General features: G+C 38.3%; 1 protein-coding gene across 1 annotated transcript; it reads right to left on the minus strand.

The window, feature by feature from the left end:
* Nucleotides 1-23500: 23500 nt before the first annotated feature.
* On the minus strand, nucleotides 23501-56236 carry HIKESHI (heat shock protein nuclear import factor hikeshi). The gene is made up of 5 exons (XM_052662159.1): nucleotides 56040-56236; nucleotides 53647-53884; nucleotides 30645-30796; nucleotides 24537-24655; nucleotides 23501-23580 (listed from the first exon to the last, which is right to left on the minus strand). Exons 1-5 carry the CDS (start codon nucleotides 56067-56069, stop codon nucleotides 23526-23528), a joined length of 594 nt encoding a protein of 197 aa, XP_052518119.1. The 5' UTR covers nucleotides 56070-56236; the 3' UTR covers nucleotides 23501-23525.
* Nucleotides 56237-72089: the final 15853 nt, after the last annotated feature.

Raw genomic sequence — 72089 nt, forward strand, 5'->3', positions numbered from 1 at the left:
CAGGTCTCCCGTATTGCAGGCAGATTCTTTACCAGCTGAGCCACAAGTCAAGCCCAAAGTATAAAAGGAAAGGAACATCGCTCAGTTGTGTCAGACTCTTTGAGACCCCGTGGACTGTAGCCTACCAGGCTCCTCTGTCTATGGGATTTTCCAGGCAATAGTACTGGAGTGGATTGGCATTTCCTTCTCCAGCAGATTTTCCCAACCCAGGGATCGAACCTGGGTCTCCCACATTGTAGACAGACGTTTTACCGTCTGAGCCACAAGGGAAGTCCATCAAAGTATTAAAAAAAACTGTATTTCTATGTACTATCAAGAAATGATCAGAAAATGAAATGTTTAAAAATACCATTTATATTAGAATGAAAAAATCAAATATCTAGGAACAAGTTTAAGAAAAGTTTCATAAAGCTAATGTTGAAAACTGCAAAATATTGCAAGTTTGTACTATAGCTGCTGCTGCTGCTGCTAAGTTGTTTCAGTCAGGTCTGACTCTGTGCAACCCCATAGATGGCAGCCCACCAGGCTCCTCCGTCCATGGGATTTTCCAGGCAAAAGTACTGGAGTGGGTTGCCATTGCCTTCTCTGTTATACTATAGAAAGAACTTTAAAATGACCTAAATAAATGGAAAGCAAAATCATGTTTATGAATCAAAAGACTGAATATTGATGTCCAACTTGATGTATAGATTTGACATAAATGCACTCAAAAGCCCAGCATGAATATTTGGTGGCTACTGACAGGTTGACTCTTAAATTTATCTGGAAATACAAAGAACCTAAAATAGCCAAGACTATCTTAAAGATGAATAAAATCACAGAACTTATACTTTGGCCACCTCATGCAAAGAGTTGACTCATTGGAAAAGACTTTGATGCTGGGAGGGGTTGGGGGCAGGAGGAGAAGGGGACAACAGAGGATGAGATGGCTGGATGGCATCGCTGACTCGATGGACGCGAGTCTGAGTGAACTCCGGGAGTTGATGATGGACAGGGAGGCCTGGCGTGCTGCGATTCATGGGGTCGCAAAGAGTCGGACACAACTGAGCGACTGAACTGAACTGAACTGAACTATACTATCAGAGTTCAAGATTTACTATAAAGCTGCAATAATTAAGACAGCAGGCTTCCCAGGGGGAGAAGTGGTAAAGAATCTAGCTGCCAAGGAGGAGACGTGTGTTCAGTCTCTGGGCCAGTGGGATCCCCTGGAGGAGGAAATGGCAATGCACTCCAATATTCGTGCCTGGAAAATTCCATGGACAGAGGAGCCTGGTGGGCTACAGTCCATGGGGTCACAGAGTCGGACGTGACTTAGCAACTAAATAACAACAACAACAATTAAGACAGTGGAGCATTAGTGCAAGGAGAGACCAATATAACAAAACAGAGATCAGAAATACCCTATATTTATAGTCACTTTACAACAAAGTGTCATCGCAATTCAGCAGGGAACTGATAGTCTTCTTCATTAAAAGGCACTTTAACAACTTCATATTCAAATGGGAAAAGCAATAAACCCTACCTCACATCAAGCTCCAAAATTAATTCAAGGTGGATCATAGATCTAAACATGAAAGCTAGAAAATAAAGCTCTAGAAGAAAAGGTAGGAGAGTAACTTCACAGGTTTCGAGTAGGCAAAGACGTCTTACACATAACAGAAAAAGCACTGACTTCAAAAGACAAAATTCTTGAATGTGACTTCATTAAAACTGAGAACTTCTATCATCAGAACACATTAGCAGGAAAACTTCTATCATCAGAACACATTAGCAGGAAACTGGATAGGCAAATTACAAACTGGGAGAATATATTTGTAATACACATCTGATAAAGAATTATACCCATAATATATAAAGAACTTCATAGATCAATAAGAAAGCTTTTTAAATTGACAAAATACTTGAACATGGACTTCTTACAAAAGGAAGCGAAACAGACATACCTTATGATACGTCAGTTTCACTCCTAGGTATATCTTCCCCTCAATAACATATCAAGTACATATGTCTATAAAAACTTGTATAAGAATATTTTCACCAGCTTTACTCCTAATAGCCAAAAACTAGCAACAACTTAAACACCCGTTAGTGGGTGAATAAATAAACTGTGGTGTGTTCATATAAGGAATATGACAACTATAAAAATAAGAAACTACTGATATGCAGAACACAGAGAAATCTTCAAAATATTATGAGAAAAAAAAAGAACAATGCAAGAGTACCAACTCTAGATTACGTGTATCTGAACCTGAAAAATCGGCAAACTAATTTATGTGATAGAATTCAGAAAACCTACCTCTGGGACTCACTTGGTGGTCCAGTGGCTAAGACACCATGCTTTCAATGCAGGGGAACCAGGTTCGATCTCTGATCAGGAAGCTAGATCTCCCATGCCACAACAAAGATCCAAGATCCCGTGTGCCACAGCAAAGACCCAGTGCAGCCAAATAAAATAAATCCTTAAAAAAGAAAGCCTACCTCTGAGAAATAGGGTATCAACCAGAAAGCAGCACAGAGAATTTCCTCAGGGGCTGAAAATGTTCTGCATCTTGATCTGGGTGGTGATTACACGAGTATATAGACCTGTGAAAACACACACGTGCTTAATATTTATCTTACTATATGTACATTAAACTCTAATTTTAAAAAGAGTACAGACCATCAAGGCACATATTATTTAGCACGTGGCATGCACAACCTTTGCACAGCATGTTCTTTAGTATCAGGAGATTTAAAAATTAAATCTTCTTAATTCTGCCTAGGAACACAATAAAAGTTAAGAGTTTGGGACTGAGAGTCAATCCTTAAACATAAAAAATTTGTTGAGCTTCTTATTATTTGCTACATTTAAACGGAGACCTGAAAGATGTAAATACCCTCAGCTATGAGAATATTTAATGGAAAACTAAGCCTGAGGCCTTTAATTTTCTGTTCTGGAAAACCTGGGCATGCTACTCAATTTCTATGAGTCTTAGCTTCATTGTCAGTAAAATGGGATCATAATCACTCTAAGCTGTATTAAGGATTTAATGAGATAACATAAAGAGTTATTATCATAAGCACACAATAAATTATAATTGCTTAAATCATGGAATGGCCTTCCCAGGTGGCACAGTGGTAAAGAATCCGCCTGCCAATGCAGGAGATGCAAGAGAAGCAGGTTTGATCCCTAGTCTGGAAAATCCCCTGGAGGAGGAAATGGCAACCCACTCAGGCATTCTTGGCTGGGAAATCCCATGGAGAGAGGAGCCTGGGGGTCTGAAGTCCGGGGGTTCACCAAGAGTCAGACCCGACTGAGTGACTGAGCATGATGCACAAAACAGGTAATAAGCTACAAGCAGAATGAATGCATCAGTAAGATGGCATGGGCTTTTTCTTAGTCTTCTATATATATCTAGTGTAGATGGTGCATAGACATTTGGGATCTGGTGTACTTTAATGTAATACCTGTTTTGCAATGCGTCTGTTCCAATACAGCTCTAGCACAGAAAATGAGAGAATGAGAAAAATTGGGAAGCTGAAGAACAGTTATGGCTGAGGAAAGCAGGGGATAGAATTAGAATAGTTATTTCAAACAGACAGCTCACTTTTCCAAGTTCAGATCACAGGATACAGAATTGAGATGAGTCAGACTCAGCTGGTAAAGAATCCGCCTGCAACATGGGAGACCTGGGTTCAATCCCTGGGTTGGGAAGATCCCCTGGAGAATGGAAAGGCTACCCACTCCAGTGTTCTGGCCTGGAGAATCCTATGGACTGTATAGTCCATGGGGTCGCTAAGAGTTGGACACGACTGAATGACTTTCACTTTGAGCGTCCCTTGTAGTTCAGTCAGTAAAGGACCTGCAATGCAGGAGACCCAGGTTCGATTCCTGGATCAGGAAGACCCCCTGGAGAAGGAAATGGCAACCCACTCCAGTATTCTTGCCTGGAGAATTCTATGGACAGAGGAGCCTGGTGGGCTACGGTCCATGGGATCTCAAGAGTCGGATACGAGTTAGTGACTAAACCACCAGACAACAAACTAAACAATTAAATAGCCATCCATAGTTGAATCTAAATGTATGTGTACGTATTTCACACCTTTAGGCTCTTTGGTGGTTCTCCCTTACGTTAGAATATCCCTCCAAATGTCTATCGTGTCCTGGTGCTCCAGTCTCAGCTGTTAATCGGGAAACTTGCCATCCCTATCTGCCTAGGTAGGTTCAGGATCCCTCATCTGGGCTTAAGTTTCTCATTTCCAATAGGAGCTCAATATTTCTTGAATGAGTGAGTGAAGTGAAAGTCGTGTCTGACTCTCACTATACAGTCCATGGAATTCCCTCCAGGCCAGAATACTGGAATAGGTAGCCTTTCCCTTTTCCAGGGGATCTTCACAATGAAAGGTTGTTGTTGAATCATGACGCTAGGATTCTTGGCCCCGAAGGAGAAGAATTCAATCCGGGGCCAGACACAAGGCTTAATCGCTCAGAGCTTCGTGTAACAAAGTTTTATTAAAGTATGAAGGAGATAGAGAAAGCTTCTGACATAGGCATCAGAAGGGGGCAGAAAGAGTACCCCCCTGCTAGTCTTCAGCTGGATGTTATATAGTCACTAGCAGTCTGTTAATGAAAGAAAGGAATCTCTCAAAACTCAGAATGGCACCAGGCCCCTCACCCATAAGATGCATTTTGGGATAATCTTGGCACCAAACGGTTTATCTTGCGCCATAAAATGATTAACTTGAATCTTGAAGAAGGGCAGATCACCATACAAATAGTTTCGTTTACATAGATTAGAGGAACAATATCTGAGTATAACATACTGGTTTATCAAGTAGGTTCTGAGCCAAAAGGCAGAACCGACTTGAAGACAGAGTTTGGGGTAAATGCATAGTACATTAGCATAGCCTAAGATACACATTTCCATAAGAAAAAGGCATTGGTTATCTCTAGGTTTGAGAATAGTTAACTTCAGGCGAAACCAGGTGTCATGGCCACACAGAATTTTAAGAGAAACCTTTTAAATTTGTATAGAGAAGGAAAAAATACCTCTAGTTTCTTTCCTCCTGCAGCTTAAGAGAGAGAAAAATGTCTGACACGTGCAGGCTATTTCCTCTGTTTGGAGACCCCTGGCCTTCCTGCCTGTTACCCTCTCACCAACCCAGGGACGGAACCCAGGTCTCCCACATTGCAGGCAGAGTCTTTACCAACTGAGCCACCAGCGAAGCCCAAGAATACTGGAGTGGGTAACCTATCCCTTCTCCGGGGGATCTTCCCAACCCAGGAATCGAACTGGGGTCTCCTGAACTGCAGGCGGATTCTTTAATTTCTTGCATTGCAAGGTGGATTTCTTTAATAATTGCTACACAAAAGCACTTTACTAACAGCAGGAGCTTGGGAACTTCCCCAGGATCCATGTTTCACTCTTTGTATATAAAGCGCCATCTGGTGGTGAAAGGGGGTGACTATTTCTAAGTCACCAAGACACGCTTTCCATACTCCGAGCTTTCAGAGAGTTTAAAAACATGTTAGACAAAAAGTCACCATTACTCATATACAGACGTACTACTGTCAAAAATTAATTTTCCTTGAGTGAATGTTTCCTGCTGATTTTACCTCTTCCCCATTTCCTCTCATCCTTAGTCCTCATCCCTTTCTCCTACATTTCAACTGGTTCCTTCAAACAGTTTTGGTTGGCATTTGTTTCTGTTTTGGCTGCCTCAAGAGCATCAGATTTCCTTTTGGAATTCATCCATCCAGACTGCGGGTGATCTTGATGTGGCAGTAATTCCTGGTGAGCACATTCCATTACCGGAGTGGACCAAAACAGATGCTTGCCCTACTTGACTCAGCAGACCAGGCCCATGACCCAAACTCAGTTATCAGATGCTCTTTCTTAGACAGTTGAGCCAATGACAGAGAGACAATAGAAAAGTCTGTAACATACACACTGCAGGGGTGGCATGCTCTCCCCACTCTTCTGCTTTACAAAGATTGCCAGGGGTCCTAATTCCTAGCCCCTCTGCAGTCCCCATGATTCCTGCCCATTTCCAGTGTGATCCTCCCAGTTCCCATGACTCTGTGAGATTCCCAGTAGTCTTCCAGTAACTCCCTTCTCTTTAAGTTAGCTCAAGTTAGTATCTGTGGTCTTGTCTGCTTCTCGTCGTGGTTTAGTCGCTAAGTCGTGTCCAACTCTTTAGTGACCCCATGGACTGTAGCCCACCAGGCTTCTCTCCATGGGATTTCTCAGGCAAGAATCCTGGAGTGGGTTACCATGCCCTCCTCCAGGGGCTCTTCCTGACTGAGGGATTGAACTCGTCTCCCACAATGGCAGGCAGATTCTTTACCATTGAGTCACCTGGGAAGCCCCGTCTGCTTACAAGTTTGTAAAACAGCTAAATATCAGACTAGAGAGTGTAGTAAAACAGGCCATCCATCCTCTCATTCCATTTTCAGAGAATAAACTTGAGGATTAAAGAGAAACACTTAAATCCTAGCTTTAACTAGTCAGAGGGGCTTAAACAAAGCCATGTGCAGGCAATGTGACGGTCCTTTGAAATGAAAACCAGAAAAAGAAAGGGGCAAATGTCAATAGGAAGATTAGAGGCTTCTAATGCAGATTAGATCAGATAGTCCTGAAATGAAAATTAATTCTCGTGATAGCACACTAATGCAAGGTATTTTAGGAGAAAATGAGCCGCAGCTGTGAAGCACTCAGTGGACTCCCCCCATAATCCCCTCTTAACAGAACCACTCTCCCTGCAAAGATGAATGGAGGGAAAAAACACATGTACAAATTCAGTGAGTACATTATGCAAGAGAATTTATGATACACAAAAGCAAACGGGCTAAAATATCTTTATTCTGTGGACTGAAGAGTGGCTTGCCAGAAAGACCAGGAAACATGATGAGTGTCTCTGAGTTGCTTTGTCACCTGATGACTTATGCAATGAGGTCCTTCTCTGGTCTTATGTGGGGCAGGAAGCTGTTAGCTAGACCAAAAGCTGGATGCCTGCTCCCTGCCTATGGACTCCACGTGATTTCGGAAGACACATTTGACCTGCTAATCAAGAGCAGTTTAACATTCTATAGTGGACTAGTGTGTACTGAAAGAACCTATTAGGAAAAGGGAAATAGAGCGCTGTTCCGTGGCTGCTGAGAGTTTGTCAGGTCTTTCTTTCCTAGATCATGCCTTTGGTGTATATAAAACGTCATCACCGTACCTAAGGCCATCACGATTTTCTCTTATATTATCTTCTAGTTCTAAGTTTTGTATTTAGGTCTATGCTCCATCTTAGGTTTGTTTTGTGAAGAGTATAAGGTCTGTGTCTAGACTGATTGACTGAAACTGATTCTTGCATGTGGATGTCCATTTGTTCCAGAACCATTTGTTGAACAAATTATCTTTGCTCCATTACATTGCCTTTTCTCCTTGTCAAAGATTAGCTGAGTACATTTATGTGGCTCCTATTTCTGGCTCCTATTCTGTTTCACTGATCTGTCTATTCTTTTGCCAGGACCACACTGTCTCGACTATAGCATTACAATAAGTCTTGAAGTTTGGCATTGTCGCTCCTCCAATTTTATTCTTTCTTTTCAGTATTAAATTGGCTCTTCTGGGTCTTCTGCCTCTCCCTGTGAACTTCAGAATCAGTTTGTTGATATCCACAAAATAATTTACTGGGGTGTTAATGGGATTGCATTAAATACATAGATCAAGATCAAGTTAGGAAGAACTGTCATCCTGAGAATATTGAGTCTTTGTACCCATAAACATAGAATATCACTCCATTTACTTAGTTCTAATTTCTTCCTTCAGAGTTTTGTAGTTTTTCTTACATAGATATTGTATGTATTGTTAGATTTATATCTAGGTATTTCATTTTGGGGGTGCTAATGTAAATGGTAATATATTTTTAATTTCAACTTCCACAAGCTCATTGCTCGTATATAGGAAAGTGACTAGTTTTTGTTTACTAACTTTGTATCCTGAAACTTTAATACCATCACGTAGTATGTCTAGGAGTTTTTTGTCAGTTCTTTCAGATCTTCTATGTAGACAAACGTGTCATCTGCAGCGACAGTTTTATTTCTTCCTTCCCAGTGTGTTTGTCTTTCATTTCCTGTCTTGTTGCATCAACCAGGACTTCCAGTATGATATTGAAGAGGACTGGTAAGAGGGGACATCCTTGAACTGTTTCTAATCTTAGCAAGAAAGCTTCTAATTTCTTACCCATAAGTATGATATTAGCTGTACGTTTTTTTGTGGATATTCTTTATCAAGTTAAGGATATTGAATTTTGAATCATGACTGGGTATTGGACTTTGTCCAGTGTTTTTAGTACAACTATTGATATCATTGGATTTTTCTTCTCTAGCCTATTGACATGATAGATTTTATTAATTGATTTTCAAATGTTGAAACAGCCTTGCATAAAACTTGGTCATGGCACACAGCTCATTTTATACATTGTTGGGTTCGATTTGCTAATATTTTGTTGATTTTTGCTTCTGTGTTCACAAGAGATCTCTAGTTCTTTTTTCTTATAATGTCTTTATCTAGTTTTAGAATGAGTTAGGAAGTATTTCTTCTGCTTCTATCTTCTGGAAGAGACTATAGATAATTGGTATAATTTCTTCCTTAAATATTTGGTAGAATTTACCAAGTGAACTCATCTACTTTCGGGTGCTTTCAGTTTTCGATGGTTGTTAATTACTGATTCAATTTCTTTAATAGATATAGACCTATTCAGATTGTATATTTCTCCTTTTATTTCTCCCTAGTGGTCCCCAGGCTTTGAAAGACTTTTGTCTATAACTATCTTTTCCATTTTTCTCAAATCTCACTAAAAAGTACACAAGTACACAAACCACACTAAGAAAATAAAATTCCAAACAAGAAACACATGTTGATACAGACCTATTATTATGCAATTTTCCTTTAAAAACGCAATATATACCTAGTATTCAAATAGTTATTGCTTATTTCATCATTCATAGGAAGTCCTAAAGATATATAATGATCTGATTGCTCTTTGATAGAGTTTTAATAATTTATAATACATAGATAACACATGGGATATACCAGGTACTGGTCTGTTTTGTGTAAATCAAATCATTTGTACCTTACCACAAGACTCTGAGGCAGATACTATTGTCACTTTCCTTTACAGATTAAGGAAACCAAGAGAGGCTATAATATCAATACAAGAACTTGACAATATCAGGTAGTGCCTGACTCTCGCAACCCCATGGACTGTATCCATCTGACTAGTTTTGAACCCCAGCCATCTGGCTCTAGAGGCCATTACCTTGACCTTTACATAGTAAATCTGTACAAATAGTTTATTGTTATATACGTACTTTTCCAAAAAGAAAAACCTTTGTGGGGAGGAAAAAAAGCTACTTGCTAGTGCTATTAAGATCTAAGATAACTGTAGTTCCTGGTTAGAAAATATTAGTTTTTGATCAATTAAATACAGAAAAGTTGAATTTTGTGTTGGCTCAGATCTCTGATATGTATTTGGTCCATAATAGGTCCTAAATGGGGAAAAAAAAAAAAAAGAAAAAGGAACAGCAGGCCATGAAACTGTCTCAATAAATGCTCAAATCAGAACATGTTTTGATCATTTTTATTCCATATTTAGCTCTATTAAGCACTATGAATTTTAAGAAGGGGGAGATTATGCTGTTTCTTAAAATATTTGGCCTCAGAAACTTTTTTTCCCACAGTATCTAGCAGATTAGCAGTTTTTCAAATGCATTTTAAATAAACTGATTATATTATGCAATATTGAAGAAATTCATGTTCATATTACATGTGATATTTAAGAAATAGGGTATAAGTTAAAGTCTTGGGAAATATTATTCCCTGCTGAAAAAGAAAACTGAAACACCTCTCATTCTTCAATTTCTTCCTTGGTAGGTCCTTCTGAAACCCTCAAGTTGGAAGCCACTGGGGATATAAGACCATTTTAACAAAGGAAGCACTTACTTCTCCACAAAGCATACTGCCCTCATACCTTGTTCAATCTTAAAAAAAAAAAAAAAAAAATCTATTGAGCATCTACTATTTACCAACAATTTAAAAAGAGAGTGAAAGTGAAGTAGCTCAGTCATGTCCAACTCTTTCCAACCCCATGGACTGTAGCCTACCAGGCTCCTCCATCCACAGGATTCTCCAGGCAAGCATACTGGAGTGGGTTGCCATTTCCTTCTCCAGGGGATCTTCCCGACCCAGGGATCAAACCCAGGTCTCCTGCACTGTAGGCAGATGCTTTACTGCCTGAACCACCGGGGAAGTCACAGTTCCTAAGCTCAAAAAGATAAAAATAACAAGTAAATAGCCAATAATAAAGTAGTGTGATTAGGTGTCACAAAATGCTATAAGAAGGGGAGTCAGAGAAAGCTTTCCTGTTCAAAATATGGTGAAGGGAGCAGCAGGACCAACGGCAGTTTCACCTGAAAACTTGTGGAAGTGCAGCCCTACCCCAGACCTACTGAATCAGCCTCCACAGGCATAAGCTCCCCAGGTGACTTGCTCATACAGTAGAGGTTTTGAAATACTGGCCCAAACTGCCTAGTAGATGCAGAATTAGACAAGAGAACAAATTTAAGAACTATTTGGAGGGAGATGTGACTGTACTCATTTAGCATAATTGTTGAATAGATAATGTGGGAAGGAAGGAAAAATCAATAGTGGAATTTAAACTCTGGGCAACTAGCCTGATAGAAATTAATACTACTTCCTAAGATAAGAGGCACAGGGGACAAAAAGGCAGAGGAAAGAGATGAGCTCTGTTTTATTTATGAGTTTGATTTTTACGTTCTTATAGGACATGAGGCTTTTCAGAAAACAGCTGGAAATAAGGCTCTGGAACTTAGAAAAGACATCTAGAGTCATCAAGATGTGCTGGAACAGATCGGCTCACTCTAGACTGTACTTCCCAATGTGGTAGCCCATAGCTCACTGAGCACATGAAGTGAGATTAATGTGATTGAGGAACTGAATTTTTCAATTTTAGTCAGTTTTAATGAATTTAAAAGTCAAAGCAGTGTAAAATGTTTTTGCAATAAATACAACTTTATTGTTTTGGTTGTACTATATTACCCTTGCCTGGAAAATCCCATGGACGGAGGAACCTGGTGGGCTGCAGTCCATGGGGTCGCTAAGAGTCGGACACGACTGAGCGACTTCACTTTCGCTTTTCACTTTCATGCATTGGAGAAGGAAATGGCAACCCACTCCAGTGTTCTTGCCTGGAGAATCCCAGGGACAGAGGAGCCTGGTGGGCTGCTGTCTATGGGGTCGCACAGAGTTGGACACGATTGAAGCGACTTAGCAGCAGCAGCAGTACTATATTTCACCTTAGCCTTTCAAAATTTGGCATCCAAACTGCGATGAGCTGTAAATACAAAATACACACCAGATTTTGAAAAGTTCATTAAAAAAAATGAAATGTCATTAATTTTAAAATTGATTACATATTGATATTTTGCATATATTAAATATATGATTAAAATTAACTTATTTTTTAATGTGACTACTGAGTGAGTGAGTGAGGTCGCTCAGTCGTGTCCGATTCTTTGCGACCCCATGGACTGAAGCAGGCTCCTCCATCCATGGGATTTTCCAAGCAAGGATACTGGAGTGGATTGCCATTTACTTCTCCAGGAGATCTTCCCGACCCAGAGATTGAACCCGGGTCTCCTGCATTGCAGGCAGACGCTTTACCCTCTGAGCCACCAGGGAAGTCTAATGTGGCGCCTAGAAAGTTGTAAATTATGGCTTACATTATATTGGAAAGCATTGCTGTAGAAGTATATAGTGTAAAACATGGAGGGATTCGGACAGAATTCCATGGGTCTTCATGGGATGCTATAAGTAGACAGGTAAGACAAAGCTCGATCATTTTAAGAAGGATATGATTAAATAGGCAATGCTAAGTAAGATTAAGATTGAAGTGTCCAAAGAGGCCAATAATGATTTTGTGGATTAGTTTGAGTGTGCAAACTAAGTCAGATTGCAAAAGGTCGAGCTATTAAGAAAGTAAAGCTAGCAACTCCATTGAGAAATGTGTCTGTGAAAGAAGAGTGAAGCAAGAGAGGGAACAAATATGTCACAGAGGGCTTTTGGTTTGATAGAAGAGGCTTAAATCTGTTTAAATGTTGTTGGAAAGGAGCGAAGAGAGGGATAAGATATAAGAGAGAAGGGGGATACTGAAAGAGATCTCTGAGAAGTTAAATCGGGATGGCCTTTCGGACAGGGATGATCCTTGGGTATGGGAAAGAATACCTCACCCATAGTGACAGAAGAATGGAGAAGAGGAAGGTTCAGATGCTGGGCTGCAGGAAGTGGAAGCATTCCCATCTGATGGTGTGTACTTTCTCAGAAAGTGACTAACTGCCAGTGGATGAGCGGGATGTAAAGGAAAGGAATTTTATAAAAGGAATTCTTTTTTTTTTTTTTTTTTTTAAATAAAGGAGGGCATTTAAAAACTGCTGTGAGGGATCTGATCTCCTTTTGGGGATATAGAAAGCTGGATAAACAGATGCTACCAAACTTACAATGAACAAGCAGCGAGTTCACAGCCTTCTTGAATCCATCCAAGTACTGATATTGTAGAGCAACCAACCGAAAACACAGGTGCGGCTTACCACATCCTACCTATCACAGATTCAAGAAGCTCAGAAACACAAGCAAGCTTAAAAAACAAAACCACCTGGCAAATCATTTGCAAACTGCTGGAAACAAAAAAACAAAGGGGAAATCGTAAAAGGCACTCCAAGAAGGAAAAAAACAGTGGGTGGCAAGTGAGATGGGAGAGTTTATCAAAAAACATAAGGTTGCTAAACAGCACTACCAACCAAGGTGAAGTCAAAGACTGGTTACAAAATTTTTTAAAAAAGAAATCATCAGTGGCCTTCTCTAAAAAAAAAACCAAGTACAAGTGGTTGGACTTCAGAACTCAGGACAAGGAATGGGATAAGGGGACTGAGTATCAGTTCTGAATATATGCTAAATAATTAGCGGAAGTAAAAAAATGCCTGAGAACATCTAACTCTACAGGCTACAAGAGTGCAAAACGATATCACACTATACTTTCAAGAAACAATGTGTTTAGTGTAATTTTTTTAACACTGATTCCTTCTAATGCTGAGTGGAAAAGGATGCAGTGCATTGTACAATTGTGAAGGGAAACTTCTTGAGGTTTTCCCAAAAACTAATTAAAGAGATTAGGCTGGTTTCAACATATAAGTATTTGAAGGATCTTTTAAATCAAACAGAAATTGGCAAGCAGCAGTCACTACAATTCTGCCAGCATACTTCTACAAGCATATTTTAAACACAGCCACTGCTGAATAGTAGTCCTTCTCTCAATTTCCATGAATGTGGGCTAGAAAACAAGTAAAGAAGATGAATAAAGTGCATAAGCCCTAAAAATTTCCCATGCTCGGTCTAGATTTAACACATGACCACTATCATAATGATCAAAGGAAAAACTCATCTTGAAATTGGTATGAGCTAGCTTCAATAACAAAAATTTATTTAAGAAAAATAGAACCTGTTAAAGGACAAGTGTACTTATTAAACTCAAAGAAACTCAAAAAAAAAAAATCACAAACCCTTCTATCAGCTCTATGCAATCTCTAGTAAATCACACATGGCTTATGAATACATTTTAATAAATAAAATGAAAGGAGATATCCTTAAATGTCACAAACTGCTCATAATTCCATGACCTGATGTATTATTAAGAGCTAACTAAAAAATTAAACTAATAACAAAAAAACAAACCCAAAATACAGAAACTAAAGACCACCACTCTAACTTAGGCAATAAATGTAGTAGTTTATAAAGATTTTCTTTTTAAACTGTGGGTGTTTTCTTAAAGGACTGAGAACTGAAACAAACTCCAACTTGCCCGTGACTTGCAGACACAGACTTAACTTACATCGATAACTTAACATACAAAACAAACCATCTTAAATTAATGCCAACCCTTATAGTCTAAGGGTCTGGTTAAACCAAACAAACTGGTCTAACATTAACCACACTCAGGTTTATGTGTTTTAAAAACCACTGACTTCCAACAGTGTATCCCTGCCTAGATGATCCAAGATGAGCTCTGGCTCCCAAAGCCTCTCCCATTAGAGAAGTCCCCTTGTTGCCTCAGTTTACATTTTCCCTTGCTGCAGCAGAACTTTGAATAAGGGTGTGCTCCCAGTGGTCTTTGTGTTGCAGAGCTTAACAAGTTTAGATCCCACTGGGATCCTTGCTACTCTGGCCTAGACCCTCAACTGGATGGGAATGTGCACTTCTAAAAACCCTTTCATTTCCCCCTAAGAGTCACCCTTATGCTAAAATTGAATTCAATGGTTTCAACTAATTCTCCAGTGATGGGTTTTTGGGTTTGTCCTAGGAATAAATTCCCCTGAGACTCTTGGCCTATCCAACTAAATACATACTCTTTTTCCCTGGTGAAAAGTTAAAAGTCGCTCAAGTTGTGTCCGACTCTTTGCAACTGCATGGACTACGGAGTCCATGGAATTCTCCAGGCCAGAATACTGGAGTGGGTAACTGTTCCCTTCCCCAGGGGGTCTTCCCAACCTAGGGATCAAACCCAGGTCTCTCACATCGCAGGCGGATTCTTTATCAGCTAAGCTACCAGGGAAGCCCAAGAATACTGGAATAGGTAGCCTATCCCTTCTCCAGGGGATCTTCCTGACCCAGGAATCGAACCAGGATCACCTGCATTGCAGGCAGATTCTTTACCAGCTGAGATACCAGGGAAGCCCCTGGTGAAGGTCTGCCAAATCTTTGATTCATTGTTAGCCGTCTCGCCTGTCTATTGTCTACAGTACTGCTACGTGTCTAAAAAAGACCATAGAACATAAGACAGCCACAGACCCATTAAACCTGTCCTCCAAGCTTCTTTCCAAGAACCGGTAAGTTCACAAGGTCTTGACAACTTGGCATCATTTGGGCAAACTTTTAAAAGTTTGACCTTTTTAAGATCATAAATCAATACACTTCAGTCTTGTCTGTGTGTGAAAAACTGGCCCTGGGAGAGATATTCTCTTTATATTCTCCCTGTTGAGGGACTAGGAAACTGCTGAGTAATGACTAGAGACTCACAAAAGCAGTACTTTCCCTTTTAACTGAAACAAACTGTTTGTCCTATGGTTCATTTCAAAAGAAACAGAACTGCTAACAGAACTCTTCCATTTTCTCAGCCTGCATATACCTTTCTCCATGACAATTTCATCAAAGCCAATTTAGAATTACAAGTGGCCACTTCGGGAAACTTGCTCATTTAAGAAGTACATTAAAAACCAAAAGAGGAATGAATCAGATGACAAGGACTCTTAAAATCTACAGGAGCTCCTGTTCTGATTGGTTTGTATGACATGTTCACACAAATCTCAAGAACTAATTCAAGAAACTCCAAAGGGAAGGGGAGAGGCTTCTAATCCTTTATATTTTGGGCTCCTCTAAGGAAAATATTTCTGCTTCAAATGTAGCAGGAAAACACTTTAACTGCTATTAGTTAAGCAAATAATTACAAGAATAAAAGCAAGGCATTCAGAACTTCTAAATGTAATTTAAAATCTTTTAAATTTGATTTACGTATGCAGGTTAATAAATTTGTATTAAAGAAAAACTTCATTAACTACACCTGAACACAGATGACTTTACAATTAGAGTTAATTAATAATATCACTTTTTTCCCTTATCACAATGTAAAAATATTCAAGTTTGTACAAGACTAGTGTTGTTTTTTTTTTCCATGCCTTAAAGTTTCTAAATATGTAATACAGGTTTTATGGGTTAACAGTTTTCCACAAATTATTACTACAAAAACCTAAAATTGTGCTTAACAAAATGGAATGGTTATAATAAGTATCTTTTGAGAGAGATTAAATTTGTGCAGTTCTTATGCTTCCATTAAGACTTCTTGCATCAGCCTAATTTTAAATTTCCAGAGCCTTAGTTATCTTTAAGAATATTAACAAGTATAGGGATTTCTCTGGTGATCCAGGAGCTAAGACTCCTTGCCTCCAATACAGGGAGCCTGGGTTTGATCCCTGATTGGGGAACTAGACCCACATACTGCAAGGAAGACCCAGTGCAGCCCAATAAAGGAATATAAATTTTTTTTCAAAAAAGAGAGTATTAATTGATAATCCTGGATAAGTAGAAAATATAATTTTACTATACATGTGCTCTTATTTAATACCTGGAAATACTAGGTTAAAAAGGAACCTCAGATTGCTGGTATGAGAATTTTTGAAAGAATATTAAAAAATTTGTGTAGGTAACAGGATGTCCATGCAGAGTAATAAACACTTTTTCTACACAGATAAAGAAAATTTTGTCTTAAAAGGTGTCTGATTGTGTTAAGACTATAAAACAATACTTTTGGTAAAGACCAAGAGTATACAGGTAGAAGGTTTGAGGGGTGAACTTTGTCTGGGTTTATAATGAGCTTGGGAATGATTAATAAATGTCTTAAAACTATTGACAAAGTTGGTTTAATATGAGTGTATTCACAAGGGTAGGCTCATTAAATCATTACTAGATGTTACATAGAAAATAGATAAAAGTGAAATTAGTTTTCTTATAAGACAGCAAAGCTATCTGTGCTGAGAGTTTTCTTCTATTATGATTAAAGAATACCCCTCTAATATTTTGATATACTCAAATCATTTTTGAAAAAAGTTCCCCACTTTTGAAAATATTGAAGTTCCTAATAATCTCAGTCACATATTCTTTGATCTTTTATGCTTGTGCACCAAGATTAACAAAAGTAGGCTATGTTTCAACAAATGGTATTGGGACAATTGGATATCCACATGCAAAAGAATGAAGGTGGAGCCCAACTTCACACCATTCACAAAAATCAACTCAAAATAAATCAAAGACCTAAATGGAAGAGCTAAAAATATACAACTCTTAAAAGAAAACACAGGAATAAACCTTTACAGATTAATAGAATGTCTTTTTTTGAATATGACACCAAAAAAAAAAGTGACAAAAGAAAAGACAAATTAGACTACACCAAAATTAGAAACTTTTGTGCTACAACTATTACTCTTATCAAGAAAATGAAGATAATTCACTGAATGGGAAAAATATTTGCATAATTATGCATCTGATAAGGGATTTATATCCAGAATATACAATGAACTATTATAACTCAACAATAAAATGACAAATAACCAAACTAAAGAAGGAGTAAAGGATCTGAATAGACATTTTCCCAAAGAATGTAAAAATATGGCCAACAAGCACATGAAAAGATAATATTATTAGTCATTGCATGCACACTTATGTGTGTGCTAAGTTGCTTCAATTATGTCTGACTCTCTGCAACCCACCAGGCTCCTGTCCATGGGATTCTCCAGGCAAGAATACTGGAGTGGGTAGCCATTTCCTTCTCCAGGGGATCTTCCCCACCCAGGGATCGAACCCTCATCTCTTGTGTCTCCTGCATTCCAGGCAGGTTCTTTACCACTAGCACCACATGAGAAGCACGTGTTCACCTGAGGTGGATTCATGTTGATGTATGGCAAAACCAATACAATATTGTAAAGTAAAAAAATAAATAAATGACAGCCCCTCACCAAAAAAAGAGAAGTTATTAGTCATTAGAAAACTGCAAATCAAACAGGAGATACCACTTCACATCCATTAGAATGGTTACAATCAAAAGACACAATAACTAGTGTTGTCAAGGACATGGAGATAATGAAATCTTCCTATACTGCTCATGAGAAAGTATAATAAAAGCTTTGGGAAACAGTTTAGCAATTCTTTATAAAGTTAAACATAGTTACCATGTAACTCAGTGGGGCTTCCCTGATAACTCAGCTGGTAACTCAGCTCCCTACTCAGCTGCCTACAATGCAGGAGATCCCGGTTCAATCTCTGGTTCAGAAAGATCCCCTGGAGAAGGAAATGGCTACCCACTCCAGTATTCTTGCCTGAGAATCCCATGGAGAGAGGAGACTGGTCGGCTACAGTCCATGGAGTTGCAAAGAGTCAGACATAACTGAGCGACTAAGCACACAGACATATACTGCTCACAGCAAAGCATAATAAAAGCTTCGGAAAACAGTAGCAATTCTCCAAAAAGTTAAACATAGTTACCATAGAACTTAGTAATTCCTCTTCTGGTAACTGAAAGCAAATATTCAATAAGAATTATACATGAATATTTACATGAACATTACTCATAATAACCAAAAACCGGAAATAACCCAAATGCCAACCAACATACATACAAAATGTGGTATAATCATACAATGTAATATTATCAGTAATAAGAAAGAATAAAGCTCTGAAACATGCTATAATAAGGATGAATTCTGAAAAATCATGCCAACTAGAAGAAATGAGTCACTAAAGACCACACACTACACGATTCCATTTATATAAAATATTCAGAAAAGGCAAATCCATGGTGAAAGAAAGTAGATTCATAGTTGCTTGCAGCACTGGGGATCCTAGAGGCTGGAGATTAACCACTAATGGTCACAGAGATTCTTTTGGGGAGATGAAAATGTTCTAAAATTAGATCATGATCACAGTTGCACAATACCATTAACATACTAAAATAAACATTGAATTACACACTTTTGAGTGAATCTGATGAGAATTATATATTAGTAAGGTTTTTAAGCAGGCAAATGTTGAAAGCAAGTATACACACAAAAGTTACATAGAAAATGCAAAAATGAGTAATTATTTGATCATTCCAATAAATCCGTAAGTCTAAAAACGAAAATGTGTTTCAACTATGGACCTACAAGGACAGCCATTCTCTAACAAAATTTTTGACTGTCAGTTTTCAATTAATACTTCATGTATTGCATTTTGATGATGCAAAACCAGATAGTAGTAAAGTAGAACCTATTAGATATATACCTGAAATCTAGAATCCATATTTAAAAGATGGATATGCTCCAGGTTCATACATGACAACTCATGTATAGGTAGTTAAATTCAGAAGACAATGCCCTTATTAGGTACAGTTCAGTTCAGTTTCTCAGCCGTGTCCAACTCTTTGTGACCCCATGAACTGCAGCACTCCAGGCCTCCCTGTCCATCACCAACCCCCAGAGTTTACCCAAACCCATATCCATTGAGTCGGTGATACCATCCAACCATCTCATCCTCTGTCGTCCCCTTCTCCTCCTGCCCCCAATCTTTCCCAGCATCAGGGTCTTTTCAAATGAGTCAGCTCTTTGCATCAGGTAGCCAAAGTATTGGAGTTTCAGCTTCAGCATCAGTCCTTCCAATGAACACCCAGGACTGATCTCCTTGCAGTCCAAGGGACTCTCAAAGAGTCTTCTCCAACACCACAGTTCAAAAGCATCAATTCTTTGGCGCTCAGCTTTCTTTTTAATCCAACTTTCACATACATACATGCCTACTGGAAAAACCATAGCCTTGACTAGACAGACCTTTGTTAGCAAAGCAATGTTTCTGCTTTTTAATATGCTGTCTAGGCTGGTCATAACTTTCCTTCCCAGGAGTGTCTTTCAATTTTCATGTCTTGCAATCACCATCTGCAGTGATTTTGGAGCCCAAAAAATAAAGTCAGGTACTGTTTCCCCATCTATTTCCCATGAAGTGATGGGACCAGATGCCATGAGCTGTTTTCTGAATGTTGAGCTTTAAGCCAACTTTTTCACTCTCCTCTTTCACTTTCAAGAGGCTCTTTAGTTTTTCTTCATTTTCTGCCATAAGGGTGGTGTCATCTGCATATCTGAGGTTACTGATATTTCTCCCAGCAATCCTCATTCCTGCTTGTGCTTCATCCAGCCTAGCATTTCTCATGATGTACTCTGCATATAAGTTAAATAAGCAGGGTGACAATATACAGCCTTGACGTACTCCTTTTCCTGTTTGGAACCAGTCTGTTGTTCCATGTCCAGTTCTAACTGTTGCTTCCTGACCTGCATACAGGTTTCTCAAGAGGCAGGTCAGGTGGTCTGGTATTCCCATCTCTTTCAGAATTTTACACAGTTTATCATGATCCATATAGTCAAAGGCTTTGGCATAGTCAATAAAGCAGAAATAGATGTTTTTCTGGAACTCTCTTGCTTTTTCCATGATCCAGCAGATGTTGGCAATTTGATCTCTGGTTCCTCTGCCTTTTCTAAATTCAGCTTGCACATCTGGAAGTTCATGGTTCACATATTGCTGAAGCCTGGCTTGGAGAATTTTGAGCATTACTTTACTAGCATGTGAGATGAGTGTAACTGTGTGGTAGTTTGAGCATTCTTTGGCATTTACTTTCTTTGGGATTGGAATGAAAACTGACCTTTTCCAGTCCTGTGGCCACTGCTGAGTTTTCCAAATTTGCTGGCATATTGAGTGCAGCATTTTCACATTATCTTTTAGAATTTGAAACAGCTGAACTGAAATTACATCACCTCTACTAGCTTTATTTGTAGTGATGCTTCCTAAGGCCCACTTGACTTCACATTCCAGGATGTCTGGCTCTAGGTGAGTGATCACACCATCGTGATTATCTGGGTCATGAAGCTCTTTTTTGTAGTTCTTCTGTGTATTCTTGCCACCTCGTTAGTATCTTTTGTTTCTGTCAGGTCCATACCATTTCTGTTCTTTATTGAGCCCATCTTTGCATGAAATGTTCCCTTGGTATTTCTAATTTTCTTGAAGAGATCTCCAGTCTTTCCCATTCTACTGTTTTCCTCTATTTCTTTGCACTGATTGCTGAGGAAGGCTTTTATCATCTCTCCTTGCTGTTCTTTGGAACTCTGCATTCAAATGGGTATATCTTTCCTTTTCTGCTTTGCTTTTCACTTCTCTTCACAGCTATTTGTAAGGCCTCCTCAGCCAGCCATTTTGCTTTTTTGCATTTCTTTTTCTTGGGGATGGTCTTGATCCCTGTCTTCTGTACAATGTCATGAACCTCCATCCATAGTTCATCAGGCACTCTTATCATCAAAGCATGAAAATATGAAACACATATTTGAGTTTACTATTTTCTAACTATTCTAATATTCTAATATTGAGTTTGCTATTCTAATAATGAGTTTGCTATTTTCTAACTATTCTAATAAAGTCCCTTACTATCTTTTAAAATTTTTTATTCAGTATTCAGTGACTTACAAGCATTTTAAAAAATAGATCCATTGGGCACAGATGGTAAATGATATTACTATTTTTCCCTGTAAACCAATATAGATATTGTCTTAAACTATTTCCTGCCTTTGGATATTTTTAACTCAAGTTAGTATCTTGTCTCCTCTGACAACTCTCTTCTGATTTTCCCTTTCCCATATTGAAGCATAAAAATACTGTTGTTACCTGAACTCTGGGTTGCTTTATGGAGAAAACAGTAATAGGCAAAATTAAGTCTGTGTGACTCTCTACAAATTTTCAATAATTCAAAACTATTCTAAAAGCTCTTTTTAAAAATCAAACTTAAAAAAGTTGACACATCAAGAGTTCAGCTTTCCTGTATTAAACTGTGTGTAAGTAAAAATTAATAAAATGTTTCAATGTGTCTTTGTTCCTTCAAGCTGCTATAACAAAATAACCACAGACTCAACACCGTAACAGAAATGTGTTCCTTACTGTGCTGGAGGCTAGAGGTCCATGATCAATATGCCAATGTGGTCAGTGGAGGACCCTCTTCCAGCTCACAGACATCTCTATATATCCTCACATGGCAGGAGGGACCTTTGGGAGGAAACTGGTCTCCTCAGAGTTTAAAGAACAGTTATTAAATCTTTTTACTTTGGAATTTGACTCTAAACCTGTCAAATTCCACTGTGAAAGATTTAATAGCTGTTCCTTTAAACTCCTGAGATCAATTTCCTCCAAAAGGCTCCTTATAATTTGAACTTCCCTCATACTATTAGCCCCAATCTTCACTATTGCAAAAACTATACTACAAGTCAATAAAGTACTTCTGCTGTAATCATTACAACACTGTCTGCTAAACCAAGTGTACCAGGTTGGAACTTCTCACCATACTGCTCATTTTCTCCAAGATTTTCCAGACTTCTGTGCAGAAACTAAGCTCCACTAAAAATGTGTCCACCTCAAGGAACGATTATTGGCTTACTCCTCTTATGATAATATATTTCTGATATTATCTGTAACCACCAGGAATTGCAACATCAACACCAGGCTTTTGTCCACCTCTTATAGCTAAACAATCTGCCTGCCAATGCAGGAGACACAAGAGACACAGCTTTGATCCCTAGGTTGGGAAGATCTCCCGGAGGAGGAAATGGCAACCCACCCCAGTATTCTTTTGGGGCTTCCCTGATGACTCAGATGGTAAAGAATCTGTCTGCAATGTGGGAGATCTGGGTTTGATCCTTGGGTTGGGAAGATCCTGTGGAGAAGGAAATGGCAACCCACTCCAGTATTCCTGCCTGGAGAATCCCATGAACAAAGGCTACAGTCCACAGGGTCACAAAGAGTTGATGCAACTGAGCAACTAACAACACTACACCCAAATTGGGTATGACTACCTACTCCAACAGCAAGAACAATACAATCAGAAAAGTAATCCAAGTTTTGCCTAATCCTCTGCTGTGGAAGCCCAACAAACCAGTTTAAATACACTAACCAGGGCTGTCATGGACAATCACAGTCTTTATAACCTCTTGGCAAGCCAAGGGATAGTTTGTATTTAGTTAATACTTACTGTTCTCTCCATAAAAAGATCACCAGACAGGTGAGATCCTGGTGGTATTTGGTCAATGGGAATCACCAGTATAAGTCAAAGGTCTTCCTCTCAACGAGACACAAAGGCTTTATCTTCATACATAAAAGTAATAAATCCTATATTCTATATAAAAGTGCCTAACATTATCAATATTAACCTGAACAATATTACAGGAATTTTGTCCAAAATGTATGAATTTGCCGATATAAAAAAGTGCCAACCAACTTGTTAACCGAAAACTTTTTTTTTGGCTGCACCATGAGGCTTATAGGATCTTAGTTCCCAGACCAGGGATTGAACTCCAGGCCACAGAAGTGAATGATCCTAGTACTAACCACTGAACTGATAGGGAACTCCCCTGAAAAAACTTTTACTCTTAAGAACTACTAACTGAAAATAATTTCTCCATATGTAAAAATGTATAATGGATATGTTTTTCCAAAAATCTCCAAATTTTGATGTTTGATTTTCATTAATTATTCTAGCAAATTCCACTGTAAATACAAATGAAAGATTATAATGCAATGCTTTTGGTACGCTATTGTGAATATGCTTTATTTTTAAGTAAAACATGAATCATAGCCCAAACAAACTGTTTTACCTCTTGAATATTTTAAGCTTAAGGGAAAAGAGTCATTAATGATGAACATGTTTTCATTTTTTAATGTTTTTAATTTTTTATAAAGGTCTTAATTAAACTTCATAGTCACTAAGCAGTTTTTAAACTTAGGCTTCATTGATCCTTTCGACTTCATGCTTTCAAATAGTCATTATCTTCAAAACATGACAAATTTCAGAATCCATTAAAAATTATTTTATTCAAATTATGTTTTCCAAAAGAGAGGGTTCTGTGCTAGTCGTCTTTGAAAGTTTTCATACCTACAAAAGAAAAAACATCTTTATAAGAAATTTAATTAGACTCTTTTATAACCTGACAAATAACTCATCAAAAAGCAAATAACTTTACATGTTACTTCTAAAAAGCCAAGATTAAGAACCTAGAAAGTTAAAAAGTTAATTTGGTAGCTTAATTATTAATGTATAAGACAGCAAGCATAGTGATTTAACTGGCTGTATCACAAAGCACACATCATAATATATTTTATTATCTTCAGTAAATCTGAGAGCTGGAAATGACCTAAGAAAAAATGAAATCTAACTCCCCCACCCTCATTTCATAGATCAGAGTGATTTGCTCAAGGTCACATAGCTACATGATAACAAAGCTCAAATCTAATACATTCCAGACCAGTCCATGCTACACCATGCTACCACTTCTCAACAGTCTCCTTATGTACCTCCCTAACACCAGCATATTCAAAGTGAAAAGAAACATCTATAAAAGAGAAACAGAGAAAAGCTGAAGAAACAGATTTATTAATCATTCATGTACAGGGTACAGTATAAACCACTCTGATGTCTTATACATGTTTATTTTAGATCAAGACTTCCTAAATTTAGGAAAAGAAGTTTTCATTGATATTTCAAGCCTCATATAGGGTACTTAAAATTCAAGTGCATATATATATAAGATACAGACCTTAATTGTGGTCCCTAAAACATAAGCAACTGTATTTCCTTGTCTTTATAAACCCAAGATGTCTACTATATAACAGAATATTATTTGGGGCAGAAATTTTTCCTAATCTGAACTCTAAAGTACATACTATTTATCGCATGCAAATGTTAATGTAGGCTGATATCCACTATAAAAGAAAATGTTTAAAAAAAAAAAAAAAAGAAAATGTTTAAAGGTCAAAGAAGAAATACATTCACAAGCAAAATATATATGGTTACTTAAAGCCTTAATATAAGAGCTACATAATCCCCCATACCATTTCAGAACCACATTTGCTGGAATGAACATTTCAGATGGACTTGGTGTCATCTGGGCCTGAGAGACAGCAAATGATGAAGCAAAATTGTAGAAGTTGTCCAGCATCTTTTGTGTGAACTAAAAGTTAATAATAAATAGATTAATGGGTTGTATTAAATACTGAAATATTTAAAAATACTAAACTCCAATATTTTTAATTTGAAATGTCATTGCAGTCACTTGGTTTAAGGTCAAGGAGTTCTAAGTCTAATGCTGACCACTAAGGGAAGTCATAAAATGACACTAGGGCACAAAAGCATAACCATCTGCCTTTAGTACTATCTTTATATCTCAAAGAATTTCTATGACTTTCAACTATTTTTAAGTTTCTAACAAATTCATTTTATTAAAAAAAAAAAAAAGATAAAATTTTTTTTCCTTCCAAATATCTTCTTTTATCTCCACCTCTGGAGATTCCCCTCTCCTCAAATACCACCCTGGTCAAATCAACCTGTTTCCTCATTCAAAATACTAACCATATTTAAAAAGTCTTTTTCTTCCCAGAAAAATTTTTTAAAAGTATAAAAAAGGAGCAACTGGTTACTTGCCATCAATTACAGAGACGATCTATCTCCTGGCCTCTTTGCTCTCACTGACCCTCAAATGGGCAAATCCACTAACACCCTCCAGGTCTCCTTGGTAGAAGCCAGAAGCACATGGATTTACATTTCTTGAGCATCAAATGGGTTTAAGTACTAAACCCAAAATTAATGAACTACTAACAATAATAATACCTTTTATTCACTCAAAAATAATCTTCCGAACATCACTTTCTCAGATACTCAAAACTAGCCATGAAGATTCTTGCTGTCTCTTTTCTACATGAGAAGAAACATGTTAACATGATTTTTATTTAATAATATAGAGATAATTTAACCCAAGAGACTCTGTTAAGGTACTTGAACCAATATGAGAGTTCAGTAAGAGCATGGACTAAAAGTTAAGTATCAAGAGAAAAAAAACCAATAACAACCTTCCACACAAGCAACAAAAATTTTTAAATGTAACTTTAAGAAGAGCCAACTCATGACAGAAAGTCTGTAAGATACCTAGGGGAAATGCTAAGACAAGCTGACAGTAAGATATTTGTGGGAAATATTTTAAGAGTGTATTGACAGACAAGAAAGAAAACAAATAAAAGGACTTTTTTTTAACCACACTGAGTGGAAAGATACCATGTGTTCATGAATGGGAAGACATAATGTAATAAAGGCACATTAAAACCTATAAATCCAACGTTATTTTCAACTGCATTCCAACAAGATATTTCATGGCACTTGACAAGCTGATGGTAAAATTATTATGGAAAATACTCAGGCCTGTTTTGATGATTAGGAGGGTCTTGGCCTACCAGATATAACTGGCAAAGGGACAGGCAAATTAACTGGAATAAAATGGAGAGCCTAGAAACAAACGTAAGTACATGTGACACATGGCATACAACAAAGATGCTATTACTCAATTGAAAAAAAAAAAAATGTACGTGGGGACTTCCCTGGAGGCCATGGTAAGGAATCTGCCTTGCAGTGCAAGAGACACAGGTTCAATCCCTGGTCAGGAAACTAAGATCCCAATGCGAAGCAATTAAGCCCATGAACCACGACTACTGAGCCTGCAAGTATCAACGGGAGATCCCACAGGTTCCAAGGAAGATCCCACAGGCCACAACTAAGGCCAGACACAGCCAAATTAATTCATTTAAAAATAGGGACTGGGCTTCCCTGGTAGTTCAGTAGTAAAAAGAGTCCACCTGCCAATGCAGGAGACACGGGTTCAATCCCTGATCCAGGAAGATGCCACATGCCACAGAGCAACTACGCCACAAATGAGCCCACAGTCTGCAACTACTGAAGTCTGCAAGCCCTAAAGCCTGTGCTCCACAACAAGAGAAGCCGCCACAATAAGAAGCCCATGAGCTGCAACTACAGAAAAGCCTGCTTAGCAATGAAGATCCAGCACAGTCCAAGATGAACAAATAAAAAAAAATTTTAAGATGTATTTGCTTTAAAATAAAGAGTTCCAAGAGGAATGTTTCCAAGACAAATTTTAAATTGCTATAAATATATATAAAGATAAGGGAATTTATATTTGGAAGAGTTTGGGCATAAATTATTAGAAATGGAAAGACAGAAATCCATGCAAATGAAAAAATGAGGAGTTTATTAACCAAGAAAAATAAAAAGTTATATAGGACAAGAAATATAATCATAAACTCATAACACATGGCTCAGCTCTGAAAAATATTTACCAGGTTATAATACTGAAAATTTGGAATCTTGAAGATTTATATTGGAAAAGAGGGGAGAAAAGATACCTGTATATGCTGGGAAGCAGAAGATTAAGAGAGCTAAACCATGCTGGGCTTGTGCTTATCCTCAGTCACTCAATTGTGTCCGACTCTGTGACCCCATGGACTGTACACCACCAGGCTCCTCTGTCCCCGGGATTCTCCAGGCAAGAATACTGGAATGGGTTGCCATTCCCTTCTCCAGGGGATCTTCCCAACCCAGGGATCAAACCCAGGTCTCCCGCATTACAGGCGGATTCTTTACCATCTGAGCTACCAGGGAAGCCCTTAAATCATGTTATGTATCTATAAGTCAATGGAAAATACCTATAACAAATAAATCAATAAAGACTCAACAAGTTTCTTCTGACACATGGACGTAAACACAAGAAGAAAGGGGGGGGAAAGGTGGGATATTGAAAGTGACTGCTGCTGAGGAGCAGAATATTAAGAGGTACAACAGAGAACAGCTGTTTTGCATGTAAAACGGATTTTTTCAATCATGTGCTACTGATAAAAACTAAAATCAAGTAAGAACAACTAAAGGCATAAATTACATACAAATTGTACTATACATATTTTGTGGGAAAAAATTTTTTTTTTTTAAGTACTGAAATACATAGGATACATAAAGTTAGAAGAGTAGTTACTTGGACAGAGAAAAAGAGAAGCAGAGAACAGCGGATTATAACACTTTATATAACTTTTTAACTAGTATAAAATATAGCAAAATGTAACAGTTAAATCTAAGTGGAAGACTGTGTGGATGTGTGAGCGCTTAGTCGAGTCAGACTGTGATCCCATGGACTATAGCACGCCAGGCTCCTCTGTCCATTGGATTTCCCAGGCAAGAATACTGGAGTGGGTTGCCATTTCCATCTCCAGGGGATCTTCCCAACCCAGGTAAAGAACCTGGGTCCGCTGCATTGCAGGCAGATTCTTTACCTTTTGAGCCATTAAGGAAGCCCAGGAAGATACACGGAAGTCTTCAAATATGCCCCACTATAAAGAGAGCCCTACAAGGTCAGGTACTATTTTATTTTGATACCTGTTTTTATCTATTTGCTCTTTAAAAATGCCTGGCACACAAAATGTACAAAATAAATACCTGTGGGACATACTTTTCTGTATATTAAAATATTTCATAAAAAATACATGTCTAATTAAAAGGTCAAATAATTTATTATAAAGTTAAAATGTCTTCCTACCCCTCTCCAGGGATAACATCACTTTGGCATGTATTTTCCAGACATTTTTCACATAAAATTTATATGGAATAACTGTTGAGTATTGCTTCGTAACTTACTTTTTTCAGCACAGTTTATTTTTAAATTACTGACAAAAATTTTAAAACCCAGACTCTGTCATTCTTAATCTGGCCCATTCTCCAGAGAGTGCATGACAAGTTGGCTCTTAAATTCACAGCCACAGTTCTTAAAAGTATGCTGTCCAGCAAGCCCAGAGGCTTCCCTAGTCCATTCATGCCCCTCCTCTCCTAGAGGACTTATTTAGCGATCCTTCTGGTTTAGACTGCACTGGACTGGGTTTCCATGCCCTCCTCCAGGGGATCTTCCCAACCCAAGGACTGAAGCCAGGTCTCCGACACTGCAGGTGGATTTTTCACCATCTGAGCCACCAGGGAAGCCCCTGGTTTACATTTCCAGTATTTCCTTCCCCCTCAATCTTAGCTGATGATCTTGCTTCCTATTTCACTAGAGAAGGAATCGAGAGAGAACCTGCACAAGTTCTCTTCAGCTCGTTTACTAACCTGCTGCATCTCTCTGTTCATACTGTAAACATTGCCCGTTATCCTTTCTATTACTTCCTAATACAGTCTACTTCCTACTCAAGGATACCACTTTCACAAGTCTCCCCACTCTCCTGCATCATCAATTTTTCCCTCACAAATGCTTTACTGCTGTCAAACATGATATAGTACCTCCTATTAAAAACAGAAAAAAAAAAATTTCCTTGTCCCCACAGCCCTCAAGCAACCAGACCACCCATCTGCTGTCCTTTGTAACAACATTCACCAAGAGTCATCTATGGTCACTCTCTCCATTTCCTCTTCTCCAAGTCACCCAACCTCACTCCAAACTCCCTTTCCATCTCTGTGAATTCTTGTCAAAGTCTTTAATGACTTCTACCTTGCCAAGTCCAATAGTTAATTCTTAGCCTTCATTTACTTGATCCCTAAGTAGTCAATACTACTGATCACTTCTTCCTTCTTAAAAACCAGTCTTGAAAATTGTATACATCTTATGTTGAGTTGGTTCATCGTGTTTTTCAGGTCTACTATATCCTTCTACTTCTCTGTATACTCATTCTATTAAGTTTTGAGTTTGATATTGAAACCCCAACTAAAAATCTTTTATCTACTTAAAAAAATAATTGTAATATATAGTGGAAATATATATAACTTTGTTATTTGTATTTTCCAAATCTCCTGTAAATGTGCTATCATATCTTAATAATTTAAAGAGGTAAAAAAAAAAGTACTTCTCTTCCAAAATACCATTTGCGGCGGCGGCGGGGGGGGTCTCCTCCTACTTTGGGTGTTCCTTTCCTTTTATTCCTCCTTATCTCTTAAGCATCTCAACTTTGAAATGGCTCAAGCTCTGTCACTGGCCAATTTTTCTGTTTATAGTTATTTCTCAGTGATCACATTTCCTCTACAACTTTAAATACCACCTCTATACTGATGGCACCCAAATTTTTCTCTCTCATGAACCTGCCACCTCCAGCTATCTAATAGGCATCCCAAACACAGTACAACTAAAACTCAACTCCTGATTCCACTCCCAGCCCATACTAGTTCTTTGCACAACATTCCTGTGTTCCAGCTCCTGGAACCAGCATCCTTAGAGCTACAGTTGATGTCTCTATCTCAGACTTTACATGTGATTCACACTGTGAGACAGAATTGGCCCCATATTCAAATTATCTCCATAAGAGATATCAACTACTTTTCACCACCTCCATTTGTACTCCTTCATTAAACTCTCACCAAGATTTTCACAAGAGGCTCCTAACCGCTCTTTCTCCTTCCATCTTTGCCTCATTACAGTTTCTCTCCAAAGATGCAAAAGTGATCCTTTAAAAACGTAAGTTAGATCATATCACTCCCCTGCTCAAAACTTTATGTACTGTCCTCCAAAAAGAACTTAAGCCAAAGTCCCTACAAAAGCCAATGAGATTTCATATATGGAATCTCATTATGGGGGAGCAGCTGCCCCATAATCTCCAACTTAATCTCCCATCTCTCCCCCTTGCTCACTCTACTCCAGCCACAAAGTTTCACTTTATTTTTCAAACATAACAGACTTCTACCACTGGGACTTTGTATTAGCTATAACTCTGCCTCAATCATTCTCCCCTTCAGGCCTTTACCTAATAGATTAAAAGTCAACCCTTATGAAATTATGTGATTTTAAGCAACATGAGGACCAGAATCTTGCTTATCATGAGGTTCACAACTGTATACCCACAGCTATGCATATTAATTGTGAGAGGAAACAGGGGGAAAAGTTAATATTTAAACTCATTTTAAAAAATCACTGAGCTATTTTATCACTGTAAAAACTAAGTATCATCAAAGCACTTATGAATTTTAAAATACCTATATAGAAGGGAGACAAACTGAAAACATTCATGGAAGCCAGTAATTTATGTCATATGTGTTCACCTTCATTTTTACATGAATTCTACCACAAGCTGTTTTATGAAGTATATAATGTGATTTGTAAACTATTTTAGAAAATGAAAGGCGCATTCCATTACCTGAGTGAATGAGTCAACTGAGGACACAGCAGCATTACCCACAGGAGTCTGCTGAGCCAGGCTGTCCAACAATTCCACTGAAATCCCAATCTGAGCAACAGATGGGGTTCGGACAATATTCATGGTTCCAAACGGGTGTTGGCTTCCTTCTCCTGAAAGAAATTAACATGTGCCACATGTTTCAGACTTAACTTGTATATATGTATAAACTTCTTCCTAAAGATGTGAAGAACCGCTGATTTATATGCACTAAGAAGTTCTGTCACGTGAAAGTTTGTCTTTTCTCAGATAAATGTAAAAGGATGCCTCTGTGTGTTTGTGAGCATGTATGTGTTAGTTGTTGTGCCCGACTCTTTGTAACCCCATGGATCGTAGACCAACACCAGGTTCCTCTGTCCATGGGATTCTCCAGGCAAGAATACTGGAATGGGTTGCCATGCCCTCCTTCAAGGGATCTTCTCCACCTAGGGACAGAACCTGGGTCTCCTACACTGCAGGCAAATTCTTTACCATCCAAGCCACCAGGAAAGCCCAAAAGCCTAGTTCTTACCATATTAAGAAAACTGAAATTTTCCCCACCAGAAAAATAGCTGTTATTTTTCTAAAAGCTTACAAAATTATTACAGCTAGAAATGGAAATTAAGGGAGTAAGACAAAAATAAATGAGAATTAGATAAAAGATTCTCAATGCTGTGATGAAAGGATATCTTTAAAGATTTTTAGAATTAGTTTTCATATTTTCTGATTATACAAAGAAAGAGCTCTCAATTGCCATTATCAACAATGACATGGCATATTTTACTACATGTCATGACTCACACCACTCAACACCTGAATATTATCAAATAGGCAATAAAGAAATTTGCAACTTATTCAGAAAATAATTTTCCACTTCACAATATATCATTTATAAATATATATATATCATAAATTGTATGTGTATTTGATATACCTGATCCTCTAAGTGTCAGCTAACTTAAACATGAAAAAATATAGGTCAGTTTTATTAATCCATATAAAATGATCATAAAGAAGAAAAAAATACAATGAATAGATTAGTGGTTTATCTGCTCTTTTAATAGGACTATAAAATGTCTAAACTAATACTATAGAATGAAAATCTGGGACAACATGCATTCCTAACAACCAGAACCCTCACTTAAAGTATCAAATCTCTTCTTAAATTTTCAGGTATATGAATACAAAAACTTGCAACCATTCTGTTTCTGTGCTTTAAAAATACATACACACACTTCACTAAATGCAACTGGTTTATGATATTCTCAGTATTTTATTTAATTTCCTCATATTTGTACATTTTCCAGGTTGACTTCTGTTATTTCTATCAATGTGGTCTGAGAACATACTCTGCAATCTTTTAAAATATACTAAGACTTGTTTTGTGGCCTGATGTGTCAAGGAAATGTTCCATGGGCACTTGAGAAGAATGCCTATTCTGCTGCTATTGAACAGAATGTTCTACTACATCTAATTAAGTTTATAGTGTTGTTCAAGTCTTCTGTTTCTTTGATGATCTTCTGTCTAGCTGTTCCGTCCATATTTAAAGTAAGGTACTGACGTTCTCAATTACTGCTGAACTGATTATTCCTCTTTTCCACTCTGTCAAACCTGACTTATGTATTCCAAGGCTGTTTTAGGTGCACACAAGTTTGCAACTGTTACATCTTTTTGAAAGACTGACCCTTTTTGATTTCGGTTTGCATATATATTTTTTCATCCTTTACTTCCAACACTTATCTCTCTGAATCAATAGTGGAATCATGTCTTTTAATCCATTCTGCAAATCTCTGCCTTTTAATTGGAGAGTTGAATTCTGTTAAATAGATACTTGCTAGTATACCATTTTAATGTCTTTATCATAATTTTTATTATATTCTTTAAATGACTGCACTACAATTACAGTTAACATCTTAACTTATAACAACTCCAATTTGGATTAGCATCAATTTCAGTATACAAAACAGTTTAATTTCAGTATACAAATTCAGTGCACAAAACTCTGCTCCTATGTAACTGCTTCTCTTCCTTATGTTGTTTACTGTCACTAATTACATCTTCATACACAGTATGGCTATGTTGTGGTGGTGTTAGTTCTTACGTCATGTCCAACTCTTTTGTGACCCCATGGACTACAGCCCATCAGGCTCCTCTGTCCACGAGATTTCCCAGGCAAGAATACTGGAGTAGGTTGTCATTTCCTTCTCCAGGGGATCTTCTCAACCCATGCATTCAATCTGCATTCTCCTGCACTGGCAGACAGGTTCTTTACCACTGCGTTACCAGAGGAGCCCACTATATCAATAAGCAGACAATGTTTTATGTCATTGTGTTTTATATCAAATAGGAAGAACAGAGTTACAAAGTATGTATTAATACTGACTTTTATAATTATCTGTGTAGTTACCTTTACCTGTGTTTTTACTTAACATGTATCTGATTTACGTCTCAGGTCTCATTTCAGCTTGAAGGACCCCCTTTAGCATTTCCTGTAGGGTTAGTCCTCTAGTCATGATGCTCTCAATTTCTGTTTATCTGGGAATATCTTTATTTCGCTTTCATTTCTGACGGCTACAGAATTCTTGATGGACGTTTTTTCAGTACTTGTAATAGGTCAGCATACTGCCTCTGGACTCAATGTTTCTGAAATCCGCTGTAACTTAATAAGGACCCTTATACATGATGAGTTGCTTCTCCGGTCAGTTTAACATGTCCTAAAGCTAAGCCTACTTGAGTTTGTTGAGCTACTTAAGTGTAGATTAAAGTTTTCATCCAATTTCTTTTAGGGCAGTATTTCTTCAAATATTTTTTCCACCCCTTCTGTCTCTCCTCCTCCTCTGGGACTCCCAACACTGACATGCTTGACGGTGTCTCATGGGTCTCTAAAGCTCTGTTCATTTTTCATTCTTCAGCTCTTCAAACCTGATATTTTACCTATTTTCAAATTCACTGACTTTGGGGGGCCTACTCAAATCTGCTAAAACCCTCAATTTTTCATTTGCATTACTGTACTTTTCCACTCCCTAGTTTACTTCCTTTAAATTTTTTTTCAATTTTGACTTTTTTCTGTTTGATGATATATCATTCTCCTGATTTCCTTTAGCTCTCTGAGCATGTCTGAGAAGTTTCCTTAAAGTCTTTGACTATTACGTCCAATGTCTCTTACTTCCTAGGTAGTTTCTAGTCATTTCTTCTGTGAAAGGGGCTTGCTTCTTGTATGCTTCATAGCTTTTTGTTGAAAACTAGATATTGAGTAATTGACAACTCCAGCAATTAGATGTTTCACCCCTTCTTAAGGTTTATTGCCACTGTTTGTTGTAGCTGTTTTCTTGTTTAATGATTTTTCTGAATTAATACTATAAAGTCTTTATTTTTTATCATTGTGACTACTAAAGTCCCTTATTAGCTTAATGATCAGATAGTGAATGGAAAGAGATTGCCTTAGAAGCCTGGAACCAAATTCTCCCAATGTTTTGCAGGTGTGCTCCATGTGTGGAGACATGGCTTCAAAACTCATGCCTTCAAGGTCGGCCAGCAGTGAGACCTTAGGACCTTCTTAGATCTTTCCCAAGCATGTGCACAGCCCTGGACACCCATGTGGTCATTTAGATTCCTAGGAATTCCCAGGTCAGAGAATTTTAAAGCCCTTGTTTCCTAAGTATCTTATTCACAGCCTTCCCTTCCAAACTTCTTGGTTAGTCTGATGTTTGCCCCAACTGTTGACACTTCTTTAGGCATCAATGACCTGTAAATATCTGTAATATATATGCAAATATTACATTTACCTGTAAACATTTTTGACAAACCCTTGCAAGAAGTCACTTTAGCAGTGGAAGAGTTCCAAGTTAAATGACATAAAGGCAAATCTTTTGATTCTGTCTTTCAAAGAATCACATAACTAAATAATTACAATTAATTGTGAATGACATCCACTGTGCTCCTTCTGGTATCAGTATCAATACCAAGAACATGGTCTGTTACTTTCAAGGCTTCCATTGAGCAGAGGAAAAAGGGTTGAGATCAGGGTGGATTAAAACACCACAAAGCTCATTGTTCTCACAGAGATTTGGTGTTTTTTCTTAATAAACGTCCCTCTGGTTGTGACAAGTCTTTGGTTAGTTTCCAGGGGCCTGAAAAAGTTGATTCTGACAGTTTCTGCCAGTTTTTTGTTGTTATTGGTGTTGTTGCTTTTATGGAGGGATAATTTTGGAACCCCTTTCTCCATCATTTTAACTGTTTTAAGCTAAGAATCATGCTAAGTCCAGAAAATGCACTGCTATTTGTCTGTGTATCAGGCTCAGGAAAATGACTCAATACACTTGCCTTAGTTATAATCACCCAGGGAGTGATGTGCCCAAGCAGAAAGCCTTGTCATCTCTAATCTCCATCTTTTAACATATACAAGCTCTTGGTGAATGAGTGAGGTCCTAGGTAAAGCTGTCTACGATCCACTGTAAAAACTGGGGCTAAGGAAATATTCTGACTTTTTCATTTTAAAGCTCTCTGGAACCAAGACAATGTAAGGGGGAAAAATAAAACTCCAAGTCTTCAATAATCTTTAATCAATATTTTCAAATAAATCTACTGTGCAATTAAGCCATTCCTTTAGTCAATTTTATTCTCAAAACAAGTTTTGACACAGTAGTTGATACCCTCCAAGTAAAAAAAGTTCTTGTTTGCAAACCATAAAATAAAATACTGAGAAGAAACATTGGAACATAAAATACAAACTAACAGTGAGTGCTTAATTCTGTATATGAATTCATGATAGCCAAAGTCAAAAGAAAAACATGATCAGTGACACTGAGTCTTATAATAAAAAATTAAAAAGCAAAAACGGCAGGGAAAGTAAAACATCTGGTCTTCAAAAAAGAAAAAAAAAGAAATACATTGCATAAAGTCCTCAGTAACATTCCAACAGTAAAAGCAGCAGCAAATCTTTTAAGGCTGTTTCTCAAAGTATTCCTCCTCACTAACCTAACTAACAAGGCATAACTCAAGAGGAGAAATCATATAGGAAACTAGTGTTTTACTGTTAGTATACAAGGAAAAGCAGTCATCATCATTTACTATCTGGGTCTAACTGACTCTTTTAAAATATATATACATTTTAAGTCATTTCACAAAAAATGTTTGGAAGAATAGAGGGTAAAAAACAACTTTATTGGAATTTTCAATGAGTAACAAAGCATAGCAAACTCAAATACACACTCTAGATTTCCCACATGTGCCTAGTATTTAAGTTACAATAAAACAAAATGAGCCACATTCTCTGAATACAACTGTTCATCAAGCGTCACTAATAAATGTGGAATATATCCATTTTATAAACCTGACTCCTGACTTTAAACACATCTCTGTTAGGTTCAAGCTTATCATTACTTCTGGTCCTTCTTCTAGTAGTTGTACTGTCAAAGTGCAATACTTGAAATTTTTAATGGCTCATAAAGTGTTGAAGAACGGCCACCTTCTCTGATTTTTAATTTTTAAATCACTGTCATTTTTAGATTTATGAACATCTAGAATAACCAATCCAATTAACTTTTCATTTCTACATTTATTACCTTCTCATCATCTTTGCATTGCATTGGCAAAAAAATTCCTTTAGATTTTTAAGTAAACATAGATATATTTTTCATTTTCACCAAGAACTTTACTGAACCATGTATTCACTGTTTTGTCCCACTACCTTCCACCATTTTTCAGGCAACTTCATAATTCCATCTTTCTGAAATTTTTTATCTTTTTGAGCAAGGAACTATTCCAGATGCCTTTTACAGTCTTTCAGGGGACTGAAATTTTTTTCCATTAAGAGAATTTTGTAAAGATAGAAATAAATGGAAATCTGAAGGAGCAATGTCTGTGAGCACGGTGGATAAACCAGAACTTCCTAGCCAAGCTGTAATAGTTTTTGCCTGGTCAACAAAAAAAATGAGGTCTTATTACCCTGATGGAAGATTATGCATATTCTGTTGACAGATTCCATACACTTTCCATCCAGTGTTGTTTTCAGTTGTTCTAACTGGGAGCAGTACTCATTGGAATTAATCGTTTGGTTCTTCTGAAGAAGCTTGTAATAGAGGACTCCATTCCAAGCCCACCATATATACAATATCACCTCCTTGGAATGAAGGTAGGTCTTTGATGTGCTTGGCGGTGGTTCATTTCACTTGCCCCACAATCTCTTCCGTTCCACATTATTATACAGTATCCACGTTTCATCGCTTGGCACAATTTGTTTAAGAACAGAACATTTTCATATGTCTCAGTAGAGAATCACATGCAAAAATATAGTCAAGAACGTTTTTCTCACTTAACTTGTGTGGAACTCAAACATCAAAGTGATTAACATAACCAAAGCAGGTGCAATCTCCACTTACAAGCTGTATTCAGTCAAATCTGGAGCACAAAGGTAAGAGATGAAAGAATACCAGCACATATCCTTCAACCACACGTCCAAGGTTTTGTCACAAAATACTACATGATTAATTCCTCCTTGCTGAATGACTGAATGAGTAAGAATACCATATTTTCTTTTGGTCCTTAGAAATATACTGTTCAATCATCAATTTTTTAGTTAAGAAAATTCACTGAGATCATCATTCTTTTATTTAAGAAGATTCAGTCCTGAGATTTTACTTATATGATCAACCGCACCACCATAAGAGTCTAGAGTGCTGCTATTTGCCTCTTTGTATTTATTTTCCGATTCATGCAATAAATGTAAAATTTGTTCCTGTCGATTTTCTTCTCTTTGCCATTAAAAACATTAAAAATTACTAATTCCTAATTCTGTCCAATAAAAGCAGAAAGCAGACAATGAAGATGGTGTCTCCAGTCTCGGTTCATACTTCATGAAAGATGACGTAATTCTTTGGACAATACAACACGGAGGCTGACTCAGCGGTACTGCACTAGCAAAGTAAGGCCCACATGCAAGCCCACCCCATCACCTGATGCAAGCTCCGGACGTGGAGGAGTTTTTACATGTTTAAAGGGCTGTTTAAAGAATATGTCACAGTGACCATCTGTAGCACACAATCTAGAATATATACTATCTTAAGCTTTACAAAAATGTTTGCCAACCTCAGCTTCAAGAAATTCCACCATTCTTCCTTTTTATTATCATTTCAGCCTTTTCTCCCCCATAGTTGAGAATAACTAATGAATAATGAATTTCTTGGATGAAATAGCAAAATGTTTCAAAATATAGACAAAATAAGATTAGTAATGCATATTAGATTTATAAAATTTATAAGATGATCCAATAGACCCATATGGTAACTGTAAGATAGAATGAACTTAAAAAACAGATTAAGTAAAATAAATGCTTTCTCTGTTCTTTGAAAGACCTCTACAAAAAAATAAAACTCATGAAATATCCATCTAAGAGTTACAAGTGTCCCCTAAAAGAAACTAAGAGTGAGTCCAGCAGTTAAGGTATTTTTGGTGTGCAAAGAGATGAGGACCAAAGAAAACTGTTATGGCAGAAATAAGCAATTAACTATGAAGTGACATTTGAAATCTGACATATACTAAAAAGCTACAGAAAAACAGCCTAATTATGCTTGTTGAAAATCCTCTTAGTATCGAATATAAATATTTAGAAATCACAAATATATATTCCTAAAACTTCTGCTTCATTTCTATGGATAGCTTGACAAGCCTGAAATACCATTTTTCCTGAATGCATATTTTAAGAGCTATGTGACTTCCAAAGGTTTATCAGCAATAAATCTCTTAAATCAGATAAAAATGTTAATTTACCTGACATTGAAGTATGTCTAGAATCTGGATGTCTGAAATGTATTTAAACAATCACTATCTACCAAGTATCTAAAGTCCATCTCTGTGCTCTACACACTCAGAAGGTAAAAAATACAATATTCCCTACTCTCAAGGCACTTTCATTCTCATAAAGCAGTCACAATTACTTAACCTTTCTGAACAGGCTTCATTATCTGGGTGACTTTTAAGATACCTCCTAGAGCTGTCTTTCTATAATATAATAAAAACATAATAACCATTTCTTGAGCACCAACTATGCGCCAGACAGGCACTATTATGCATTATCTCTAATGCTGGCCAAAACACATGCACTGTAGGTATTATTATCCCCATTTTACCTGAATTCTCCTCTAAGGTTAAAGAACCTGGTCAAGACTACCCAGCTAGTAATGCACTGGGATTCAAAGAGGTCTAGTAAGCTCCCAGGCTGATGCTTATTTCTGTTAACTATCCTGTTTATACCAAATTCTGCACTATGAACTCTATACCGACTTTTACTCATTACTTACTTTACAATAAGCATTCAAGATAGCAAGTCAAGAAGAAAAAGGTTCCCATTCTGGCTCTAGTTCCACTACATATGAATAGACTGATCCTAGTGGTATCATTGCAGAGAAGGCAATGGCAACCCACTCCAGTACTCTTGCCTGGAAAATCCCATGGACGGAGGAACCTGGCAGGCTGCGGTCCATGAGGTTACTAAGAGTCGGACATGACTGAGCGACTTCACTTTCTTTTTTCACTTTCATGCATTGGAGAAGGTAATGGTAACCCACTCCAGTGCTCTTGCCTGGAGAATCCCCAGAGATGGCAGAGCCTGGTGGGCTGTCGTCTCTGGGTTTGCACAGAGTCGGACACGACTGAAGCAACTTAGCAGCTTAGCAGTGGTATCTTGAGGGGGTGGGGCGGAGTTGTCCTTTCTAATCCAATTTTCAATCCAATTTTAAAATGAAAACTAGAATCAGTTTAAACGTTTCTTCTTGGCAGCTGAGCTAGATCCAAGAAGCCAAAGCAGTAACATTAAAATGTGGCAGCAAGCTCCAAAAGAGAACTATAAAAAAGAAAGTCAAATGATTTATAAAAAAACTCTAATTTTAACATTCCTTGAAAATTCTTTAGTGCTAAGCCTTTTTTCATGGATATTCTTAGGTGCTAAGCTTAATTTCATGAAAGACAAAGGCTGAGCAACAGTGTAGAAGTGTGACAATTAAATGGACTGCACAACACTGACTGAACCCTAGATAGAGGAAGGAGCAAAGTGCTATAAAAGGCATTACTGGGAAAACTGGCAAAACTTTAATGCAGAATACAGACAAGAGTACTGTATTAATGTTAAATTTCCTGAATTTGATCATTATACTGTGATTATAAAAGAATATCCTTGCTCTAGGAAACATATGCTGATGTATTTAGGAGTAAAGGGGTATGATATCTATAACATTTTCAAAATTTTCAGGGAAAAAATATCCAGAGAATCATAAATAAAATGTAACAAAATTAATGAATATGGCTCCTCTGTCCATGGAATTCTCCAGGCAAGAATACTAGAGTTGGTAGTTGTTTCCTTCTCCAGGGAATCTTCCCAACGCAGGATCAAAACCAAGTCTCCTATGCTGCAGGCAGATCTTTACTGTCTGAACCACCAGGGAAGCCCAAATGAATACAGAAGAAGAATGTAAAAAATTCTTTACACTATTCTTATAATTTTCCTCTAATTTTGAAATTATTTCAAAATATAGTTGCTTTAAATCTCTTACTGGAAATACCTATGGCTGATTCATGTTGATGAACGGCACAAACCAACAAAACGTAAAGCAATCATACTCCAATTAAAAATAAATTTTAAAAATCCCTACCGCAAAAAAAATGTTTTTAAGTATCATAAATGATACTTCCAGAATTTCATTCCAAACAGTATCTCACAACAGGGCCCTAGCCAAAAAGAAAAAAGGTAAAGCCCCACCATAATGTGCCTAGTTGAGGTGCGTGAAACACAAAACACCAGCCTTCTCTCTCATCAGAGTATTCTAAAAAGCTCTACCACCTTCATTACTCTATTTTATTCACATAAATATATAATTCCTCTTTATAGCACAGGTGAGTTAATCAGCAATTTCTTATTCTATTAAGTACAATCACATATTAAAGTGCTAAAGACACAATATAAAACATTTAAGCTCCACGTCAGTATTCTTATTCTGTCTGACCTAGTGTCCTGCTCCCCACCTGCTCTTCCAATCTTGGCCTCTTCTGCTTCCCATTCTCCACATAATTCTCCACTGCAGATGTCACTGGGATTCTCCCTGACTGAGGCACTGAGCCACTTCCTCATTGTATCTTGAAACACTTTAAAATAGTTAACCTACAGAAAAAAGGAAGGTTTTAAGTTGAACTTAAGTATGTGTATGAAAGAATATGTAGATGTGGCTTAAACAAACTCTTCAAATAGTATATGAACTCTACAAATATTTACCTTTGACAGATATATGCATATAAACATATAAATATGCATAATATAAAATTTTTCAGTTACATATTTTCCACCTTCCAAGTTCAGAACTAAGATTTTAAATCTTAAAAGACAGTGTACTCATGTTCTTTATATAGCATGAATCAAAACTTCTTAAAGTCAACATTACATGGCATTTCATTGTTCATATATTACAAGTTTTAACAGATGTCTACTACACGTGAACACCAGCACTCAGTTGACTACTATATGAATGCTGAGTTTTTTGGTGCATCTTACAGTTTAATAAACACTACTAAGGCTAGATACCAACTTCAGAACTCATAAGACATTTTAAGAAAAACCTTCCAAAAGTAATGTAAAAAGTATTCAAAAAGTACTGTGAGATATGATAATCATTATACTGTACAACTATAAATACTTACATGTATGTGGAAAGTAAATTTCTAATTCTAATTACAGATACCTTTTGGGTCAATGAGATGGACACACATGACAAAGTAGTCCATCTCCCAAAAAAACCTCATTAAGAAAATCAGAGATGCAGCCCGTTGAGAAAATCGCCAGAAAAAAAAAAAAAAAAGAAAATCGCCAGTACAACCTGGACCCGACCATGAAATGCTTCTCTGGACCAGATTCAGTCCAGAGCAAAGGTAAGCAGATAATCCTTTGTCTCTGTATTCAACTCTAAGGATGTAAAAATTCTTAATTTTGTGAAAAAATATAATGTAGAGTATTTATAATAGATCTTTTGGCTTCCTATTATCCATATCTGACTCTCTCACATGGTACTAAGAGTTGCAATGGTGAACTTCAGTATGAAGATTATGAGAATGGAGGTAAATATCCTTAATTTAAAATAAATTACCAAAGTGTGATTTTGCTTTTTCCGAAATGTGATTTTTGCCATAAAGTTCTTGTTGTCATATTCAAAATTTCACTAAGTGGGCTAACATAGCAAGGAAAAGTGGAGATGACACCCTTAAAAAATGACCAAATTCAGGTTCAGAGTTGTCAAATACAGATTTTATTTTGTCAGTATTAATTCATGGTACAGTGTAAAAAGTTAACAACATGTATCATAATTCCTAGAGGAACCACTGAAAAAATACAAAGGTATAAACAAAAAATAGTGGAAGAAATATGAATTTTAAAAATACTCAATCCAAAAGACCTCCTTCCCAAAAAAGGAGGAAAAACTAGCAGATAAAAATTTAAACCTAACCATAATCAGTAACATTAAGTACTAATGGTCTAACCACCTTATTTAAAAGGCAGAGAGAGTAAGAGGTTAAAAAACAACCACATCTAACTATATACTATTTACAAGAGACAAAGATTTATGTCAGATAAAAATACAGAAAAACAGAGCATGTGAACACTAATCATAAGAAAGCTGGAAAAACTATACAAATCTTTGACAAAGTAGACATTAAGACATTACTTTAAGAAGTCTTTTTAAGAAGCATTACCAGAGAGACAGGGTATTTCATACTGATTAGAGGATGGATTCTTTATCAATCTTGGACACTCATAAAACAGTGGGAGGAAAAATAGAGAAGAGAGTTACGGCTTTTCTTTTTCTTGCCCCACTGCCCTCTTACTGCTCCTATTCAATATGGTGTTCAAAGGACTGGATGATGTAATAGCCAATAAAAAGAAAGTAAAAGGCATAAAAGTTAAGAAAGCAGTAAAAAGTCTTTTTCATTGATGTTATGATTATCTATATTGAAAATTTTAGGAAACAACCAGAACTATTAATAAAGGGATTTTAGCAAGATACTCAATGTGCTACCCTTTCCTTCATCCTTCAGTATACAAAGTCAATAAACAAAAACCAATCGTATGACACCACCAAATGCTTGCAAGTATGTGGAGCAACAGGAACTCATACTGCTGGTGGAAATGAAAACTGGTACAGCCACGAGAAAGAGAATGTGGCAGTTTCTCAGTTTGATTTTATATCAAACACTCTTACCATAATATCCAGCATTCATGCTTCTTAGTATTCAAAGGAGTGGAAAATGTCTATATACACAAAAATCTACACATGAATATTTATTTACAGTAGCTTTATTCCTAACAGCCCAAATTTGAAAGCAATCAAAATAACATTCAGTAGGTGAAACGATAAACTACAGTACATCCAGACAAGGCAATATCGCATGCATGCTCAGTCATGTCTGACTCTTTGCAACCCCATGGACTGTAGCCCACCAAGCTCCTCTGTCTATGGGATTCTCCAGGCAAGAATACTGGAGAGGGTTGCCATGCACTCCTCCAGGGGCTCTTCCCCACCCAGGGACTGAACCTGCATCTCCTGCATTGGCAAGCTGGTTATTTACCACTTAGCCACCTGGGAAGCCCTAATGCAGTATTACTTAGCACTAAAAAGAGAATAAGCTATCAAGTGATGAAAAGACATGAAAAAACTTTAAATGCCTATTACTAAGCAAAAGAAGCCAATCTGCATGAAAAGATTTCACTTGTATAATGCCAACTACATGACATTCTGAAACAGACAAACCTAGAGACAATTTAAAAAGTCAGTCGCTGCCGGTGGGGAGGTGAGGCAATATGGTACATAGGCAGAGCACAAAAGATTTTTCAGAGCAGTGAAAATACTCTGTATGACATTATAATTATATATCTATATCCTAAACATGTGTCCAAGCCTATAGAATGTACAGTACCAAGAATGAACTCTAAGGTCAACTGTGGACTTTAGGTGATTATGATGCATCAACGTAGCTTAAAAGAAAAAAAGCATTCTGGTCAATGATGCTGATGATAGGACAGACCTAAGCATGTGTGGGAGCAGGCGTATATGAGAAATCTATGTGCGTCCCTGTCATTTCTTTTTAAGCAACTGTACTTCTATTCATCAGTGATAAGGTTCAGCTGGTGAAGAATCCACCTGGAATGCAGCAGACCCTGGCTCAATTCCCGTGCGGGCAAGTTTCCCTGGAGAAGGGATAGCTCACCCACTCCAGTATTCCTGGGTTTCCCTGGGGGCTCAGACGGTAAAGAATCCACCTGCAATGTGGGAGACCTGGGTTTGATCCCTGGGTTGGGAAGATCCCCTGGGGGAGGGAATGGCAACCCACTCCCGTCTCCTTGTCTGGAGAATCCCATGGACAGAGGAGCCTGGCAGGATACAGGCTAAAGCCCATGGGGTCACAAAGAGTCGGACACAACTGAGTGACTAAGCACAGCACAGCATACCAGTAATCACCAAAAATTTAAAGTAATTTGAAGGGCAAGAAAAAGCCAAAAAGGCAAACAATAAATAGATAAACTATAACCTATCAACAAAATGTAATTCTATACTATTTGAAACAATTAGTAAAAAAGGACCATACACTTCACATCCGTGTTTCTGAAAACCTTTTAACGCATATCATCTTTTGTTTTAAAACACATGAAAATCTCATCACTTCAGCCCATCTAAAGGCCAGTGTGTCTGTTTCTCACTCTACAGTACCTGACTGGTGGAAAAGGAGGGTTAAAAGAGAGAGAGAGAGGAGATGATTAAACAGTAAATACTTTTTAACACATCAAAGTTTCATAAAAATTTAATTCCATATGAAATAATATTAAGTGAAAATGGCAGAAAATAGTAGTTATAAACATATGAACTAAATATATATATAAAACAATGCATAGGAATGTGAATGTAGGTTTCTCCTTAAATTTACTTTGGGAAGTGAAAAGATCTATATCATTTAGAATAGTGAATGAAAATCTGGGTATCTAGATTCTAAGCCCTGCTCAATTTTAGAAACTCTCTGAAACTTTCTAGATCTCAAGTGTCTCAACAGTAAATTTAAGGGTTGGATGAAATTATCTCTAGGACCTTCTGTTCTAAAATTCCATGGCTTTTTCTCTTATTATACTTGGCAAGGATATGCTCTATTAGTTTTCTGTAGTACCAACTACCTTTCTTATGATTCTCTAACAACTGCCAAGACAAAAATGATCCATTATCCACACTCAGTACATTTTTTCCAGGCCTCCTACACATTTATTTAAAAGGCCATTTTAATCCAGGAATTCAGTTCCACTTGTAGGTGTTTCTTCTACAGAATTACAGTGCTCAGAAATATGTACAAAAATATATGTAAGAATATTTATTGTAGCATTGCTATAAACAATTTTTTTTAAATGGAAATAATCCAAATTTCCATCAATGAGGATTCAGTTCAGTTCAGTCGCTCAGTTGTGTCCGACTCTTTGTGACCCCATGGACTGCATAAGTAATCAAAGGGGATTAGTTAAATATTCATTTTGGTACTGCATAACATACAATTGTTTGAAAGAGGTACATCTACACATACTGCCTAAAAGTTAACAATATTTCTAAGTGAAATATTTAATTTCTCTGACATCCAGTCTCTTGAAAGCCAGAGGCTAATGATATCCACCTCTAAACGTTGTTGTTAAAGAGTAACGAGATAATACACGTGAAAGCCTGGCACAATGCACTGTACGAGCAGATAGTCAATGTTACCCTTTTCTTCATTCTTTCAACATCATAAAAGCTTCCTAATTGGCTGCTCTGGCTCTAATCCCAACAAAATTTTCCAAGCCATCCCAGACAATGATTTTCCTAAAACATCATTCTCTAAAGTATCATTCTCCTGCTCAAACTCTTGCCTACCAGAGGAAAAAAATGAAAACCCCACATGGTACAAGCATTGCAAAACAGCTTCACTTTACCTATAAACCTGACTCGCATCCCCATCTGAGACTTCCCAAATAGAAGTCTATCGTGCTACCTTCAAAGTCTCCTGCTCATTGTCACTTGAAGGTGTGGTGTGCACTACTGCTTGCATAACTTTGCAGACTTCCATAGGCAATCAACTTCCCATCCTCCCACCTCCATCCCAACCAAATCTAGTCATGCTTCAAGCTCATGCTCCAGGCTAATCTTCCACTGAGCCATTTTCAATTATCTCAGGTCACTAATCTGCTTCCTATGAATACTGTCTTGGAGTGGTTTCTAATATTCACACACAGATATGGAGACGCTAAACGAAAGCAGTCATCAATTTGAAGTGTATGTGCTAAGGATGGAATAGATATACAACAAAGTTTTTACATAAGCAAGTATTTTTTCTTCTGTAATTTGTTTAATGGAAACGTCTAAAGCAATTTCTAGTATACTTCCCAAGTTTTTAATAATTAAAAATTATAATACAGCAAAAGACCTATCGTGCCTACAGCTGCCTACTTTTAAAAAGCTAAGTTCAACACAAATTTTATTGTTGTCAATACAATTATGTGCTGATCTGATTTTGCATACAATTCCTATAAACCAAACAATTTCTTTATGTAATACTCCCAGTATTTCATAATTTTTTCTAAATTTTTAATTCAATGTCTCTTCTACACTAAACACCAAGCACAGTGTATCTAAAGATAAAAATTGCAAGACTGATTTAAACTTTCCCAATTTTCTAACCACCAAACTGTATTCCCAAAGCTTGTGCCTTTTATTTATTTACTATTTTAAGGATTTCTAGATCCCATGAAAGAAGGAAGAAGGGCAGTTTCTTTTCGTTTAATATCAAACCTTCCCTTCTACATTTTAATAGTCCCATACTAATTCTCAATCATTATCTCAGATTGTTCCAGCATCAGCCTAAAAAATGTATTCATTGTATAAACTCCTTTTCAGAACCCAAGAGTCACAAAGAATCTTCCATCAAAATAAAACTCACAGTAACTGGTTTTAAGATCCCCTACCCACTGAAATTCTCTCAACAGAGCCCTCTGCTCCTCACCTTCTCCAACCAAAATCTTTCAATGCAAAATTAAGAAATCTGTTCATCATCCAGAAGAGAACCGCAAACACTACCAAAGTTTAACATGAAATAACTTCATCTGAACTATCCTCCCTACTCCAAAAAATTCTGCTAGATTCCCTAATAAATTCTCAGTTCAATCACAATTGCCTAAAGTTACTTCAGTAAGTCTCTCTTCCACCCTGCTGTGCTAATTAGCTAGATTTGCTCAATGTAATAAAGTTTATAAAAGACATCTCAAAGCATCAAAAAGATAAATCCATTACAAGTCTACCTATTCTTAAATTGCAGTAATACACATTTCCCAAATATAAAAGTCTAATCTTTTCTGCATAAATTAAGAATTCTAATATTTTAAACACCCAAAAAGTACTTTTCCAAACATACTAGCAAAGAACCACCACAGCATTTTATCATTTGTCTAATGCTAATAATCACTCAGTTCAGTTCAGTGACTCAGTCGTGTCTGACTCTTTGTGACCCCATGAACTGTAGCACGCCAGGCTTCCCTGTCCATCACCAACTCCCGGAGTTTACCCAAACTTATGTCCATTTAGTCAGTGATGCCATCCAACTATCTCATCCTCTGATGCCCCCTCCTCCTCCCACCTTCAATCTTTCCTAGCATCAGGGTCTTTTCAAATGAGTCAGTTCTTCACATCAGGTGCCCAAAGTATTGGAGTTTCACCTTCAACATCAGTCCTTTCAATGAATATTCAGGACTGATTTCCTTTAGGATAGATTGGTTGGATCTCTTCGCAGGCCAAGGGACTCTCAAGAGTCTTCTCCAATACCAGAGCTCAAAAGCATCAATTCTTCAGTGCTCAACTTTCTTTATAGTCCAACTCTCACGTCCATACATGACTACTGGAAAAACCATAGCCTTGACTAGACGGACCTTTGTCAGCAAAGTAATGTCTCTGCTTTTTAATATACTGTCTAGGTGGTCATAGCTTTTCTTCCAAGAAGCAAGTGTGTTTTCCTTTCATGGCTGCAGTCACCATCTGCCGTCACTTTGGAGCCCAAGAAAATAGTCTTTTCTCACTGTTTTCATTGTTTCCCCATCTATTTGCCAAGTGATGGGACTGGTGCCATGACCTTAGTTTTCTGAATGTTGAGTTTTAAGCTAACTTTTTCACTCTCCTCTTTCACTTTCATCAAGAGGCTCTTTAGTTCTTCACTTTCTGCCCTAAGGGTGGTGTCATCTCCATATCTGAGGTTATTGATATTTCTCCCAGCAATCTTGAATCCAGCTTGTGCTTCATCCAGCCCAGCATTTCGCATGATGTACTCTGCATAGAAGTTAAATAAGCAGGGTGACAATATACAGCCTTTGACGTACTCCTTTCCGGTACTGTTGGAACCAGTCTGTTGTCCCATGTCCAGTTCTAACTGTTCCTTCTTGACCTGCATACAGATTTCTCAGGAGGCAGGTCAAGTGGTCTGGTATTCCCATCTCTTTAAGAATTTTCCAGCTTGTTGTGATCCACACAGTCAAAGGTTTTGGCATAGTCAGTAAAGCAAAAGTAGTTGTTTCTCTGGAACTCTTCTTGCTTTTTCAATGATCCAACGGATTTTGGCAATTTCATCTCTGGTTCCTCTGCCTTTTCTAAATCCAGCTTGAACATCTGGAAGATCACAGTTCATGTACTGTTGAAGCCTGGCTTGGACAATTTTGAGCATTACTTTGCTAGTGTGTGAGATGAGTGCAATTGTGCGGTAGTTTGAACATTCTTTGGCATTTCCTTTCTTTGGGATTGGAATGAAAACTGATCTTTTCACAAGAGACTGACCCAGACTTGCCCGTGTGTCCAGGAGTCTCCAGCAGAGGCGTGGGTCAATGGTGGCCTGCTGCAGGGTCGGGGGCACTGAGTGCAGCAGTGTGTGCATGGGACTTTTTGAATGAGGTTGCCATTATCTTCATCATCTCCACCATAGTTTGGTCTCAAGTCAAACAACAGGGAGGGAACACAGCCCCACTCATCAAAAGAAAATTGGATTAAAGATTTACTGAGCACGGCCTGCCAGTCAGAGCAAGACCCAGTTTCCCCCTGAGACAGTCTCTCCCATCAGGAAGCTTCCATAAGCCTCTTATCCTTCTCCATCAGAGGGCAAACAGAATGAAAACCACAATCACAGAAAACTAACCAAACTGATCACAGTGACCACAGCCTTGTCTAACTCAATGAAACTATGATAATCACTAAGTATATATTTTAAGCTGCTTTGTTTCTCTTTAATAAAGCATTCTGCTTTACTCAGTACAAATATTGCCTTGAAATTTCATTCTGTTTTCATAACTAAAACTATCAAAAGCCATGTTATAGTTTTGGAAATGATGAGAAATAATTTATTTTTTAAAACTGAAACAATCCAACTGTCCATCAACAAGTGAATGGATACACAATGGCAGTACACCACACAACTACCCAGCAATAAACAGCAACGAATTACTATTGTGGCGAGTTACTCCACAGCGTGGATGACCGGAAAAGTCATTGTCCTGACTGAAAGAAAACTCGAGAAAATGCAAACATTACAGTGACAGAAAGCAGATCAGCAGTTTCCTGGGGTAGTGGGGGAGATAGGAGAGGGGATTACAAAGGAGCACTAGGAAACTTTTAGGGGTGATGGATATATTCATTACCTTGATTGTGGTAATGGTTTTACAGGTGTATACATATATCAAAATTGATCAAAAGGTACACTTTAAATATATGCAGGTTAGCTGAACTGTGCATGCGCTCAATCATATCCAACACTTAGCACCCCCACAGACTGTAATCCGCCAGGCTTCTCTGTCCACGGGATTCTCCTGGCAAGAATACTGAAATGCTTTTATACATCTTAAATTTGCCATAATGACAAGTTTTAAAAATAAAGATACCTTACTGAACTCACTTTGTAACTTTCGTATGTACATAGATATAAATATCCAAATAAATAAACTGGCTTAGGCCAAATTTCCTCTTTCATATTTTCCTTATCCTTTTTGATAAAGAGAGTATATTAGCTTCAAAATCTAAACTGGGTAACTCTGCCTCTTTTCCTATTCTCTCACACATTTATATAAGATATAAACAATCTGTTTCATAAAGGTGTAACTTAACTTTTTAACTCTTCCAGTCTGAGAGTGATATGTAGAAGGGAAAGGTATATTTTTAATTGCTCATTTTAATTTCTTTTTTGATACTTTATCTCATCATGATTTAAATTTGAGTCAGTTTTGTTTAGTGTATTTTTCTAGAATATAGCCAATTTTATATGTTCCTTTGCTGTTCTCAAATGTACTGGCATAAAATTTCTTGTAAATTTTACTAAACTGTATTACAGTTATAGTTATGTCTCCATTTTCACATTTTCAAAAACACTGTGTGTTCTTTTTCCTAAATATACCTTTCAGTAGCTCATTATTTGTCTTTTCAAAGGATCCAATTTTTATTTCATTAAGTCCCTCCACTGTTCCTTTGCTTTCTGTTATTAATTTCTATTCTTTGGCATTACCACTTTTGCATCTACTTCCTTAGTTTGCTTAAATACTTAGCCCACTCATTTCCATTTCTTTTCAAATACACCCATTTAAGCCTATGAGTTAATCTTTTCAGTATTACCTTGAAGAAGGACTCACCCAGTTGTGTCCAACTCTTTGTGACCCAATAGACTATACAGTCCATGGAATTCTCCAGGCCAGAATACTGGAGTGGGTAGCCGTTCCCTTCTCCAGGGGATCTTCCCAACCCAGGGATTGAACCCAGGTCTCCCGCATTGCAGGCGGATTCTTCACCAGCTGAGCCACAAGGGATGTGATGTTTTATTCTGTAGAGGCCTGGCATGCTACAGTCCATGGGGTTGCAAAGAGTCGGACACAACAGAGCGACTGAACTGACTGTAGAATTTTAATTTCCACAGTTATTTCTTCTGCAACCCACTTAATTACTTTAAAATATTTTTAAATTTCTAAACATGACAATGCTTTATCTTTTGGTTTGTAATTAGACTGCACTGTGGGCTGCACAGTGATAATCTCCAATTAGCTACAATCATGACTTGCTATAAGGTCAAATTTCAAAAATGTTCTGTGTACTTAAAAAATGTGTATGATCTAATTATTAGTTTCAGGGTTCTACAGCATCCCAAGATTGTTAATTCTTTATTTAAATTTTCATTCCTATTTTATTTACTTGATGTATTAATTATTGAGAGGTGTGTTAAAAATACTGATTATAAAGTTCTCTATATTTGAGGTTATCTTTTATATTATACACAAATTCATGACATTTACTTCTTCCTAGAAATATTTAAGTCTTCCTAGTGATGATCTCATTCTTAAGGAATGAACCTCTTATTCCTTGATAATGCTTCTGCATTAGTCTCATTTTTCTTAAACACATCTATGACAGCTTCAGGGGAGTAGGGGTCCTTGCATTAGAATGTTTTAGATGCATTATTGATAAACATCACCATAATTATTTGTTCGCTATCTTTAAAAGAAATCCCATCCCAGAGTCTCCATGCTTTCTCTGGTAAGTTTATTCTGTTTACATTTATGTTGATAACTGATATATGTGAAATTATTCCCACAGCTTTGTTTTCAATATACCATGCATTTTCTTTTTCTTTCCTTTTTTTAAGTTTTCCTTACAATTTTAACAGAACTACTTAAAAGTAGAATCAATTTTATTACTCTTTCTAAACAATAGGACCTCAGAAAGCTTACTCAGACTACTACCTCCATCAATTCTTATGCATTTATTTACTGTATTGTTTTATATAATCAAACTGTCCCAATCTGTCCATATGTTTACCAATTTCTTTGCTAACTTTGAGTCTTTCATCCTCTTCCACATTCTAGATTCAGTTCCCTTCCATCAAAGTTCAACTACCTTCAGCAGTTCTTTCAGCAATGGTCTGTCAGTAGCAAACTCTCCATCTCCACCTGAAAACGTTCATTTCTCCTTCACTGTACATTGACAATAACCAATGAGGGTTATGTCATTTTTCCTCGGCACTTTGAAATACTAGAGATTTTTTTACATTCACTCATGCTGTTGATAAATCTGCTGAACTAACTGCTGTTCAGTTACAAGTGACTTGTCTTCTCTCTGGTTCCTTTATTAGTTTCTCTATATATTTACCATCCAGTGATTTCACTACAGAGTACCAAGTTGTCCATATTTTTTCCTACTTATAGAGTGTCTATTTTTAGGCACAGTCACAGAGGGTGATTTTAGAAAGACCATTTTCTTAATTTTCCCAAAGAGTTTTCAGAATCAATACCACACTATAAGAGGCATTAATTTACTACATAGAGTGGATGTCCTAGGACAATGACTGTCAAACTTTAGAAGGCAACAGAAACACCTAGGAAACCTACTGAAAAACGTGGACTCCAGCCAAGTCTTCTGATTCGGTACGTCTGGGGTCCTACCACGTATCTCCATTTCCAACAAGTTTCCAGGCTGATGCTGCTGGTAGGGGAATCATGCTTTAAGAACCACTTCCTTAGGGATTAGGAATAATTATCTCAGAGAACCCCCACTCAGAAGGACTGCAGGAATTTGTTGTTTCTTAAATCTACAGGATAGTCTTTACCATCAATCTAAACCATGTTTAGCTGTAAATATTACCGTTTCCCATTTATCCTCACAGAAATTCAACTATATAAATAACAGCAGCTAACAGTTCATCATCTGACCAAAAATGCTCCAGTTCATTATTCATAGTCCTCAAGGTAAAAACAGAATTTGACCCTATCATTCCCCTACTCAGTTGTTCACTGGCTCCTCTACAACTACAGGGACAAGCCTTTATGAGCGAGACACACATGGGCTTCAGAGTACATGCAAATTTTTTAGTGTTTACACTATGCTTATATTACACATACTTTTTTGACACTACCCAACAGGTCTATGATCAAAGCATGTTAAAACTCGCTAACCTATTAAATTCAAATGAGTCAGTGTGATTCAAAAGCTTTTCAGCCTTTCATGACCCATGCCTGCAGCCTATGCCCCATGCCTTGTGCCATTCTGAGCAAATCACGATTTCAAACTTTTATCATTATATCCATATTACCTCCACCTAGAAAAGAATGCCCAATAGGCCTCTCATAGGCCTGACAAACACCTACTCATCTTCTCAAAAGGTTTAATATCACCTCCGCCCAGAAATTTTCCCCAACCTACTAAGGGTTGCCTACTTAGTCGCTCCCTTTACCGATTCTCTCAGGACTTTGTACAAACATACACAACTACTTTTCAGCCTTGTAAACAATGGTCCAAACATGTTGTCTAAAATACGACTTTTCCTTAGACTCTATAGACTACTTCTAGGAGAAGATATATTTATAATCTAAGACTTTCCATGTTTCTTTTCATCTAGACTTTCAAAGGAACTCGACATCCGTTGGGAGTAAATGTACCTAGTTTTACTTTCAGTTTCTACACAAAATACCTCAAGCATGTAAATAAGATTTGTCCCTCTAAGATCTAGCATCTGTAATGTCAATAAAACCAACACAACATTGAAGGGGTAATCAAATCTAAGAATTCAAAAATCTTCATAGAAAAAAAGGACTCTCGTATTTCTTACACAAGTCTACTTGGTTTACCTGTTTAAACACTGATGTATATATACTACAAATTTGAGAAGATTCCTCTCATTATTCATTAAACACCCTCTCATTCAAAAATATCTCTTTATAAAGGTATACACCATATAAAAAGAATCACAGTGACTGGTTCTCTCCGGGGCAAAGGATGAGAGTATTTTCAAATGTGTATCACCTGATTTTTTTTTAAACAATGTTACATATTACCTTAACACTCAGAAAAATATAATGAAAAGTGAAAAAAGCCATATTCTATGCTATGCTATTTAAGAAAAAAGTTTAACTGTGAAACTAATTTATTATTCTTACCAGATTTAAGACCTGAAATTTTGAAGATGGCACTTGGTTTCCCATTCGTGACAAATCCTAGGAGTTGCCATACTGGCATTCCATTTGAATCAGGATAGGAAAAGTAGACAGAGCCTCCCATTCCTTCAGGAAATGGGATTGTTCCCAGCATAAAAACCACAACATGGTTGATATTTTCATAATCAGGCAAGTCAAAAACAAATTTATCCTCTGCCACTTGCTGTGCAGCTGTTTGCACCTAGAAAATAAGAAACTCACCTTAGTGCAATAGTTTGATAAGTTACTAAAGCCCTTTTAGTGTTGCTGTAAGCTCTGTTAAAAGATACAGTTGACTACTGTCATCATGTCAAGCCTAACACTGGGTGAATCTGATACTCTAACTATGGAATTACCAAATACACCAGAGAGTGCTAACTTTAATAGAAAACCTAAAAACATATATCTAGGCTGAAAATGATTTAATGAATGCAATCTTTTAAAATCATGACTAAATTATTTGAGAAGTGCCCAAGAAAGACTTTACTTACATAATAAATCACTACAGCTTCAAAATGTTATAAAAATAAAACACCACACCATGAAAGCCTTATCTTCTAGTTTGAAGGTAAAGAAATTCCAGGTAATTAAAATGAGTAAGCAATCCAGAAGTTGTTACTGTCAATCCTCATTATTTGCAGATTCCCTATTTGTCATTTTGCCTACTCACTAAAATATATTTGCACCCCCCAAATTACTAACCTTCAGTTTAAATACAGAGAATAAAACAAAGGAAGAAAGAACATAAACCCAACTGCCCATATTAGTATTAAATTCAATTTTATCAGTTTTTGGCATGCACACAATCTTAAAGGCATGTAAAATTATGGTATGTACAAATCCTCAAGCAAAATAAACATTTCTTAATGTCAACTGTCAAAAGCACCAGACATTCTGTTAATTTGTATTATGACACTCTAATCCTCAACCCGAGGTAGAAAAGGACCTCGTTTACTTAAGAAAAGTTTTCAAGGAATGAAAATTGACTTCCTAGTTTTAGATTAGATGGTCTTTTTTAGTAAAATAATATTGTTAAGTGCTGAGGTACTCTAGGTCTCTTTGCCCTTTATTTCTATTAACATGTTCAAACACTGCAGAATTAAGAGTCAAACTCTGTGAAAAAATGTTGCCATCAACGAACCCCTCCTGGATATCCATTACAGAGACCAGGTATTAGGTAAATAGACAAAGGCACTGCTGGAACTCAATTCCCTGCAAATTAGTTAACAACACGAATTCCATAGGGCCTATTCTTCAGAAAAACACATTTTAAAGATCATTCATTAATGAAATTCATCTGAGTTCCGCGGGTGGGCTTGTCATTTTTCCTATCAGGGGCAGGTGCAATCCAAACTTCTTACCAGTATTATCTACTACCAGCGCCAAAAGGCACCTCTCAGCCATTTAAGGGACAGATAAATTTTCTGAGGATAGCCATCTCCAATTTATCTCTCTAGTTCCTTACACTATGTACAGACTACATTGTTTAAAACAAATTGACGAAAACTTAACAAAGAAGCTGCAACATTTAACAAAGCAGGGAGAAAACATAAAAAGAACTCTTGGTTAAAAAAAAAAGAATCAGGTCCGAAATGAATCTGAATGGTTTCTACGGAGACAAGCAAGATTCACCCTCCAGATGATTCCTCAACAATTTCAGGTACTTATCTTATTTACCTAACAATTCATCAAGGAAGGCGATCTCTCTTTTTTTTGGGGGGGGGGGGGGGCAATCTCTTTTTTAACCAATAAGGAAACTCGCTGCTCACATCATTTTGGAGTCATCACAGGCACGGGTCCCGATTAAGTTTCACGAATTTCTAACAATCAACTTCAAATTATGTTAAGCCTATTTTTATTCGAGCCCTTCCAAAGGGACCCAGAAGTTAAGCACTGACCGAGCATCTTAACCTTCGACAGGCTGCACGCTACAGGCTAGATCAAATGCCAATATTTACCTCGAATCCCCTTTCTGAGCTCAAGCGAGTATTTATACTGTCAACTGAGCTTAAGTTCCTCAACTGCAAAATGAAAATGAGAAGCACCACCTCACGAGTTACGGCTTAAGTTTGCGGTGCCAAACAAGCGCTACGAAGGAGGCTGAGATGAAGCGCAGTGAACAAAAGGCGTGCGCTGCCTAGGGTAAGGCACACTCAAGAAGCGGCAGTGAATGCTGGGACTACTATCAAGAGCGCTGGGGGCAAAGAAGGGCGCAAACCCAGCCACCACGCTCACGCGCTCCGCCGGAAAGCAGACGGAGGGGTCTTCACCGAACGCGGCGCACCCCACCCCCACGCCCCGTGGCCTCGCCCTTGGGGGGTCGCCCCCTTCCTAAGACCGTCCGACCCTTTCCTCACCAGCCTCCCCGCCACCAAGCAGCCGAACATGGCGGCGGCGACTCCGCTCGGCCGGCAGGGACCCGAGGCCGAGGACTAGAAGTCCTGGGGCTACTGCCGTAGTCGAGCCCAAGAACCTTCCAGAACGTGGAGTAGGCCTCCTGCCCCTCAGCTACATAGTGACGAGGCCAGCGGCAGGAACGCCTTCTGCCTCCGCGACCTCTGACCCCCCGCTTCCTAACCAGCGCGCCTCCCAGGCGACGAGTACTTCCGGGGCTTTAGACAGGTGGGCCGGTTCCAGCTAAGACTACAAGTCCCAGGAAGCCCTGCGTGGGCTTCCAGGAAGGGAGAGCGGAGGATTTGCCCTTTGGATTGGTAGTCCGCACTCAAATGACCGTTTTCAAAGCAGGCTGGAGGTGTTGCTCACGTTTGTATAACATTTCAGCGATTACATTGCTCTTTTACAATCATTTCTCTGGATCTTTACAAAAACCGTGTGAGTTGGTTATTATTATCTGCATTTTGTGGGCGAGGAAATTGCCCAGAGTGACCCGCCCCAAATCTTAACACAGCACTCAGGGATGGAGTTTAAATCCAAGTTCTGATTCAAATCCGAGTTTCTGCTATCAGTCAGTCAGTCAGTTCAGTTGCTCAGTTGTGTCCGACTCTTTGCGACCCCATGGACTGCAGCACATCAGGACTCCCTGTCCATCACCAACTCCCGGAGCTTACTCAAACTCAGGTCCATTGAGTCGGTGATGCCATCCAACCATCTTATCCTCTGTCATCCCCTTCTCCCACCTTCAGTCTTTCCCAGCATCAGGGTCTTTTCCAATGCGTCAGTTCTTCGCATCAAGTGGCCAAAGTGTTGGAGTTTCAGCTTCAGCATCAGTCCTTCCAATGAATACTCAGGACTGATTTCCTTTAGGATGGACTGGTTGGATCTCCTTGCAGTCCAAGGGACTCTTGAGAGTCTTCTCCAACACCACAGTTCAAAAGCATCGATTCTTCGGGGCTCAGCTTTCTTTATAGTCCAACTCTCACATCCATGCATAACTACTGGAAAAACCTTAGCTTTGACTAGAAGGACCATTGTTGACAACCTCTTGATAAATCTTTCTGCTATATGTTAGCTGAAAGTTACTGATTTTTAATCAGCTGTTTTGTACTTATTGACAATTTTATTGTAATTCTTTACAACTTCACTTGGCTCCTCCATTTATTTGCTGTAAAAAAAATTGCAAGCAAGTTGTATAGTAATATCCTTGTACTTTAATGGCATCTTGAATAATTGTGTCTGTCTCCTAGGGTTGCTGTGAGGGTTAAATGAATTTAAGCCCTTAGAACTTGGCAGTACTTAACTAAAGGCTGCTTTGTTATAAAATGTCTTGTTTTGTTTTGTCTGTGCATTTACAGAAAAGGTTCATAGCCAGAAGAACTGGTGTCAAGTACTGACTGCCACCAATACTGTTCCTGCGTTTCACAGCTTCAGTTCCCTTTCCTCTCTGATAGGAAAATAAAATATCCCCTTTGCAAAGGTCTCTGCTCAACTTGAAATATCTGAGCTTAGTCCACCAGGCACCACCAAGTCTATCCCAGGTTGTATGTGGAGGATCAGAGTGTTTGGAACAGTAGTCCTCTGGTCTCCACTCCAGCACCATAGACTTGGACCATGTGTCTTTGTCTCAGATACTCCTTTGAATAGCCAAGCCAAAGATTAATAGATAGAAGAGGATCTTTCTACCAGTGTCTCCAGCTTTCTACCTAAGAAGTCCCAGAATCTTCAGAATAAGAAGGCCATTCATATGAGACTATTTCATGACAGGCAGACAAACTGTCTGGACTCAGAGCCCATCTCTGTCATTAATTAGTTTATAATCTTAGGCCAGCTAACCTAACACTACCTTTTCCTCCTTTTCACCATGTATAGAATGAGATAGTAATAAGGTTCTTATAAAGGTTATTACATGTAAAGTAGTAAAGTAGTAGCCAGATTATTTGTTGTTGTTCAGTTGCCAAGTTGTGTCTGACTCTTTGCAATCCCAAGAACTGCAGCACGCCATGCTTCGCTGCCCTTCACTATCTTCCAGAGTTTGTTCAAACCCATGTTCCTTGAGTGGGTGATGCCATCCAACCACCTCATCCTCGTCACCCTCTTCTCCTGCCCTCAGTATTTTCCAGCATCAGGGTCTTTTCCAATAAATCAGCTCTTTGCATCAGGTGGCCAAAGTATTGGAGTTTCAGCTTCAGCATCAGTCCTTCCAATCAATATTCAGGGTTGATTTCTTTTAGGATTGACTAGTTTGATCTTGCAGTCCAAGGGACTCTGAAGAGTCTTCTCCAGCACCACATCCAGAATCAGTTACTACTTTTCTTAATTTTTCATGTATTCATACCCATCTTGTACCCTTTGAAATAATAAATTAATATATCGGTCTCTGCCTTCTGTTTCCTACATAGGGCTCCTATAATTCCCAAGTAATGAGTGCTAGGAGCATCTTTTTTTCTAATGAGAGACTCTGGGTAGGTTCCTGAGTGGCTCCTAGATGGCAGTTCATCACCAGAAACATGAAGCCTGATTAGAAGCTTGGAATTTTCAGGCCCTCCCCCCATTCTATAGAAAGGGGAGAGGGTTTGGAAATGGAATTAATGGATCATGCTGACATGAGGAAGCCTCCATAAAATTCCAGTAGTATGCTGTTTGGAGAACTTCCAGGTTGATGAATATGTCCATGTACCATGATGCTATACCTCAACTCCACCAGGACAGAAGATCCTGTACTCCCAAACCTTGCCTTAGGCATCTATTCACCTGGCCATTCATCTTTATCCTTTATCATAACTGTTAGTAAATTGGTAAACATAAGTAAGTGTTTCCCTGAGTTCTGTGAGTTGTTCCAGTCAATAATCAAATTCAAGGGGAGGAAGGTATGGAAACCGTCTTTGTTTTTTTTTGTAGCTATGTTGAACAGAAGTTGTGGGTAACCTGGGACTAACTACTTGTGATTGGCATCTGAAGAGGGGTACTGAGGGGCTGAGCCCTTAACCTGTGGGATTTGATACTATCTCCAGGTGAGTCAGGATTGGGTTGAATGGTAGGACTGAGCTGGTGTCACAGAATTGCCTGATGTAGGAAAAACAGTGTGGTTGTAGTGTGAAAGTAAAGAAGCAGCGTGGGAGGAAGGCCAGGTTTTTTCTTACATACTGTGACTATGTGTTCTGTGTATTTTGATTCTCTTAACCACTTGCAGTTTTTAACCTTTATGTGCTTATGCGACTTGTTTTATAATACTTCCTTGGAAATTCCTTATGGACCCTTCCAATTGGCTCAAATATTTTCTTCAGAAATCTTTCTATGACTCACCTGTAATTAGTCATTCCTTCTCTTACATGCCAATCTTATCTAATTGATTGAGAACTAGTTAGATTTTTGTAAACTACGGTTGCTGTTTGTTAATTGGCCTAACCTTTGTTATCTGGGATTTGAGCTTTTTCTCCATTTTGCTGGTGAACTGTCTACTTCTAGGTTGGACAAAGAATTAGAGACAATGAGTTTAGTATCCTTTCTCCAGACTATGAAAATCAGCCTTCTGTTCACCATACTATCTTATTTTTATTTGTTACGTTTTGGGTCGCAACTGTGCACCCTGTGGGTATTTTAATTCCTGCAGCAGGGGTGGAAGCCACGCCCCCTAATGGAGGCACTGAGTCTTAACCACTAGACCACCAGGGAAGTCCCTTGTTTTTTAAATACAACAGTCCTTGGTAATTAAAGGAGTAGAAGTAGATGCGGTGTATGTAAGTGAAGAAAAGTGTTTCAGAGGAAAAAAAAAAACTTTCCAATAACCAGAACTCTCTGAGATAAGAATAGGCAGGCATGGGATAGTGAATTCTCCCATTCACACTGATATTTTAACCAATGCTGATATCCACTTATATTGTTAAGGAGATTCATAGAAAACTTGAGAAAACTGACCTAGAACCTCAAAGGTACCTACCAGCTTTCAGACTACATATGCTTCTGTGGACTAAGAACAAATCATAATTGAGTGTTGGCCAGGGAGTCGGGAACTGAATTCTGGTTTTACCTTTTCCATTAACTAGCCTAGGGATGAGGTAGGTAATTTATCTTTTTAGGTGATAGGTTTCCATACTTCTAGAATGAGGACGTTGAATTCTGATTCCAAGGGCAAAAATATTTTTCTCTTCTTCTAAGGAAAGTTTCTTCTCTAAAGCAGGAAGAACAAGAAATAAAAGCACAAACTCCTCCTTTGAACTAAGAGATATGTGTAACTTCAAGTCACAAAGCTATCAGTGGAAAGACAAATAACTTAGCACCACAGAAGGTCAAACTCAAGTACCTATAGAGAAAGATAATAAACACCAAAGAAGTTGAGGAGTTGTAGATACCAGGGGCCACAGAAGGCAATGGTAAGGCGGTAGACTGAAGCACATAGACTGCTTAAAATCGACGTCGGGTTTCATATCTGACCATCTTCAACACCTCAGCCACTGGTATGAAACCTCTGGAAGAAATTGAATCAGAGAGGCCCCAGGCACTAGGAAACCAGATACTGGGGGAAAAAAAAGATTGTGGGGCAAGGCTGCCTTGTGCAGATTAGGTCTTGAAATAGAGTACCTGTGAGAGAGGAGCACTTAGCTCACACTAATGTAGGACTGCCACCCAGAGTGGGGGTGGCTTTCCAAAACATCCAGTTGGAGGGTGGGGGAGTGCCTTTTTCTATGTTATCCATGCAGAGAGGGGTATCTCTTACTAAGTCATCCATATAGGGGAGGAGGGTCACTTTAAAAATTTATGTAACAATCCAAAACCCTTTCATGATTAAAATAAAAATTCAACAAACTTTTAGGAATAAAAGACAGCTTCCTCAAGCCGATAAAGAGCTTGAAATCCCACAGCTAACATCATACTTAATGGTTAATGTTGAATGCTTTCCTCCAAAGATCAGGAATAAAACAAAGATGGCTTCTCCAGCCATGTCTGTTCAACACTGTATTGGAGGTTCTAGCTAAAGCAATGAGGCAAGAAAAAGAAATAAAAGGCATCCAGACTGGGAATTGAGAAATAAAATTACCTCGATTTATGACATGATTTTGTACATAGAAAATCCTAAGGAATCTACTAAAAAACAATTAGATGTAACAAGCAAGTTCAACAAAGTTGTAAGATATAAGATCAATATACAAAATTCAATATTTATAAACACTTGCAATGAACAATCCAAACCTAAAAATAAGACAGTTCCACTTACACACAAGCATCAAAAAGAGTAAAACATTCCAGAAGCTACCTAAAAAACAAAATAAGAAGTTAAATATCTAAGTAAATGGAAACATCCCATTTTCATGGATCTGCAGACTTAATATTATTAAAATGGCAACATTCCCTAAATTGGTCTATAGATTCAATGAAGGCTCTATCAGAATCTCAGCTATTTTTGTGGAAGTTAGCAATTTGATTCTAAAATTTATAAAAAAATTGCAAGAGACCCAGAATAGCCTGAACTATCTTGAAAAAATAACAAACTAGGAAGATTAATGGCTTTCCAGATGGCAATAATGGTAAAGAATCCACCTGCCAGTGCAGGAGACAAAAGATATGCAGGCTTGATCTCTGTGTCAGGAACATCCCTGGAGAAGAAAATGGCAACCCACTCCAGTATTCTTGCCTGGAGAATCTCCTGGACAGAGGAGCCTGGTGGGTTATAGTCCACGGGGTCGCAAAGAGTCAGACACGACTGAGCATCTGAGCAAGGAGAATTAACACTTTCCAATTTCATAAGTTATAGCAAAACAATGATAATGGAGACAGTGCAGTATTGGGACAAAAGTCAGTGTGTTAAACAATGGAATAGAACTGAGCATCCAGAAATAAACAGTTTTGTCTGTGGTCCACTGATTTTCAACAGAAGTGCCAAGATCATTCTGTTGGGGAAGGAAAGGTCTTTTCAACAAAGATTCTGGGACCACTGGATAGTCACATGCAAAATAATGAAATTGAACCCTTTCCTAATGCCATATATAAAAATTAACTCAAAATAGATCAAAGATCTAAATGTAAAAACTAGAACTATCAAACTCTTTGAAGAAAACAGGAGTAAATATTCATTAATTTGGGTTTGGCAAAGAATTCTTAGATATAACACCAAAAGTAAGAGCAAAAAGCCAAAAAAATAGATCATCTGAATTTCATAAAAATTGTTAATTAAAAAAAAATTAAAACTCTGGTGCTTCCAAGGAAATCATCAAAAATGTGAACCAACCACCACAGAATTGGAGAAAGTATTTACAAACTGTATATCTGATAAGGGACTTGTATCTAGATCAGATAAAGGACTTTTACAGTTTAAAAAGACAACCCAATTTTTAAATGGACAAAGGATCTTGTATTAATTTTCTATGGCTGCCATAAAAAATTACCACAAGATAGGTAACTTAAAGCAACAGAAATGTATTCTCTTATAATTCTGGTGTCTAAAAGTCATGATGGTGTCAAGAGAGCCACATGCCCTGTGGAGGCTTGAGGAAGAATCAGTTTCACGCCTCTCTTCTAACTTCTACTGGTTGCCAGCAGTAGTGGTTGTGGTTTAGTCGCTAAGTCTTGTCTGACTCTTGCAACCCCAGGAACTGGAGCCTGCCAGATTCCTCTGTCCACAGGATTCTCCAGGCAAGAATACTGGAGTAAGTTGCCATTTCCTTCTCCAGGGGATCCCCTCGACCCAGGAATCGAACCCAGGTCTCCTGCATTGCAGGTAGATTCTTTACCTACTGAGCTTTGAGCAAAGCCCAAGTAGTTGCCACTAGTCCTTGGCATTCCTTGATTTAAGACCCTTCATTCCAAACTCTGCCTCCATTTCATATTGTGTTTCTCCTTCTGTGTCTTTGTGTCTCTTCTTATACAGACCTCATTCATTATATTTAGAATCCTCCCTAATCCAGTATGACCTTAACTTAAATTGATTACATCTGCAAAGACCCTAGTTCCAAAAAGATCACATTCACTGTTACCAGACTGACATATATTCAGGGGTGGGGTGGGGGGACTCTATTCAATTCACTATAGACATCTGAATAGACATTTCTCCAAGGAAGATATACAAATGGCCAGGGAGCATATGAAAAGATGCTGGACACCAGTCGTAATTAGAGTAATGCAAATAAAAACCACAGGAGATACACTTCACACACTCTGAAAGTCTAGAATCAGAAAGTCAGAAGCACAGATCTGGAGCCCTTATACACTGCTAGTGGAAATGTGAAATGGTGCAGCTGCTTTAGGAAACAGATTGACAGTTCCTCAAATGATTAAACATAGAGCCGCCATATGACCTGTAATTCTGCTCCTAGGTGTATACTCAAGAGAAGTGAAAACAGATGTTCACACAATAACTTGTATGTGAATGCTTACAGCAACATTATTCATGATACCCAAAAGGTAGAAACAAATGTCGGCCAATGACTAAACGGATAAGCAGAATGTGGTATGTTGTACAACGGAAAATTATTCGTATAGTAAATGTGATTCCACCCGTATGAAGTATGTAGAGAAATCTACAAAGACAGTATATTAGCAATTCCTTTTGGCTGGGGTAGGTGTGGATGTGGAGATGGTTGTGAATAGCTAAGCCTTATGGGTTTGTTGCTCAGTAGTGTGCGACTCTTTGTGATCCCATGGACTGGAAAGCTTTGCAGGTTCCTCCGTCCATGGGATATTCCTGGCAATAGGACTGGAGTGGGTTGCCATGCCATTCTCCAGGGGATTTTTCTGACCCGGAGACTGAACCCAGGTCTCCAGCATTGCAGGCAGACGCTTTACCCTCTGCATCACCAGGAAACAGTGGTAACTATTTTTAAGCGTACTAGTTTTAAGTAGTATTCGGAGAAGGCAATGGCACCCCACTCCAGCACTCTTGCCTGGAAAATCCCAAGGACGGAGGAGCTTGGAAGGCTGCAGTCCATGGGGTCGCTAAGAGTCGGACACGACTGAGCGACTTCACTTTCACTTCTCACTTTCATGCATTGGAGAAGGAAATGGCAACCCACTCCAGTGTTCTTGTCTGGAGAATCCCAGGGACGGGGGAGCCTGGTGGGCTGCCATCTATGGGGTCGCACAGAGTGGGACACGACTGAAGCGACATAGCAGTAGCAGCAGCAACAGTAGTATTAGCTGATAACCTTGTCCTGCAGCAGATCTGTAGAATTTTCTCATCTCGCAAAACTGGAACACTGTGCCTGTTGAACAATTGCCCTGTTCACCCTCCCCTGGACTTTTTGAGGTGATGAAAACGGTCTGTTAATAAAATCGACACTAGTGATGTTTGCATATATCTGTGAATATACTAAAGACCATTGAATTATACTTTTTTTCTTTTAAAGAAACTCCTCTTTATTAAACCACTGTTTGTTGGATAAAATGGATTTGTTTTTTGTTTCTGACCCCATTACTCCGCTTGTGAAATCTTAGTTCCCTGTCCAGGGATTAAACTTGAGCCCGTGGCAGTGAAAATGTTGACTCTTTACCTCTGGCCCACCAGGGAACTCCCTGAATTATACATCTTAAATAGATGAATTGTATAGTATGTGAATTATATTTCAATAAAACTATTTTTTAAATCAGTACCATTTATAATAGTATTAAAATAACAACAACCTCATGTAAAGGTACCTATAAGCAAGTATTTAGTCCTGGAGTGGGGACAGGGAGATTCCATGAAGGTCTCCCCCTGCCTGACTCTACAATACTGACCTCAAGGCTCATATTCTCCAGGTAGGAGACTGAAGCATCTTTCTCAGGAAAAACTCAACACCCCAGAGACACAGCTATCTTGAAATCTAAAATGACAAAATTGACAGACTGCCTATAAATAGTGAAACATTCCAGTAAACAGCCTCCCCACGTTTTTTATTTATAAATAAATAGAACATGCCTCTAAGGATCAACACACATATGAGGAAATTCCCTATCATGAAAGAGAAAGACCAAGGTAAATTAATATTTGGGGCAGTGGAAGCAGGGGAGCAATTTCAGTAGAAACAAAATAGTGCAAGTAGCAAAAAAAACTTAATAAAACCCTGTAGGTATTATCCAGAGAGAGAAACAGATTGTGTCACTGAAATAAAAACTGAATGCTATAAAAGAGGAAAATCAGAGAACAAGAAAGAATCCCATAGAACTTAAAATCACGAGGGCTAAAAAGACAATGTTTAGATTTTAGAAGGTTGTAAGATAAGGTCAAGAAACTTTTCCAGAGAAGAGAGGAAAACAAAAGAAATGGAAATAAAAACAGAAATGATCTAATTAGAAGATCAGTATAGGAGGCTCAGTATTTGACTTAGTGGGAATTCCTGAAAGAATAAAAAAAACACTGGACAGTAAATTATCAAATAAATACTATTTATTAAGATCCCAGAGCTGTAGGATATGACTCTCCAGAAGGAAAAAAGGCTCACTGACTACCTACCAATATAAACAGAACCCACACCAAGGCTCATCCTCATGAAATTTCAGAACATGGAAGTAAATAGAGATTCCATTAAACTAAAATAAAAAATATATATACAATGATTGCAGGCCAAAGTGAATTGACCTCTGTGTAGTAACCCTGAAAGCTAAAAGATAAAAGTGCCTTCATTATTCTGAGTGCAAATTATTTCCTATATGAATTCAATATTCATCCAAAATTATAATCCAAGTATAGGACAGACAGGGCTTCCCAGGTGGCACAGTGGTAAAGAATCTACCTGACAATGCAGGAGACACAGGAGCTTCGGGTTCCATCCCTGGCCAGGAAAGATGCCCTGGAGAAGGAAATGGCAACCTACTCCAGTATTCTTGCCTGAAATATTAGATGGACAGAGGAGCCTGGCGGGCAATGGTCCATGCGGTCACAAACAGCCAGACATGACTGAGCCGACTGAACATGCATGCAAGGACAGACTAAAGATATTTTCAGACCTGCAAAATCTAAAAAAATAAAAAAAATTGTCTCCTGTATATCCTTTTCTCACTAAGTTACTGGATGCGCTCATTCCAAACAAGGGAAGAAACAATAAAGAGAAAGACGTCAGATGAGATCCAGATTGAGAACACTAGAGATTCCACTAGGGAGAAGGATAAAGAGAATTTCAAAAGTGATGGCAAAATAGTCCCAGTAGATAATCCCCGGAGCACCCAATTCAGGAACTTCTTGAGAGGGATTTTTTTTTTTTCCAGTTAGAAAAAAAATGAATCAATTATTTGACACGTCTGACAACATGAAAAGTTATACAGAGAGGTGTTTCCTGGAGATGGTAGATGGAGGAAACCTTAGCCTAAGTCAGATATTCATACTAAAGCTGAAAAAGAGGCAGTTCTCTAGGCCAGTGCCAATAAAATGACTTAGCACCCAACAATATTTACGTGAATGTATTTGTTCTGTATGGCTGCTGTAACAAAATGTCACAAATTTGGTGGCTTAAAGCAGCACACATTCTCTTACTGTTCCAGAGGTCAGAAGGCTGAAATCAATCTCCCTTGGCCAAAAACAAGTTGTTACCGAGACTGTAGTTGTCATCCAGAGACTCTAGGGGAGAATCTGTTGTCTTGCCTCTTCCAGATCCTAGAGCTGAGTTCTTGGCTTTCTCCATCTTTAGAGTCAGCAGAGGGGCTTCTTGCTTCAGTCCTCACATTGCCTCTTCTGTCAGATATCACTCTGCTTCCCTTTTAAAAAGATACTTGTGATGGCATTTAACGTCCAATGAAATAATTCAGAATAATCTCCCCATCTCAAGATCCTTAATTTAATCACATTGGCAAAATCTCTTTTGCCAAATAAAGTAACATTCACAGGTCCTGACTATTTAGGATTAGGGATTAGGACCTGGCTATTTGGAGAGAGCATTATTTAGCCTGTCACCACTATCTTAATAAAAACTCCAAATGTGGGTTAACTAGACAATGTTAAGAAGATGGGAGAACAATGGAAAAATAATATGAAGATGAATCACTACTATACAACAGAAATTAACACATTGTAATCAACTATGCTTCAGGAAATCAATTTTTTAGAAAGATGAGAGAAAAGAAAGGACATGTGTGTGATAGCTAAAATCCTCTTCTAACATAGTCAAAATATGTCAAAACTAATGAATGAAACAGGATAGGACAGCAATTGCAATAGAACAACAACAAAAGAGAAGGCGATGGCACCCACTCCAGTACTCTTGCCTGGAAAATCCCATGGACGGAGCAGTCTGGTAGGTTGCAGTCCATGGGGTCTCGAAGAGTCGGACACGACTGAGCAACTTCACTTTCACTTTTCACTTTCATGCATTGGAGAAGGAAATGGCAACCCACTCCAGTGTTCTTGCCTGGAGAATCCCAGGGATGGCAGAGACTGGTGGGCTGCTGTCTATGGGGCTGCACAGAGTCGGACACGACTGAAGCAACTTAGCAGCAGCAGCAACAGGGTAAATACAAGAAGAAACAGCTAAGAATGTTGAAAGTGCTTGCTTCTGGGGAATAGATCATGAGCAGAAAACCACTGTATTTTGCTTAAAACTTTTCTACCCTGTTTGATTTTTTAAAATTGTATATATGTGTATATTATATTAATAACAAAATCTGATTTTAGAAAAGTGAGAAAAGGAAGTGGACTGTATAATCTTTAAAATTACCATCAGTGAATATTCCATGAGCCTTTACCTCTTTACATTATTGTTTTCAGTAACAGCATCACAGCCTCTGAACTTCTGATGCCTAAAACAAATCATTAATAACAATCATATGGTGCAAGAAGTTCAGCTCAGAAAAAGATATATTGGTGGTTTGAAACTTTCCACATAATAGTTCTGTCCTGAAGGGAGATCTTAATGGCTTTCTCCTGTTGCTCATCTTATCGCCTGTGTATGCGTGCATGCAAAGTCACTTCAGCTGTGTCTGACTCCTTGCAGCGCTGTGGACTGTAGCCTGCCAGGCTCCTCTGACCATGGGATTCTCCAGGCGAGTACGCTGGAGTAGGTTGCCATGCCCTCCTCCAGGGGATCTTCCCAACCCAAGTAGATCGCAAAAATAGCACATATTGTTCCTCTTCCCGTGTCCATGATCTTGCAGTAAGACTTTCCAGAGACAGAGTCTGTCTGTTTACCCTCTTAGCCTTCTTGCTTGATTTGAGCAAAAGAATACAACAGAAGTGATGTTATGACATTTCCATGGCCACACCTCAAAAATATTTGCAAGCGGATGCTCTAGTTCTTAGAACTTTGTCAGTCTGCTGCAGGAACAGCCCAAGGATAGCCCACTGGATGACGAGAGACATCTGGCCTCATTACGTCAGCCAACAACCAGTCCAGCCCCAGGAGCAGAGCTACCTGACTTGAAGCTGATCAAACACGTGAGTGAACCCTGTCAAGACCAGAAGAACCACTCAGCTGAGCTCAGCCCAAATAGAATCATAAGATAAATAAATTTGAGATGTTTTGTTATGTAGCAAAAGCTAACTTCTATGGAGTTCTGTCACTATCTGTAATCACTTTTTATTGATTAATTTTCCTTCCCTATAATGAATACTGGTAGTTATCTATTTAACATCCATTTGCCCCCTTCTTCCTTGTTAACCACAGTTTGGTTCAGGAACCCCTCCTCTGTGAGACACAGGAGACCCAGAAGAAGACCCTGCTTAATCTAATTGACAAATTTCCATTCCTTTGGCAGTGACTGTTATAGGACCAATCCTATAACCCAATTCTGGTCAGCGACACCTGAGAGGAAGTCTGCTGGGAGCTTTTGAGAAAGATTTCTTGGTCTTAAGAAAGTCGCACGAAAAGTTGGTCACTTTTTCTCTCTACATTTGATATATCTGAAAATGACACCTGGAGTTGTAGCGATCATCTTGAAACAACCTGAGAACAATCTGAGAAAAAAGCACAATCAGGAAGGCAGAGTAAACAGATAAAAATAACTTTGTTGTTGCAGCTGATGTTCTAATGAACACAACTCTCACTAGAATATAAGCTCCAAGAGGGCAGAGCACGTGTCTGTTTTGTCTGCTGCTGTATCTCTGGTGACAAGCCCGGCATCTATCCTCTAGTAAGTGCTGAAGAATTGATGCTTTTGAACTGTGGTGTTGGAGAAGACTATTGAGAATCCCTTGGACAGCAAGGAGATCCAACCAGTCCATCCTAAAGGAAATCAGTCCTGGGTGTTCATTGGAAGGACTGATGCTGAAGCTGAAACTACAATACTTTGGCCACCTGATGCGAAGAGCTGACTCATTTGAAAAGACCCTGATGCTGGGAAAGATTGAGGGCAGGAGGAGAAGGGGACGACAGAGGATGAGATGGTTGGATGGCATCAACAACTCGATGGACATGGGTTTGGGTGGACTCCCGGAGTTGGTGATGGACAGGGAGGCCTGGCATGCTGCAGTTCATGGGGTCACAGAGTCGGACACTACTGAGCAACTGAACTGAACTGAAGCATCTCATTTGCTGAACGAATGGAATTATATCAGTAATCACTGAGTATGTCTGCATTTGACACTTGATTAGATTTCATAAAGATCTAATTATGAAGACTATACTTTTGAATATTTATTTATTTGTTTGGCTGTGCTGGGTCTTAGCTGTGGCACGTGCGATCTCTTTAGTGACAGCATGTGGGATCTAGTTCCCTGACCAGGGATCGAACCTGAGAAGTTTGCATTGGGAGCATGGGATCTTAGCCACTGAACCGCCAGGGAAGTCCCCAAGCCTGACTGTTCCTGACAGTGAACCCTTCAGGAACAAGACTCTGCTCCCCAGTACCTTGCGGATAGTAGATTCTCTGCACGTTTGTTGAGATGGTCTGTGTTCCAGAATATTCTGCCAACTCTCCAGCAGAGGGTGCACACAGCCAGGTGTTCTGGCACTAGGCACTCTCCTTTATCTGCTCATCCACCCCTCTTCTGCCACCTTCCCCACTAGGAGCTAAAGACCACACCAGTGCCTGCGTGGGAACTTAGAAGGGACTTTTCCATAAATTCAGAACCTCAGCGTCTGTGCTGTCCCAGCTTCCAGCACCTGTTAGAGAAGGCTGAGGACGTGCTTCTGTCAACTGAAAAAATTCTCTTTAGGTCAAGGTCAAATAAATGTTTTTCTGTAAAAGGCCAGGTAGCAAATATTTTGGGCTTCCTCAGCCGGAAGCTCTTTGTGCTGACATGCCCTTATAATACCAAGACTTGTGGAACCAACCAGCCCCAGAGACCACCCTCTCTCTGTGCTTTGGGTTATGCAAGATAATACATTCCTTTATTGTTTAAGCCAATTTTAGCTGACTTCATTGTTAATTAAAGCTGAAGATAGAATTAACACAACCACCCACAACTAGAATATAAGTTCCAAGAGGGCAGGGAACTTAAAAGTATATACATGAGAGAGTAAGTAAAATAAGTAAAATGAAGGGTGTGGCTGTGTCCTGAAAACTTGACCCCAAGGACTGCTGGCCAGATTCGGCTGAGCCTGCTTTAGGTCAACAAACCAGTGGTTTTCAAACTTTCAGGTTTGTCAGAATCAACTATAGGGTATGTTCAAACACTGATGGCTTCCAGCCTTTTTTCAGCAGGTCTGGAGTTGGACAATTTTAATTTCTAACCAGTTAAGAGTTGCCAGTATCTTTAATGTGAATTCCAGATAAACGGTGAATAACTTTCAATTATAAGTATGTTGTACATGGGGCTTTCTAGGAGGCACAGTAGTAGAGAACCTGCCTGCCAACACAGGAGACTCAAGAGACGCGGGTTTCATCCCTGGGTCAGGAAGATCCCCTGGAGGAGGAAATGGCAACCCACTCCAGTATTCTTGCCTGGAGAATCCCAGGGACAGAGGAGCCTGGTGGTCTGTACAGTCCGTGGGGGTCACAGAGTCGGACATGACCAAGAAACTGAACACACACATGCTAGTTGTTAAGTACTGGATTATTTATTGTTTTCTCTGAAATTCAAACTTAATTTGGCATCCTGTATCTTATTGCTAAGTCTGGTAGCCCCTAGGCAAGTCACTAAGAGTCGGACATGAGTGAGCAACTTCACTTTGACTTTTCACTTTCATGCATTAGAGAAGGAAATGGCAACCCACTCCAGTGTTCTTGCCTGGAGAATCCCAGGGACGGGGGAGCCTGGTGGGCTGCTGTCTATGGGGTCGCACAGAGTCGGACACAACTGAAGCAACTTAGCAGCAGCAGCAGAAGCACACAAGTTTGCGACTGATGCTAATGCTGCTGGTCCGGGAACTGCCCTTTGAGAAACACCAACCTGTGTAATCTTGTACATACTAGAGCTTTCTAGTTCAGAGGTCTTTTTTTTTTCTTCTTAAATGACAATTTCTTTTAAAATGTATTTTATGGCTGCGCTGGGTCTCTGTGGCTACATGCGGGCCTTCTCCAGTTGCAGTGAGCAGGGGCTCCCCTTTAGTGCGGCTCACCACAACTCATTCCAGTGGTTTCTCTTGTGGCAGAGCACAGGCTCTAGGCACGTGGGCTTCAGCAGCTGTGGCTCTCGGGCTACAGAGTGCTGGCCCAGTAGCTGTGGTGTGTGGGCTTAATTGTCTCGTGGTATGTGGGATCTTTCTGGACCAGGAATCAAACCCATGTCCCCTGCACTCAGGCAGATTCTTTACCACTGAGCCACCAGGGAAGCCCATTCAGAGGTCTTAAAGCTGGAGTAAAGTAAATGCCTACCACCCCTACTCAAGAATCTGAACACTCAGTCTGTACAGGCGAACATGTTCTTCCTTTATTCAGAAAAGGATTTTTTGCCAAAACTAGATGCTTTAAATATGCACTAATTTTTAAACAAGTATCCATTTATTGTGCACTTACTATGGGAGAGCTTGTTTCTAGGCTCTAGATATAAAAAAGGAATAAAGGAACAAGGGTGATCAGGCCCCTTGCTCCAGTAGAGCTGGTGTTTGGTAGCTGTCCAGGGGTAGATATGACTGGGCATCCATCTGAGAAATTACTGGTCTGCACATCGTCAGATATTTACTTAAAACACATAAACTATGTTGTCTGTCATCATGCCTATAACCAGGGGCCCT

The sequence above is a fragment of the Budorcas taxicolor genome, chromosome 25, assembly GCF_023091745.1.
Source record: "Budorcas taxicolor isolate Tak-1 chromosome 25, Takin1.1, whole genome shotgun sequence".
Classification (NCBI taxonomy): Eukaryota; Metazoa; Chordata; class Mammalia; order Artiodactyla; family Bovidae; genus Budorcas; species Budorcas taxicolor.

Coding starts and splice junctions, on each gene's coding strand:
- HIKESHI (XM_052662159.1), bottom strand. CDS start 56,069: ATGTTCGGCTGCTTGGTGGCGGGGAGGCTG. Junction 53,885..56,039: donor GCTTGGTGGCGGGGAGGCTG/GTGAGGAAAGGG, acceptor CTTATTTTCTAG/GTGCAAACAGCTGCACAGCA. Junction 30,797..53,646: donor AATTTCAGGTCTTAAATCTG/GTAAGAATAATA, acceptor AATTTCTTTCAG/GAGAAGGAAGCCAACACCCG.